Here is a 72,089-nt window from a genome sequence, read left to right as displayed (position 1 = left end):
TGGACCAAGTCCTCACAGTCATATGTGAAGAGGGCGCACAATGGAAGCAAGATTCAAGAGGAAAGCCGGTCCAATTGAGAAGGCATGACCTCAAACCCGTGGCTAGAGGATGGTTAGAGTTCATACAACGCTCAATCATTCCCACTAGCAACCGGTCTGAAGTTACCATAGACCGGGCTGTCATGATCCATAGCATCATGATTGGAGAAGAAATAGAGGTTCATGAGGTTATAGCCCAAGAACTCTATAGGGTGGTGGACAAGACCTCTACCTTGGCAAGGTTAGCCTTTCCTCACCTCATTTGTCACCTCTGTTATTCAGTGGGAGTTGACATAGAGGGAGACATCACCATTGATGAGGACAAGCCCATCACTAAGAAAAGGATGGAGTACACAAGAGATCCCACTCATCATGAGGTCCCTGAGATTCCTCAAGGGATGAATTTTCCTCCACAAGACTATTGGGGGCAACTAAACACCTCCCTAGGAGAGTTGAGTTCCAATATGGGACAACTAAGGGTGGAGCACCAAGAACACTCCATTCTCCTCCATGAAATTAGAGAAGAACAAAGAATCATGAGAGAGGAGCAACAAAGGCAAGGAAGAGACATTGAGGAGCTCAAGCACTCCATAGGACCTTCAAAAGCAAGGAAGAGCCGCCATCACTGAGGTGGACCCATTCCTTGATTTCCTTGTTCTTTATTCCTTTGTTTTTCGAATTTTAGTGCTTTATGTTATCCATGCTTGTGTCTTATGATCATTAGTGTCTTAGTGTCTATGCCTTAAAGTTATGAATGTCCTATGAATCCATCACCTTTCTTGAATAAAAATGTGCTTAATTGAAAAAGGAAGAATTGCATGAATTTTGAATTTTATAATAGTTTAATTATTTTGATGTGGTGGCAATATTTTTGTTCTCTGAATGTATGTTTAAACAGTGCATATGTATCTTGAATTTGTGGTTCATGAATGTTGGCTCTTGAAAGAATGATGAAAAAGGAGACATGTTATTGAGGATCTGAAAAATCAATAAAATGATTCTTGAAGCAAGAAAAAGCATTGCTATTCAAAAAAAAAAAAAAAAACCGAAAAAAAAAGAGAAAAAAAAGAAAACGAAAAAAAATAGTAATAAGAGTGTGATCCAAGGCAAATAAGAGTGTGCTTAAGAACCCTGGACACCTCTAATTGGGGACTTTAGCAAAGCTAAGTCACAATCTGAAAAGGTTCACCCAATTATGTGTCTGTGGCATGTATGTATCCGGTGGTAATACTGGAAAGACAGAGTGCTTTGGGCCACAGCCAAGACTCAATAAATAGCTATGTTCAAGAATCATCATACTTTACTAGGAGAATCATTAACACTATCTGGATTCTAAGTTCCTAAAGAAGCCAACCATTCTGAATTTCAAAGGATAGATTGAGATGCCAAAACTGTTCAGAGGCAAAAAGTTAAAAGCCCCGCTCATCTAATTAATACTGATCTTCACAGATGTTTTTGGAATTCATTGCATATTCTCTTGCTTTTATCTTATTTGATTTTCAGTTGCTTGGGGACAAGCAACAATTTAAGTTTGGTGTTGTGATGAGCGGATGATTTGTATGCTTTTTGGCATTGTTTTTAGTATGTTTTTGATATGATCTAGTTAGTTTTTAGTATATTTTTATTAGTTTTTAGTTAAAATTCACTTTTCTGGACTTTACTATGAGTTTGTGTGTTTTTCTGTGATTTCAGGTATTTTCTGGCTGAAATTGAGGGACCTGAGCAAAAATCTGATCCAGAGACCAAAAAGGACTGCAGATGCTGTTGGATTCTGACCTCCCTGCACTCGAAGCGGATTTTCTGGAGCTACAGAAGCCCAATTGGCGCGCTCTCAACGGCGTTGGAAAGTAGACATCCTGGGCTTTCCAGCAATATATGATAGTCCATACTTTGCCCAAGATTTGATGGCCCAAACCGGCGTTCAAAGTCACCTCAAGAAATCCCAGCGTTAAACGCTGGAACTGGCACCCAAATGGGAGTTAAACGCCCAAACTGGCACCAAAGCTGGCGTTTAACTCCAAGAAGAGTCTCTACACGAAATTTGCTTCATTGCTCAGCCCAAGCACACACCAAGTGGGCCCGGAAGAGGATCTTTGGATTATTTTTGATCCTTTGATCACTTTGGGGAGGCTGGCCTCACGGCCATGCCTAGACCTTGTTCTTATGTATTTTCAACGGTGGAGTTTCTACACACCATAGATTAAGGTGTGGAGCTCTGCTGTACCTCGAGTATTAATGCAATTACTATTGTTCTTCTATTCAATTCCGCTTGTTCTTTTACCAAGATATCACTTGTTCTTCAACTTGATGAAGGTGATGATTGACACTCATCATCATTCTCACCTATGAACAAGGTGACTGACAACCATTCTTGTTCTACAAGCATCTGAGGCTTAGTGAATATCTCTTGGATTTCTGATTGCATGATGCATGGTTGATCGCCTGACAACCGAGTGCTCGCCTGACAAACGAGCCAGCCATTCCGTGAGATCAGAGTCTTCGTGGTATAGGCAAGAACTGATGGCAGCATTCAAGAGAATCCGGAAGGTCTAACCTTGTCTGTGGTATTCTGAGTAGGATTCAATGATTGAATGACTGTGACGTGCTTCAAACCTGTAACCTACTGGGCGTTAGTGACAGACGCAAAAGAGTTATTCTATTCCGGTAGGGGAGGGAACCAAACCGGTGATTGGCAGCACTGTGACAGAGTGTGTGCATTAGCTTTCACTGCGCGGATGGGAGGTAGCTGCTGACAACAGTGAAACCTTACACGAGCTTGCCTTGGAAAGGAGTAAGAAAGGATTGGATGAAGGCATTAGGAAAGCAGAGAGACGGAAGGGAAGGCATCTTCATACACTTGTCTGAAGCTCTTACACCAATGAATTACATAAGTATCTCTATCCTTATCTTTTATGTTATTTTCGTTCATCACCATATACATCTGAGTTTGCCTGACTAAGATTTACAAGATGACCATAGCTTGCTTCAATACTAACAATCTCCGTGGGATCGACCCTTACTCACGTAAGGTTTATTACTTGGACGACCCAGTGCACTTGCTGGTTAGTTGTGCGAAGTTGTGTAATGCCATGGTATTGAGCCACCAAGTTCTTGGAGCCATTACCGGGGATTATTTGAGTTGTGAAAAAGTATTGTTCACAATTTCGCGCACCACTGACCCTCATTCTTTAAATGACGCTATCCCGAGGAGGACACTAAAAGGGGAGCCGTAATGGCCTCATCTTCGGCAGGCTCTTCCGTTTTTTTTCACGTCGTGCTGACCCTTGTTCTTTAAATGACGCTATCCCGATGAGGACACCTAAAGGTGAGCCGTAATGGCCACATTTTCGACTGGCTCCTCCGTTTTTTTCATTTTTTTACGTCATTCTGACTCTTGTTCTTTAAATGACGCTGTCCCGAGGAGGACACCTAAAGGCCCGTAATGGCCTCATCTTCGGCAGGCTCTTCCATTTTTTTTTCATTTTTTTTTTCACGTTGTGCTGACCCTCGTTCTTTAAATGACGCTATCCCGATGAGAACACCTAAAGGTGAGCCATAATGGCCTCATCTTCGGGAGGCTCCTCCGGTTTTTTTTCATTTTTTTACGTCGTGCTGACCCTCGTTATTTAAATGACGCTATCCCGAGGAAGAAACCTAAAGGCGAGCTGTAATGGCCTTATCTTCGGCAGGCTACTACGGTTATTTTTTTTCCTTTTCTTTTTACGTCGTGTTGACCCTCCATGTTTAATTGACGCTATCCCGAGGAGGACACCTAAAGGCGAGCCGTAATGGCCTCATCTTCGGCAGGCTACTCCGGGTATTTTTTTTCCTTTTCTTTACGTCGTGCTAACCCTCGATCTTTAAATAACGCTATCCCGAGGAGAACACCTAAAGGCGAGCCGTAATGGCCTCATCTTCGGCAGGCTCCTGATGACAAGTCATCTTAGCTTAGTTTTACTAGCCTTTTTTCTTTGTTTTTAATAGGTTTTATGCACTTTCTTGAGTTACAAGTAAGCCATTTAGGTAGAAATTCATATGTATTTAGATTCAATCAACCATGAATAAATTGATGCATTTTCATGAGGTTTTGTGCTATAATTGCTTATATGTCAAGGATGATAAGAAGTCTCATGATTTTAGCATAGCTTTGATGCATTTGTTGATTGATGACAGGTGACCAAAAGGCTTGGAGGAAGGTTGAAGAAAGAGATGGCAGAAGGTAGCAAAAACACACCTTGGGGGAGGCCAAGTTTGCGCCCAAGTTTGCCTCAAACTTCGAGGCAAACGTTGGCTCAACAACAAGCACCAGGGGAGGCCAAGTTTGCGCCCAAGTTTGCCTCAAACTTGGAGGCAAACGTTGGCTCAACAACAAGCACCAGGGTAGGCCAAGTTTGCGCCCAAGTTTGCCTCAAACTTGGAGGCAAACGTTGGCTCAACAACAAGCACCAGGGGAACCTCAAACTTGGACGAAAACTTGGAGCAGGGGAGGCCAACGTTTGCGCTCAAGTTTGCCTCAAACTTGGAGACAAACGTTGGCACCAAAGCATTCTTGGAAGGAGCACGTTTGAGTTCAAGTTTGACCCCAAACTTGAACTCAAACGTGAGTGACAGATAATTACCGTTCTGCATAATTGTAACACTCCAACGTTTGGGTTAAAGTTTGCCTCAAACTTTGACTCAAACTTAAAGGCTCCAAAGTCCAAATTGCAAACGGATTTCTTTCCAAGTCCAAGAGTAATCAACTAAGGCTATCTTCAATCCAATTCCATCAAGGCGAAGGCCCAAATTCAAGGCTCCATGATCATTTGAAGAGAGTGTATAAATAGCTTAGGATTTAAAGTTTAGGTAGCTTTTCTTTTGGAGTTTTTTTTAGAAGACTTACAGTGGAGAGCTCAGTTTTATTTTTCTTATTGTTGTTATTGAGATTGGGAGTTTCCGGGGAAAATTGGGAAGGAGAATTGGATTCTCTTCCTCTGGGTTTTCTTCCCCTCTTTTGTTTTCTTGTGCTTGGAGTCTTGGGTGTTGAGAATTGAGGAAATTCTGTCTCAATCTCACCTTGAGATCTCTCTCTGTTTTGATTTACTATAAAATAGAGAAATTGAGATTTAAATTCCTTTCTTCTACTGTTTGATCTTTACTTTTCTTGTAATTGATTTCTGAATTGGATCATGGAAGGTAGTGAGATCTAGACTTGGTTTTCTAGTCTCTTAACCCCTGAGATCTGCATTCTCATTCTGTTCTTTTGCTGAATGCTTTCTTCTAATCAATTTTAATTTCTTGTTTGAGATCTGTTCCAATTCAATTCCTCTTTTATTCTTTTGTTGGTTGCAATTTACTTTTCCTAGTTTAATTTCTGCAATCCCAGTTCCCTGACCCATTTACGATTCAAGCAATTTATATTTCTTGCACTTTAAGTTTTTGCAATTTACATTTCTTGCACTTTAAGTTACTGCTGATGGTATTTTTGTGGAAAAACGAATTTTTCCAAAACACCTAAAACTCGCCGGCAAGTGTACCGGGTCGCATCAAGTAGTAAAACTCACTTAGACTGAGGTCGATCCCACAGGGATTGATGGATCAAGCAAATTTAGTGGGTGATTAGTTTAGTCAAGCTAAAATGGAGTGAATTGTATGAAATGTAGCCAACAGAAAGTAAATTGCAGAAATCTTAAAGATGCAGAAAGTAAAATTGCAAGTAACTTAAATAACAAGAAAGTAAAATAGCTGAAACTTAAATTGCAAGTAATGTAAATTGCAGAAACATAAAATGACAGGAAATGTAAATTGCTTGAATCATAAATGTGATTGGGAGTTGGGAATTGGGATTGCAGAAATGAAACAAGAACAAGTAAATTACAACAAACAGAAGAACTAAAGATGAATTGAATTGCAGTAGATCTTAGCAAAAGAGTAAAATGCCTTAAAGAATTTAAAAACAGAAAAGCAATGCTTAATTTGCAGCAATTAAATGAATGTTGAAGATCTCAGGAGTGGAAGAGACTAGAAAACAAGTCTAGATCTCAAGTCCTTCCTTGATCCAACAAGAGAAAAGTTGCAGAAAAGTAAAAGAACAGATTGCAGAAGAAGAAGATTTAAAACAGCAAATGAAAATTGAATTATGCAGTAAAAGAACAAGATGAATCTCAAATCAGGAATGAAACAGAATTCCTTCCTTCCCAATCCAAAATTTAAAAGAAAACTTAAAAGAGAGAGCTATTCTAATGGAGCTGCCCTACAATATTCTCCAATGGGGGCTCCCCTCTTACAAAGATGAAAATGATGCCTTATATAGGCTCTACAAAGTGAAAATAAAATGAAATTGAAATTAAAAATTCACAAAATAAAATTCCTAATCTAGCTTGTTCTTGTGCCTTTGAGTGATGATGTGGGCTTTGCTTGCTTTGGTTTTGAGGAGAAATGGGTTTGGTTGGCCTTGATTTAATTTGGAGAAGAATTGAATTAAATTGGATTTTAGTTGAATTTTGGCCCATGTGAAAATTTGCTCCCAGGAGGATGCTCAGCTCACAAGGTGAGCAGAGCATTGGAGCTTATGTGGGGATCCTTTGTAGCGTGCAATGCATCAAGGGAATGCTCAGCTCACAAGTTGAGCTGAGCATTGAGGCCTTGTGCGCACACCTTGCGCGCTTGTCTTCCCTGGCCCGTGTCAAATGTTTGTGTGGTGCACCAAGAGTAGCGCTCTGCAAGGGGAGGTCCTTGGTTTGAAACTTGAGAGAAGCACGCTAGTGCAATTTCCTTGGGTTTCCTTGTGTCTCCCTCTTCGAGCCTTGGTGGAAGCATTTTGGTCTATTTTTGCTTGTTTTTGGCCCTTAAAGATGCCTTTAACTCATGCCTCAATTGTATGCCAAATATGGATTGCTATATATCGTTGGAAAGCTCTGAATGTCAGCTTTCCAATGCAACTAGAAGCACATCAATCCGACATCTGTAGCTCAAGTTATAGACCTTGGAGGGAGGCATGGTCATGCTGTGAGCGCCCCAAATTTAACTTAGCGAAAATTTGCTTTCTTCTTTGATTTGGTCATGGGTTCAAACCTTGGAGCAAGCATTGGCAACTTATTTCCTTAAATTTCTTTTGATGAATGCCCGACAATGCTCACTTGGTGAGCTGAGCATTGTTTTTCCCTTCCTTGTTTCTTTGCTTCAAATTGTGCTCAGCTCACAAAGTGAGCAGAGCATTGAAACATTGCCTCCTTGGAATTTTTCCTTTGTGCTCCTTTCTTGTGCCACGCTTCTCACTTTTCTTTGCCACACTCTTTTCTTCCTTAGGCCACGCTTCTTAGGCCACGCTTTCTTCTTTTCTTCTTTTCTTCACCTACAATTAATCAAAACAACCAATCAAAGTATCACCAAATTCACAAAGTTTATAAATCATTAAAAATCAATTAATTTTAGCCCAAACCTCATGATTTAGCATCAATTAAATGGTGGTTGTCTGATTTAAAGAAGTCATGCATTTTCATTCCAAATTACTTACTTAGAATGCAAGAAAGTGCATGAAAACTAGTGAAACAAGTGAAATTAGCTTGAAAAATGGGTATATGATGACTTGTCATCACAACACCAAACTTAAACCTTGCTTGTCCCCAAGCAAGAAAAGAATCATGCAATAAAGATTGACAATCCAAGGTAAGAAGAATAGCAACTCAATGTTCATGGTTAGCTAGTTTTCAATGCATGCTACAATCACAAAAGAAATGTAAATGATTGATGCTTCCATCTAGCTCAATTTATGAAATCTTTTCCTTATAATTCTTCCTTGAAACAAGCTTTTGATTGATTTTTTTTTTATTAGCTTCTCCTTTTGGGTGCTTTGCCCCATGAGTTAATAACAAAGCTACGACTTCTAAATGCTTTGTTTTCAAGTATTACCACTTGATACATAAGCATCACAAGCATTTAATTAGAGGACTTCATTAAGCTCATTTTTCTTTTCTTTTCTTGACTCTCTAATCATTGATGCTCAGATCCTTGAGCTTTGAGGGAGTGCTTTTGCACTTGAGCCTAGCCTTGACTTCTAAGTGTTTTGTTTTCAAGCATTTGGTTTGATACATAAACACCACAAGCACTTAACAATGGAATTGTCATTGGTACTCAGAGCCTTCAGCTTTCTCATTCTTTCCCTTTTTTTTTGCTTTAATTGTATTTGCTTCTTCAAGGTTTCCATAATTTCAAAATATTTCACAACATGTACTAGATGAAAAACTTCAATTAAATAAAGTCAAATGCAATTGAGCAACAATTAACCATACTAGCTTTCCAATACTTGTATGCACATGCTAAGTTCTTCTTTAATTCCTTGTTTGTTTATGATCATGATGCTTTACTGCTTTTGAACTCACAGAATTCAAGTTGGTAGTTATAATGTCACAGCAACATATTACAAATCAAGATTCAAGCTATGCTTTATTCATACACACATGTAAACAGAGAAGATAATAAGACAGTCATGCAATTTAAGTGCTAGAAACAAATGAGAAGAAAAGGAACTCTACAACCTTGTAGTTTATCTTCATTAGTGTTGTCCTTTTTCCTCTATTCTTCCTCTTTCCCTTGCCAAACTCAGTATGCTTGTTCATCCTCAAGCAATAATTAGAACAGTGGCTTTGGGGCTAAGATGGATCATGAATGTCTTGCACAATGAAATGTTAGCAGTACACGTGTTGCAAGCAAGAAAAATTTAAGATAAAAATCAAAGCACAAGAGACAGAGACATTGTGATTGCAAACTTAAGAAGGTGAGCACAATACATTGCATAAAAGATAAGTGGCACACCAAACTTAGTGTGACACTTTCACTTGGAATCAATGCAAGTATCCAGTAAAGATTTGAAGCAAATTGTGTTGCAGAGCAACACCAAACTTAGAATGCAATCCTATGTCAATTTATTTGAACTAAAACCAAGCAAATGAAACTGTTATTTATTAAGTACAATCACCAAACCAAGAATCTGTCATTAATAAAGCTCTCTTGGTAATGTATTAACAAACACAGTAAATAAGCAAACTAAAATGAAAGCATTTAAAAACAGAAAAATGACTAAAGAAAGTAGAATGAAAAAGTGTCAAATTAAAAGAAAAGAAAAAAAATAAAACTGCAGAGGCATTATGATTATGCAGACAAGTAGTGTTGCTTGAATGAATTGCATAGAAAATAAGTGGCACACCAAACTTAGAATCTTGGTGTGTCACTTTCATTTTTGATTTGATGCAATCATCCAAAAAGATTGAAAACAATTGTTGCAAGGCAACACCAAACTTAGAATGTAACCATATGCCAATTTATTGAATTTAAACAAAGCTAAGAAAGAAAACAAAGCAGAGAAGAGAAATTATACCTACGGTTGGGTTACCTCCCAACAAGTGCTCTTTTAGTGTCATTAGCTTGACATGTTGTTCTTCACTTTCTTCCTCTTCTTCCAGTTTGTTAAGAGGAATAACCTCAGAGGAGGGAAAGATTCAGCTAGTGTCCCTTGTCTTGGCCTTTCCTCAGCAAACTTCCTTTTGCAAATGGCTTGATTGATCTTGCTTGCTGGATTAGGGACAGAATTGGTGTTCTTGCTAGTTGCCTTCACTTCTTTGGATTCAAGACTTGGTTGCTGTGTGATTTTTGTAGTGTTTTCTTCATCAAAAGTCTTTTGAATTGGTGGTTCAGTGAGCTCTTCCTTCATATGCCTTTCTGTTTCCCTTGAGTTTGGACGTTCTTGATTGTCCTCCTCACTAGCTTGTTCTTCCACTTCCTCTTTTACACTCAACATTTGCTTTAATAGCTCTTTCATGGAGGAGGTTTGCTGATCTTCCCAAGCTTTCTTCATCTCCTCTTCATACCTTTCAATCATGGATTCAAGTGTTGAGGCGTTTTGGTCCAGGGAGGTTTGAGAGAGTTGTGAGTTTTCATGTTCCCTTGTCATCTCAAGTGGCTTCTGTGAATATGAAATCCTTGGCTCATGTTCCTCATCTTTCATTGCAATTTCACTTGACACAAGGACCTTTTGTTCTTGTTTTTCCACTTCCTCTCTCACAAATTGATTTTTACTGTTTGATGGTTCTAAGTGTTTCCTTATGTTCTCCAAGTGCTCATTTGTCCTCTGATAGAGGATTTCTTCCCTTTTCCCGGCTTGTTCTTGTCTTTCAAAAAATCCTCTGGAATATTGAAGGAGATCCTCTGAAGGTTGGGAGTGATTTTGTGGACATGGATGTATTTTGTTTTGAGGGGTATGGGGTGAATTTTGTGAGTTGTGGACTGAACTTGGTGGTTGATGAGATGAGTTGTATGAATATTGGAGGGAGTTTTGTATTGAGGCATAATCAACTGATGAAGAACTTTCAAATGCAGAAATGGAAGGTGAGGTTGGACAATCTTTCATGTGACTTGACTGCTCAGAATTTGCAGTTTCTTGGTAATACTCCCAGCCACCATTAGAATAATGACCTGAATCATTTTGTGGTGATGAGAAATATTCCATCTGATTTTCTTGCTCATCTTGTGATTCTGAAGCATTTCTCCATGGATTGGAGTGCTCAGACTTTGTATTTTCTTGGTGATATTCCCAACCACCATTAGAGATTGGTGATGGTGGGTGATATCCCATAAAATTTTATTTGACCATAAGATGAGTTGAACTCCATTTGTATTTTGTAAACATCAATGAAATTTGAAATTCATGTCACAGAGAAAGAATTTCTTAGTGAGGCAATAGCTCAAACACCTTGCTATCAATTTAAAACAGAGAACAAAAACAAAAAAATGCTTGATCTAGACTTCTCACCCACTTAATCATTGTTGATCTAAATCAATCCCCGGCAACGGCGCCAAAAACTTGATGGTATTTTTGTGGAAAAACGAATTTTTCCAAAACACCTAAAACTCGCCGGCAAGTGTACCGGGTCGCATCAAGTAGTAAAACTCACTTAGAGTGAGGTCGATCCCACAGGGATTGATGGATCAAGCAACTTTAGTGGGTGATTAGTTTAGTCAAGCTAACATGGAGTGAATTGTATGAAATGTAGCCAACAGAAAGTAAATTGCAGAAATCTTAAAGATGCAGAAAGTAAAATTGCAAGTAACTTAAATAACAAGAAAGTAAAATAGCTGAAACTTAAATTGCAAGCAATGTAAATTGCAGAAACTTAAATGACAAGAAATGTAAATTGCTTGAATCATAAATGTGATTGGGAGTTGGGAATTGGGATTGCAGAAATGAAACAAGAACAAGTAAATTGCAACAAACAGAAGAACTAAAGATGAATTGAATTGCAGTAGATCTTAGCAAAAGAGTAAAATGCCTTAAAGAATTTAAAAACAGAAAAGCAATGCTTAATTTGCAGCAATTAAATGAATATTGAAGATCTCAGGAGTGGAAGAGACTAGAAAACAAGTCTAGATCTCAAGTCCTTCCTTGATCCAACAAGAGAAAAGTTGCAGAAAAGTAAAAGAACAGATTGTAGAAGAAGAAGATTTAAAACAGCAAATGAAAATTGAATTATGCAGTAAAAGAACAAGATGAATCTCAAATCAGGAATGAAACAGAATTCCTTCCTTCCCAATCCAAAATTTAAAAGAAAACTTAAAAGAGAGAGCTATTCTAATGGAGCTGCCCTCCAATATTCTCCAATGGGGGCTCCCCTCTTACAAAGATGAAAATGATGCCTTATATAGGCTTTACAAAGTGAAAATAAAATGAAATTGAAATTAAAAATTCACAAAATTAAATTCCTAATCTAGCTTGTTCTTGTGCCTTTGAGTGATGATGTGGGCTTTGCTTGCTTTGGATTTGAGGAGAAATGGGTTTGGTTGGCCTTGATTTAATTTGGAGAAGAATTGAATTAAATTGGATTTTAGTTGAATTTTGGCCCATGTGAAAATTTGCTCCCAGGAGGATGCTCAGCTCACAAGGTGAGCAGAGCATTGGAGCTTATGTGGGGATCCTTTATAGCGTGCAATGCATCAGGGGAATGCTCAGCTCACAAGTTGAGCTGAGCATTGAGGCCTTGTGCGCACACCTTGCGCGCTTGTCTTCCCTGGCCCGTGTCAAATGTTTGTGTGGTGCACCAAGAGTAGCGCTCTGCTCACTTTGTGAGCTGAGCATTGGCTTCCAAGGGGAGGTCCTTGGTTCGAAACTTGAGAGAAGCACGCTAGTGCAATTTCCTTGGGTTTCCTTGTGTCTCCCTTTTCGAGCCTTGGTGGAAGCATTTTGGTCTATTTTTGCTTGTTTTTGGCCCTTAAAGATGCCTTTCACTCATGCCTCAATTGTATGCCAAATATGAATTGCTATATATCGTTGGAAAGCTCTGAATGTCAGCTTTCCAATGCAACTAGAAGCACATCAATCGGACATTTGTAGCTCACGTTATAGCTCTTGGAAGGAGGCATGGTCATGCTGTGAGCGCCCCAAATTTAACTTAGCGAAAATTTGCTTTCTTCTTTGATTTGGTCATGGGTTCAAACCTTGGAGCAAGCATTGGCAACTTATTTCCTTAAATTTCTTTTGATGAATGCCCGACAATGCTCACTTGGTGAGCTGAGCATTGTTTTTCCCTTCCTTGTTTCTTTGCTTCAAATTGTGCTCAGCTCACAAAGTGAGCAGAGCATTGAAACATTGCCTCCTTGGAATTTTTCCTTTGTGCTCCTTTCTTGTGCCACGCTTCTCACTTTTCTTTGCCACACTCTTTTCTTCCTTAGGCCACGCTTCTTAGGCCACGCTTTCTTCTTTTCTTCTTTTCTTCACCTACAATTAATCAAAACAACCAATCAAAGTATCACCAAATTCACAAAGTTTATAAATCATTAAAAATCAATTAATTTTAGCCCAAACCTCATGATTTAGCATCAATTAAATGGTGGTTGTTTGATTTAAAGAAGTCATGCATTTTCATTCCAAATTACTTACTTAGAATGCAAGAAAGTGCATGAAAACTAGTGAAACAAGTGAAATTAGCTTGAAAAATGGGTATATGATGACTTGTCATCAACTGCCTTTTACTTTACTTGTTCTTTAAGATTCAGCACTTTAATTTCCTTAGCTCTTTAATTTACTGCAATTTTTCCCTCTCCCTTTACTTTTCATGCAATTTGGTTACTGTCAGATACGATTTCACGCAATCAACTCTTGTTTGCTTGACTAAATCAACCACTAAACTAAAATTGCTCAATCCTTCAATCCCTGTGGGATCGACCTCACTCTCGTGAGTTATTATTACTTGATGCGACCCGGTACACTTGCTGATGAGTTTTGTGTTGGATCGTTTTCCACACATCAGCTCCTCCGGTTTTTTTTTTTTCATTTTTTTACGTCGTGCTGACCTTCGTTATTTAAAAGATGCTATCCTGAGGAGGACACCTAAAGGCGAGCCGTAATGGCCTAATCTTCAGCAGGCTACTACGGTTTTTTTCCTTTTTTTACGTCGTGCTGACCGTCGTTCTTTAAATGACGCTATCCCGAGGAGGACACACAAACGCGAGCCATAATGGCCTCATCTCCGGCAGGCTCCTCCAGTTTTTTTTTTCGGTTTATTTTACGTCGTGCTGATCCTCGTTCTATAAATGCCGCTATCCCAAGGATGACACCTAAAGGCGAGCCATAATGGACTCATCTTCGGCAGGCTCCTCCGTTTTTTTCCTTTTTTTTTCTTACGTCGTTCTGATTCTCATTATTTAAATGACGCTATCCCGAGGAAGACACCTAAAGGCAAGCCGTAATGGCCTCATCTTTGGCAGACTCCTCCGGTTTTTTATTTCGATTTTTTTTTTCACGTCGTGCTGACCCTCGTTCTTTAAATGACGCTATACCGATGACGACATCTAAAGGCTTGCCGTAATGGCCCCATCTTCGGCAGGCTCCTTCGGTTTTTTTCATTTTTTTACGTCATGCTGACCCTCATTATTTAAATGACGCTATCCCGAGGAGGCCACCTAAAGGCTAGCCGTAATGGCCTCATCTTCGGCAGGCTACTACGATTTTTTTTTCCTTTTATTTTTACGTCGTTCTGACCCTCGATCATTAAATGACGCTATCCCGAGGAGGACACCTAAAGGCGAGCCATAATGGCCTCATCTTCGGCAGGCTCCTCCGTTATTTTTACAACGTGTTGACCCTCGTTCTATAAATGAAGCTATTGCGAGGAGGACACCTAAAGGCGAGCCGTAACGGCCTCATCTTTGGCAGGCACCTCCGATTTTTTTCCCTTTTTTTTTACGTCATTCTGACCCTCGTTCTTTAAATGACGATATCCCGAGGAGGACACCTAAAGGCGAGCCGTAATGGCCTCATCTTCGGCAGGCTCCTCTAATTTTTTTTGTTTTTTTTTTCACGTCATGCTGACCCTCATTCATTAAATGACGCTATCCCAATGAGGACTCCTAAAGGTAAGCCGTAAAGGCCTCATCTTCAGCATGCTCCTCCGATTTTTTTTTCATTTTTTTATCTCGTGCTGACCCTCGTTATTTAAATGACGCTATCCCGAGGAGGACACCTAAAGGCGAGCCGTAATGGCCTCATCTTCGGCAGGCTACTACGGTTATTTTTTTTCCTTTTATTTTTACGTCGTGCTGACGCTCGATCTTCAAATGACGATATCACGAGGAGGACACCTAAAGGCGAGCCGTAATGGCCCTATCTTCTGCAGGCTCCTCTAGTTTTTTATTTCGTTTTTTTTTTCACGTCGTGCTGACCATTGTTCTTTAAATGACGCTATCCCAATGAGGACTCCTAAAGGCGAGCCGTAATGGCCCTACCTTCGGCAGGCTCCTCTAGTTTTTTATTTCATTTTTTTTTCACGTCGTGCTGATCGTTGTTCTTTAAATGACGCTATCCCAATGAGGACTCCTAAAGGCGAGCCGTAATGGCCTCATCTTCGGCCGGCTCCTCCTATTTTTTTTCATTTTTTTATTTCGTGCTGATCCTCGTTTTTTAAATGACACTATCCCGAGGAGGACACCTAAAGGCGAGCCGTAATGGCCTCATCTTCGGCAGGCTACTACGGTTATTTTTTTTCCTTTTCTTTTTACGTCATGCTGACCCTCGATCTTCAAATGACGCTATCCCGAGGAGGACACCTAAAGGCGAGCCGTTGATGCCAGGGCATCTTGGCCAATTTCACTGACCTTTTCTTTACTATTTTTAGGGTAGTTTCATGCATTTCCTTAGGAAATAAGCTAGTTTTGGGTAGATATTCACTTACACCTTGATTCAAGCATACATTGTGCATTTTACATGATTTCATGAGGATTTTGCATCAATTTAGTGACAAATTATATGTTGCATTACCCATGACTTGGACTAGAACTTTGATGCACTCTATTGCTTGATTTCAAGACCAAAGGAAGCAAGGAAGAACCACTTAGCCGTCACGTTAATCTAATTAACGTGGCCACTAACGTGGAATGGGAGGTAAATTGCAAAGTTAATGAGAAAAGTGATTGCCAATAACGCTCTCGAAGCCATCATTGCCCACGTTAAGAGTCACGTTAACTAAGTTAACGTGAACTCTAACGTGAAGAAGGGACTTTGAGCCAACGTTAGTGACACTTAACATTATCACTAACGTTGGCCAATGATCATAAGTGGCCACGTTAGAGTCCACGTTAACTTAGTTAACGTGGCCTCTAACGTTAAAAGGGGGAAGGAAGCCAACGTTAGTGACATTCAACATTGTCACTAACGTTGGCCTAAGATGCAATGTACCACGTTAACTTCCACGTTAACTTGGTTAACGTGGGAGCTAACGTAAGAGGCAAGGGTGGTCGACAACGTTAGTGACACCCAACATTGTCACTAACGTTGGAAGCAACCACAAAACCCCTAGGAGCCACGTTAACTTCCACGTTAACTTAGTTAACGTGGAAGCTAACGTTGATGAGTGAATGATGAGCCAACGTTAGTGACACTCAACATTGTCACTAACGTTGGGGATGGCTAAGAATGGCCACGTTAGAAGCCACGTTAACCTAGTTAACGTGGACTCTAACGTGAGACATAGGGGCACATTGGGACGTTAGTGACAATGTTGAATGTCACTAACGTTCTCGAAGGTTGGCAAGGCCACGTTAGAAGCCACGTTAACCTAGTTAACGTGGACTCTAACGTGAGACATAGGTGCACATTGGAACGTTAGTGACAATGTTGAATGTCACTAACGTTTTCGAAGGTTGGCAAGGCCACGTTAGAAGCCACGTTAACCTAGTTAACGTGGGCTCTAACGTGAAGCAAAAGGGGTGCATTGGAACGTTATTGACAATGTTGAGTGTCACTAACATTCTCGAACTCAAACTTTCACTAAGTGTTAACACCCCTAACATCCTGAGCTAAAATCTTTGCCCACTTCACACTTTCTCTCTGCAAGTGAAACCAAGCCCAAATGAAGAAGAGAACTGCTTCAAACTCAAGATCCAAAGGCCCAAGACCTGAAGAACCAACTAGAAGCTGAGAAGAGTAGTATATATAGGAGTAGCTTTGAATTATTTAAAAAGTTCTGGAAGCTAGGAAATTGGGAAGCACTACTCTTTATATTTTACTTTTTCTGCCCTTCTAGTTCCATGATGTATTCTCCATCTTTGTTTTCATTTTCTAGAGCTATGAACAACTAAGCCCATTTCATTGGGTTAGGGAGCTCTGTTGCAATTTGATGGATCAATACTAGTTTTCTTTATTCTTCTTCTATCTTTTCTCTTGATTTTACTTGAAAGCTTTCGATCTTCATCCCATTGGGTAGTTATCTTGGAAAAGAAACTATTCAAACTTGGATCTCTTCTGAACATTGAAAGAGGAATGAAGAGATCAAGCTAGAAATGCTTTCTCATGCTGGACCAAATTGGGTTTGGATGGATATGTGACTATAATCCTCTCAATACTTGATTTGGGAAATGCATGTGGTATAATCAGTAACCACACTTCATCTCTTCTCATGAGCAATTAGCCAAGGAATTGGCTATTGATCAATATTTAAAATATTGAATTGCAAGAAATTGTAATTCAATCAATTAAGATTGCCAAGGAGATCAATGAGTGCATTGATTGAGGAAGAGATGAAAATGAACTTGATCCGGAGAATTGCAACATCTCCTGTGCCCAATGAACTCCCCAATTCTGATCTCACCCATTCTCTTTAATTTCAGCGTTTATTTTCATGAGCAAACACCCCATTCCCATTTACAATTCTGCAATTTAATTTCAGTAATTTACTTCTAGCTCTTTAATTCTAGCATTTACTTTTCCTGTCATTTACATTACTGCCATTTTATTTTCTGCAACTCTCAACCCAAATTCTGAATTAGCTCAACTAGAACATTCTTCTAATTAAAGTTGCTTGATCAATCAATGCCTGTGGGATTTGACCTCACTCTATTGTGAGTTTTTACTTGACGAAAAATTCGGTACACTTGCCGAAGGAAATTTGTTGAGAGACAATTTCCACCTGCATCAAGTTTATGGCGCCGTTGCCAGGGATTGATTCTGCATCAACAATGATTAGATTGGAAGATCACTAGATTGAGCATTTTTGTTTTGTTGAATCAACTTTCTGTTTGAGTAATTTACTTTCTGTCTTAGTTAACTTCTTCCCTTCCCCCTCTACTTTTTCGTTTCTTTGTTATTTACAATTCAGTTTGCTAACCCACTAACAATTTGATATATTGCATCACTTACAACTAACACTAATTCTGACAGCAATACTATCTGCACATATTTTTCCTTGCTTGTACTTGTTGGTTATATGCCAGGGAGAAGAAGCGGGGCTTCAACTTCCTTTGATTCTGAACCAGAGAGGACCCTCCTTAGATTAAGGAGGGAAGCAAGAGGAAAACGTGCAATCGATGCTGAAGAGGAGGAGGAACACTTTGAACTAAACATGGAAGGCAACATAGAAAACCAACATGAAGAAGAGGCTAATAACCATGGGGGAGGAGGTAGAGCAAATCATGTTGGGGAGGATAGAAGAGTGTTAAGCTCTTACATCAATCCCAACCCAGGCAACTGTGGGAGCAGCATTCAGAAGCCCACCATACATGCCAACAATTTTGAGCTAAAACCTCAGCTCATCACTCTTGTGCAGAATAATTGCTCATTTGGAGGAAGTGCTCAAGAAGATCCGAATCAACACTTGACCACCTTCTTGAGGATTTGTGACACAGTGAAGTCCAATGGAGTCCACCAGAATGTCTATAGGCTGCTCTTGTTCCCTTTTTCACTCAGGGATAAGGCATTCAAATGGCTCGAATCCTTCCCAAAAGAAAGCCTGACAAATTGGGAGGAGGTAGTGAATAAGTTTTTGGCAAGGTTTTACCCCCCGCAAAGGATCAATAGGCTGAGAACTGAAGTACAGACGTTCAGACAACAAGATGGGGAGACACTTTATGAAGCTTGGGAAAGGTTCAAAGACCTAACAAGGAGGTGTCCACCAAATATGTTTAATGAATGGGTGCAGTTGCATATCTTCTATGAAGGCTTGTCATATGAATCAAAGAAGGCAGTAGATCATTCCTCTGGAGGATCCTTGAACAAGAAGAAGACCATTGAAGAAGCCATAGATGTCATTGAAACTGTAGCTGAGAATGACTACTTCTATGCTTCCGAAAGAGGGAACACTAAGGGAGTGATGGAGCTAAACAATGTAGATGCTTTGCTGGCTCAAAACAAGCTCATTACCAAGCAGCTAGCTGACCTCACCAAGAAGATGGAGAGGAACCAAGTGGCAGCAATCACCACCTCATCAACAACCCAAGAAGGAGTTGAAGAAGAGGACCTTGAGCAAGCCAACTACATTGGGAATTCACCTAGACAGAACCATGATCCATACTCCAAGACATACAACTCTGGATGGAGGAACCACCCAAACTTTGGGTGGGGGAATCAGCAAGATCAAAGCCAAGACCAGAGACGTTACAACTCCAACAACAATGCAGCTCATCAACAATTCACACAGAGGACATATCAAGACCCCCACAATAACACTTCTCCACACCCATATCAAAACCAAAACAACACCTCTTATCCTTCCACCTCTAATCCCAATCTACCATCAATTGATGACAGACTCTCTAAGCTTGAAACCTTACTTGAAGGAGTATGCAAAGACGTCAGAAATAGTAAAGTATTTCGAGAGGAAGTGTAGTCAAACATGCAAAATCAAAATGCTGCCATCAAGAAACTGGAGACACAAATTGGTTATCTATTCAAGCAGCTTTCTAACCACAACCTCTGCAATAATAACAATTCAAGCAAGGAGGAGGAGTGTCAAGCTATAACACTTAGGAGTGGGAAGGAACTTAAGGAACTCTCCCAAAAACCACAAGAAGAAGGCTCAAATGAAAAGGGAAAAGAGCAAGATGGAGTTCAAACTACCGCTTCAAGTCCACAAAAAGAAAAAGGGATGCCAAAACTAAACATCTCAAGAGCTCCATATCCGCAGCAGTTGAAGAAAAAGGAAGATGACAACCAGTTCGTGAAATTCTTGGAAATCTTCAAGAAACTACAAATCAACATACCATTCATCAAGGCCATACAACAAATTCCTGCATTCATCAAGTATATGAAGGAACTTCTTCCCAGGAAAAGCTCACTCAAAGGAGGCCAAAATATAGTGTTAAACAAGGAATGTAGTGCCCTTATCCCACCTGAGTTGCCTGCAAAAAGAAAAGACCAAGGGAGTTTTCACATCCCCTGTGCCATAGGAGAAACATTGTTCGATAAAGCACTCTGTGACTTGGGGGTAAGCATCAACTTACTGCTATTATCCTTGGTAAAGAGGCTGCAGATCAATGAGATAATGCCCACAGATGTGGTCATCAGACTGGCTGACAAGACTCAAAAGCAAGCAATAGGAGTGGTGGAAAATGTGTTACTAAAGGTTGGGAAATACTTTCTCCCAACAGACTTTGTCATTCTGGACATGGAAGAGAGTCACACTCACCCAATCATATTGGGAAGACCATTCCTAGCTACAGCCAGAGCACTCATAGATGTGGAGAAAGGGGAGCTAATATTGAGGATCCATGATGAATGGCTCAGCTTTAATGTCTTCAAACTCTCACAAGAAGCAGACCAAGAGCACAAGGAACCAAGTAAAGATCATGATGAGATGTTGAAGGAAGAAGAAAGCACTGAAGCACACCCAACCTATCTGGAGACTCCTTTGGTTGATAAACAAGGGAAACAGCAACTACCACAGCTCAAGGAAAAGTTAGAAGAACCTAAACCTCTAGAGGCATGTGAAGACAACATCACAAATCCCTTAGAAAAAGAAGTCATCAAGAGCAAGACAATATCAAAGGACACAAGGAAGAAGGTACCAAGAAAGTGGAGGAACAAAAAGATCCCTACAGAAGACTTCTCTCCAGGAGATAGAGTGATCTCAGCTTACTTCCCAGATATCCCCCCTAATCTCCTCACTATACCATCTCAGTTACCGAAAGTCTTCACAATCAACAGAGTTCTCTCCCTGGAACATGTAGAGATAATTGATACAACCAATGGATACAAGTCCACAGCGAGAGGGGAGGATTTCAAGCATTACCAACCACCCTGATGAGGGAGAAACGTCAAGCTAGTGACGCTAAAGAAGCGCTTCATGGGAGGCAGCCCATGTTTATATGCTTTTAGAAGATAGTGAATAAGTCAACATTTATGAATTCCAACCCAAACTTGACAAACACTTGGTGAAAACCTTCTGGTGTAGCATATAGTGAGGAACAAGTTTGGTGTTCAAAGCAAACCAAGATGCATGCTAGTCTTGGGAGCTTTGAACAAAAACTTTTCATCACAGTGCTCCAAACTAAGTTTGGTGTCACCCCATGGTGCCACCAAAATGCATATAAGGACCCACCAATGGTTAGTTAGTTAGTTGGAATTCATAAATAAACAATCTAATCTTTTCTTTTCTTAGCCAAAAAGTTTCAATTGTCTTTGGTTTGATCTTACTCTCACCTTTCTTATTTTGTCTTTATAGGGAAAAGAAAAGGAGCATTGATGGGGATTGATTGGACAATTAAATGGGGGAGGTTCGGCCACTTCATGAAGAGAACTACACACTTGTTCTAAAAAGGGAATACATTGGAAAATGTTGCCATGCAACATTGGAAAAATGGGACACCTAAAAGACTGAGCAATCTCCATCATAAAGTGATGATCCTTGTCTTTTATCCATGCATAACCCCAACCGTCCATCAAGTAACCACTCCATCAATCCACACCCTCCATTCTCTCACAACTTCCATATATAAATAATCCTTGTTCCGTGCCCACCTTCATTGTCATAACCCACTCTTCACAACTCTTCATTTCGGCACAAGACACTCCCTCTCACAGTACAAACATCCCCCTCACTCTCTTCATTGCAATAAAACCCTAAACAACCAAAAGTCTCCAAAACCTTACCACCTTCACATATCAACTCTCGTTCATGACCTTTTCAAGTTCTAAAAGAAGGAAGGGAAAGGAACCCATGGAGCAACACCCGTATGATGAAAAGAGATTTAGAAGCCTGTATCATGCATTGCAATACGGGTGGATGGTTGACAAGGAAATCATTTATGAGCTGGGATTTCAAGTTAAGAAAACTGAGTGTCCAGAAATCACAGAGAAAGTAGAAAAGAGAAGATTGGAGCTCCTCACTGATCCGGTCATTAAGGTGAATGCAAACCTCATAAGAGAATTTTATGCGAATACGGTCCGATATGATAAGAAAGATGAGTCATATACAAGCTTTGTGAGAGGAAAGTTGGTGGATTTTGGTCCCATGAGTGTCATGAGGGCACTGAAGCTACGATCCATACAGTTTGAAGAAGAAAGTTATCACTCAAGATTGGACAACCCCAATTGTGACCAGATTTTGTGGGACATTTGTGTACCCGGAGCTGACTGGGAAAGGGGTGCGGGAAAGAAACCAAAGTTCATCAAGAGAACAGATCTCACTCCTGAAGCCAAGGGGTGGTTTGAGCTAGTGAGGAGGTCTATCCTCCCAACTGCAAACAACTCGGAGGTGAATCTTAAGAGAGCAACAATGGTGCATTGTATACTGAAGGGAGAAGAAATTAAGGTTCATGAACTTATAGCTGAAGGCATTAGAAAGATGGCAGAGAAAACTGATTCAAGAGGAACGTTAGGTTACCCCAGCACTATTTACCGAATATGCAAGAAAGCTGGGGTGGTTTTTGAAGATGAGGAACCCGTGTGGATAAAGGAAGGCATTCCAATAACGGTCCGAAGGATGAATGCTGCCACATCCCCCTTGCCTCAACGGAAGCAAAGGAAGAGGCCAGCCCCTCAAGTAGTGGAAGGACAAGTCTTAGAGGGGCAAGCACCAGCCACCTTGGGTATGCATCAATTGCAGGAAGCAATTGATGGCTTATCTCAACAATATTTGGAGAGCCAAGGAGCACAGAAAGAGCTTCAACTACAGATGATGGGGCAGCAAGAGGAAGCACTCTCAAGGTGGATGACTCAGCAAGGTGAGTGGCAAAGGAAAATGATGGAACAGCAACTAAGTCAAGGACAACAATAGGGAAAAACATTCAACAGGATAGAACAAAGGCAAAATGAGCAACAAGAGTCCATCCAGAGGCTAATCAACATCCAAGCACATCAAGGGGCACTGATGAGCGGATAATTTGTACGCTTTTTGGCATTGTTTTTAGTATGTTTTTAGTAATTTTAGTTGAGTTCTTAGTATATTTTTATTAGTTTTTAGTTAAAATTCACTTTTCTGGACTTTACTATGAGTTTGTGTGTTTTTCTGTGATTTCAGGTATTTTCTGGCTGAAATTGAGGGACCTGAGCAAAAATCAGATCCAGAGACTGAAAAGGACTGCAGATGCTGTTGGATTCTGACCTCCCTGCACTCGAAGTGGATTTTCTGGAGCTACAGAAGCCCAATTGGCGCGCTCTCAACGGCGTTGGAAAGTAGACATCCTGGGCTTTCCGGCAATATATGATAGTCCATACTTTGCCTAAGATTTGATGGCCCAAACCGGCGTTCAAAGTCACCTTCAGAATTCCCAGCGTTAAACGCCGGAACTGGCACAAGAATGGGAGTTAAACGCCCAAACTGGCACCAAAGCTGGCGTTTAACTCCAAGAAGAGTCTCTACACGAAAATGCTTCATTGCTCAGCCCAAGCACACACCAAGTGGGCCCGGAAGTGGATTTTTATGTCATTTACTCATCTCTGTACACCCTAGGCTACTAGTTCTCTATATATAGGACCTTTTACTATTGTATTTTACATCTGGAGATCTTTGAATCTTTTGATCACTTTAGATCTCTAGATCATCTTTGGACATCTAGTTCTTAGATCATTTGGGGGGATGGCCATTCGGCCATGCCTAGACCTTGTTCTTATGTATTTTCAACGGTAGAGTTTCTACACACCATAGATTAAGGTGTGGAGCTCTGCTGTACCTCGAGTATTAATGCAATTACTATTGTTCTTCTATTCAATTCCGCTTGTTCTTTGTCCAAGATATCACTTGTTCTTCAACTTGATGAATGTGATGATCCGTGACACTCATCATCATTCTCACCTATGAACGTGTGACTGACAACCACCTCCGTTCTACCTTAGATTGGGTGAATATCTCTTGGATTCCTGATACACGATGCATGGTTGATCGCCTGACAACCGAGTGCTCGCCTGACAACCGAGCCAGCCATTCCGTGAGATCAGAGTCTTCGTGGTATAGGCAAGAACTAATGGCGGCATTCAAGAGAATCCGGAAGGTCTAACCTTGTCTGTGGTATTCTGAGTAGGATTCAATGATTGAATGACTGTGACGTGCTTCAAACTCCTAGCATGCGGGGCGTTAGTGACAGACGCAAAAGAATCACTGGATTCTATTCCGGCCTGACCGAGAACCGACAGATGGATAGCCGTGCCGTGACAGGGTGCGTTGAACATTTCCACTGAGAGGATGGGAGGTAGCCACTGACAACGGTGAAACCCTTGCAGAAGCTTGCCATGGAAAGGAGTAAGAAGGATTGGATGAAGACAGTAGGAAAGCAGAGAGACGGAAGGGAAAGCATCTTCATACGCTTATCTGAAGCTCTCGCCAATTATATACATAAGTACCTCTATCTTTATCTTTATGTTTCATTCATCATCTATACCCATTTGAGTCTGCCTGACTAAGATTTACAAGGTGACCATAGCTTGCTTCATACCAACAATCTCCGTGGGATCGACCCTTACTCGCGTAAGGTTTATTACTTGGACGACCCAGTGCACTTGCTGGTTAGTTGTGCAAAGTTGTGTTTATGCCATGGTATTGAGCACCAAGTTTTTGGGGCCATTACTAGGGATTATTTGAGTTGTGAAAATTAGTGATCACAATTTCGCACACCAAGTTTTTGGCGCCGTTGCCGGGAATTGTTTCGTGTATGGACAACTGACGGTTCATCTTATTGCTTAGATTAGGTATTTTTCAAAGTTCTTAAGAATGAATTCTAGAGTTTCATGATGATCTGTTGAAGTCTGGCTGGCTGTGAAGCCATGTCTAATCTTATTGGACCGAGGTTTCAACTGATCATCACAAGAGCTTGTTGATCTCTATCAATCTTGCTATTGGAGCAATGATCTGCTAAGGCTTGGCTGGCCATTGGCCATGTCTAGTGTTTTGGATCAGAGCTTTCTTTGAAAGCTTGGCTGGCTGTGAAGCCATGTCTAATTCCTGGACCAGAGTCTTAGACTAGCATTGCAATGATTCCTGGAATTCAAATTAAGAATTCTGAAACCTTTATTTTCTATTTTCATATAATTTTCGAAAAAGCACAAAAAAATTACAAAACCATAAAAACCAAAAAAATATTTTATGTTTCTTGTTTGAGTCTAGTGTCTAATTGTAAGTTTGGTGTCTTGCATGCTGATGAGCGGATAATTTGTACGCTTTTTGGCATTGTTTTTAGTATGTTTTTAGTATCTTTTTGTTAGTTTTTATTATATTTTTATTAGTTTTTAGTTAAAATTCACTTTTCTGGACTTTACTATGAGTTTGTGTATTTTTCTGTGATTTCAGGTATTTTCTGGCTGAAATTGAGGGATCTGAGCAAAAATCTGATCCAGAGACTCAAAAGGACTGCAGATGCTGTTGGATTCTGACCTCCCTGCACTCGAAGTGGATTTTCTGGAGCTACAGAAGCCCAATTGGCGCGCTCTCAACGGCGTTGGAAAGTAGACATCCTGGGCTTTCCAGCAATATATGATAGTCCATACTTTCCCCAAGATTTGATGGCCAAAACCGGCGTTCAAAGTCACCTACAGAAATTCCAGCGTTAAACGCCGGAACTGGCACCTAAATGGGAGTTAAACGCCCAAACTGGCATAAAAGCTGGCGTTTAACTCCAAGGAGAGTCTCTACACGAAAATGCTTCATTTGCTCAGCCCAAGCACACACCAAGTGGGCCCAGAAGTGGATTTTTATGTCATTTACTCATCCTTGTACACCTTAGGCTACTAGTTTTCTATAAGTAGGACCTTTTACTATTGTATTTGACATCTGGAGATCTTTGAATCTTTTGATCACTGGGAGGCTGGCCTCACGGCCATGCCTAGACCTTGTTCTTATGTATTTTCAATGGTGGAGTTTCTACACACCATAGATTAAGGTGTGGAGCTCTGCTGTACCTCGAGTATTAATGCAATTAATATTGTTCTTCTATTCAATTCCGCTTGTTCTTTGTCCAAGATATCACTTGTTCTTCAACTTGATGAATGTGATGATCCGTGACACTCATCATCATTCTCACTCATGAACAAGGTGACTGACAACCACCCTTGTTCTACAAGCATATGAGGCTTAGTGAATATCTCTTGGATTCCTGATAACACGATGCATGGTTGATCGCCTGACAACCGAGTGCTCGCCTGACAAACGAGCCAGCCATTCCGTGAGATCAGAATCTTCGTGGTATAGGCGAGAACTGATGGTGGCATTCAAGAGAATCCAGAAGGTCTAACCTTGTCTGTGGTATTCTGAGTAGGATTCAATGATTGAATAACTGTGACGTGCTTCAAACTCCTAGCAGGCGGGGCGTTAGTGACAGACGCAAAAGGATCGATGGATTTTATTCCGGCCTGACCGAGAACCGACAGCTGATTAGCCATATGCTGTGACAGAGCATGGGAACATTTTCACTGAGAGGATGGGAGGTAGCCACTGACAACGGTGAAACCCTACATGAGCTTGCCATGGAAAGGAGTAAGGAGGATTGGATGAAGACAGTAGGAAAGCAGAGAGACGGAAGGGAAAGCATCTTCATACACTTATCTGAAGCTCTCACCAATGATATACATAAGTATCTCTATCTTTATCTTTATGTTTCATTCATCATCTATACCCATTTGAGTCTACCTGACTAAGATTTACAAGGTGACCATAGCTTGCTTCATACCAACAATCTCCGTGGGATCGACCCTTACTCGCGTAAGGTTTATTACTTGGACGACCCAGTGCACTTGCTGGTTAGTTGTGCGAAGTTGTGTTTATGCCATGGTATTGAGCACCAAGTCTTTGGAGCCATTACCGGGGATTGTTCTGTGTATTAAAAAGTAGTGATCACAATTTCGTGCACCAAGTTTTTGGCGCCGTTGCCGGGGATTGTTCTTGAGTATGGACAACTGACGGTTCATCTTGTTGCTTAGATTAGGTATTTTTCTTCAGAGTTCTTAAGAATGAATTCTAGTGTTTCAAGATGATCTGCTGAAATCTGGCTGGCTGAGAAGCCATGTCTAATTTCATTGGACCGAGGTTTCAACTAATCATCACAATAGCTTGTTGATCTCTATCAATCTTGCTATTGGAGCAATGATCTGCTAAGGCTTGGCTGGCCATTGGCCATGTCTAGTGTTTTGGACCGAAGCTTTCTTTGGAAGCTTGGCTGGCTGTGAAGCCATGTCTAATTCCTGGACCGGAGTCTTAGACTAGCATTGCAATGATTCATGGAAATTCAAATTGAGAATTCTGAAACCTTTATTTTCTGTTTTCATAATTTTCGAAAAAAGCACAAAAAAAAAATTAGATAATCATAAAAACCAAAAATATTTCTTGTTTGAGTCTAGTGTTTAATTTTAAGTTTGGTGTCTTGCATGCCTTGTTTATTTGATCTTGGTTCTATTTTCAAGTCAATAGTACAGGGAACTGAAGATTCAGAACAGGCAGCAGAGGAATTACACAGAAAAAGCTGGGCGTTCAAAACGCCCAGTGAAGAAGGATAGACTGGCGTTTAAACGCCAGCCAGGGTACCTGGTTGGGCGTTTAACGCCCAAAAAGGGTGCATTTTAGGCGTTAAACGCCAGAATGGATACCATTCTGGGCGTTTAACGCCAGGATGGCACTAGGGGGAAGATTTTGTTTTTCAAATCAATTTTTTTCAAGTTTTCAAAGTTTTTCAAAATCAAATCTTTTTCAAATCATATCTTTTCAATCAAATGTTTTCAAAATCAATTTCTTTCCTTTTTCAAAGATACTTACTAACAATTAATGATTTGATTGAACATCTCAAAGTTTGTTACCTTTTTTGTTGAGAAAGGTTTAATGTTTGAATCATATCTTTTCTTGTTAGGCAAGTCATCAATTTTTAAAAATCATATCTTTTAAAATTATTTTCAAATCATATCTTTTAAAATTGTTTTCAAATCATATCTTCTCAATCATATTTTTTTTATCACATCTTTTCAAAATAAGTTTTCAATCAAATCTTTTTGATTTCTAATTTCAAAATCTTTTTCAAAAATCACTTGATTTCTTTTCCACTTTAAGTTTTCGAAAATTAGCAATCAATTTTTCAAAATGTTTTTGACATCTTTTTAATTAATTTTCGAAAATTCTCTTCCCTTCTTCTCACATCCTTCTATTTATGGAGTACCACTCCTTCTCAATGCACAATTCGAACTCCATCTAATTAAAGTTCGAATTCTTCTCCTTCTTCTTTCTTCTATTTCTCTTTTCCTCTGACACCTCAAGGAATCTCTATACTGTGACATAGAGGATTCCACATTTTCTTGTTCTCTTCTCTTTCATATGAGCAGGAGCAGAGACAAAGGCATTCTTGTTGAAGCTGACCCTGAACCTGAAAGGACCTTGAAGCGAAAACTAAGAGAAGCTAAGGCATAACTCTCTGTAGAGGACCTAACCGAATTCTTCAAAGAAGAAGAAGACATGGCAGCCGAAAACAACAACAATGCCAACAATGCAAGGAAGGTGCTGGGTGACTTTACTGCACCTACTCCCGACTTCTATGGGAGAAGCATCTCCATCCCTGCCATTGGAGCAAATAACTTTGAGCTTAAGCCTCAATTAGTTTCTCTAATGCAACAGAATTGCAAGTTCCATGGACTTCCAATGGAAGATCCTCATCAGTTTTTAGCTGAGTTCTTGCAAATCTGTGACACAGTCAAGACTAATGGGGTTGACCCTGAGGTCTACAGACTGATGCTATTCCCTTTTGCTGTAAGAGACAGAGCTAGAATATGGTTGGACTCTCAACCTAAAGAAAGCCTGGACTCTTGGGAAAAGCTAGTCAATGCCTTCTTGGCAAAGTTCTTTCCACCTCAAAAATGGAGTAAGCTTAGAGTGGAAGTCCAAACCTTCAGACAGAAGGATGGTGAATCCCTCTATGAAGCATGGGAAAGATACAAACAATTAATCAGAAAATGTCCCTCAGACATGCTTTCTGAATGGAGCATCATAGGTATTTTCTATGATGGTCTCTCTGAACTATCCAAGATGTCTTTGGATAGCTCTGCTGGAGGATCTCTTCATCTGAAGAAGACGCCTACAGAGGCTCAAGAGCTAATTGAAATGGTTGCAAATAACCAATTCATGTATACTTCTGAAAGGAATCCTGTGAACAATGGGACAAGTCAGAAGAAAGGAGTTCTTGAGATTGATGCTCGGAATGCCATATTGGCTCAGAACAAGATATTGACTCAGCAAGTCAATTTGGTTTCTCAAAGTCTGTCTAGAATGCAAAATGCACCAAGCAGTACTAAGGATGCTTCATCTGAAGAAGAAGCTTATGATCCTGAGAACCCTTCAATGGAAGAGGTGAATTACCTAGGAGAATCCTATGGAAACACCTATAATTCTTCATGGAGAAATCACCCAAATTTCTCATGGAAGAATCAAGAGAGACCTCAACAAGGTTTCAATAACAACAATGGTGGAAGAAACAGGTTTAGCAATGGCAAGCCTTTTCCATCATCTTCTCAGCAACAGACAGAGAATTCTAAGCAGAACCCCTCTGACTTAGCAACCATGGTCTCTGATCTAATCAAAACCACTCAAAGTTTCATGACTGAAACAAGGTCCTCCATTAGGAATTTGGAGGCACAAGTGGGACAGCTGAGTAAGAAAATTACTGAACTCCCTCCTAGTACTCTCCCAAGCAATACAGAAGAAAATCCAAAGGGAGAGTGCAAGACCATCAACATGGCCGAATTTGGAGAGGGAAGAGAGGAAGTGGACGCCACTGAGGAAAGCCTCAATGGGCGTGCACTAGCCTCCACAGAGTTCCCCAATGAGGAACCATGGGAATCTGAGGCTCAAAATAAGACCATAGAGATTCCATTGGACTTACTTCTGCCTTTCATGAGCTCTGATGAGTATTCTTCCTCTGAAGAGGATGAGTATGTCACTGAAGAGCGAGTTGCTAAATACCTTGGAGCAATCATGAAGCTAAATGACAAGTTATTTGGAAATGAGACTTGGGAGGATAAACCCCCTTTGCTCACCAAAGAACTGGATGACTTGTCTAGGCAGAAATTACCTCAAAAGAAACAAGATCCTGGGAAGTTTTCAATACCTTGTACCATAGGCACCATGACCTTCAAGAAGGCTCTGTGTGACTTAGGGTCAAGTGTAAACCTCATGCCTCTCTCTGTAATGGAGAAGCTAGGGATCTTTGAGGTACAGGCTGCAAGAATCTCACTAGAGATGGCAGACAACTCAAGAAAACAAGCTCATGGACTTGTAGAGAATGTTTTGGTAAAAGTTGAAGACCATTACATCCCTACTGATTTCATAGTCCTAGAGACTGGGAAGTGCATGGATGAAAACATCATCCTTGGCAGACCCTTCCTAGCCACAGCAAAGGCTGTGATTGATGTTGATGGAGGTGAACTGATCATTCAAGTGAAGAAAAATCCTATGTGTTTAAGACTCAAGGATATCCCTCTGTCACCATGGAGAAGAAGCATGAAGAGCTTCTCTCAAATCAGAGACAAACAGAGCCCCCACAGTCAAACTCTAAGTTTGGTGTTGGGAGGCCACAACCAAACTCTAAGTTTGGTGTTGAACCCCCACACTCAAACTCTAAGTTTGGTGTTGGGAGGTTCCAACTTTGCTCTGAGTATCTGTGAGGCTCCATGAGAGCCCTCTGTCAAGCTACTGACATTAAAGAAGCGCTTGTTGGGAGGCAACCCAATGATTATATTTTATATATTTTCTTTTGTTATTTTATGTCTTTTGTAGGTTGATGATCATGAGAAGTCACAAAATCCATTGAAAAAGCAAAAACAAAATGAAAAACAGGAAGAAAAACAGCACACCCTGGAGGAAGAACTCACTGGCGTTTAAACGCCAGTGAGGCTAGCAGTTGGGCGTTTAACGCCCAGTCTGGCACCATTCTGGGCATTTAACGCCAGAAAGGGGCACCAGACTGGCGTTAAACGCCAGAAAAGGGCAAGAACCTGGCGTTAAACGCCAGGAATGGGCACCAGCCCGGCGTTTAACGCCAGAAATGGCTCAAAACGTGATTTTGAATGCCATTTGGTGCAGGGATGACTTTTCCTTGACACCACAGGATCTGTGGACCCCACAGGATCCCCACCAACCCCACCACTCTCTCTCTCTTCTTCACCCATTCACCAATCACCTCAACACCTCTCTCCCAAAAACCCCCCTATCAAATCCCACTATCATCTTCACACCTTCATTTTCACACAACCTAAACACCATTCTCCCCCTCTTTGGCCGAATACATAAGCCACTCCCTTCTTCCTCATTTCTTCTTCTTCTACTCTCTTCTTTCTTCTTTTGCTCGAGGACGAGCAAACCTTTTAAGTTTGGTGTGGTAAAAGCGTTGCTTTTTCGTTTTTCCATAACCATTTATGGCATCCAAGGCCGGAGAAACCTCTAGAAAGAGGAAAGGGAAGGCAAAAGCTTCCACCTCCGAGTCATGGGAGATGGATAGATTCATCTCAAGGGTGCATCAAGACCACTTCTATGAAGTTGTGGCCTTGAAGAAGGTGATCCCCGAGGTCCCCTTTTCACTCAAAAAGGGTGAATATCCGGAGATCCGCCATGAGATCCGAAGAAGAGGTTGGGAAGTGCTTACCAACCCCATTCAACAAGTCGGAATCTTGATGGTTCAAGAGTTCTATATGCATGGATCACCAAGAACCATGATCAAAGTGTGAACCCGGATCCAAAGAATTATCTTACTATGGTTCGGGGGAAATACTTGGATTTTAGTCCGGAAAATGTAAGGTTAGCATTCAACTTGCCCATGATGCAAGGAGATGAACATCCTTACACTAGAAGGGTCAACTTTGATCAAAGGTTGGACCAAGTCCTCACAGTCATATGTGAAGAGGGCGCACAATGGAAGAGAGATTCAAGAGGCAAGCCGGTTCAATTGAGAAGGCATGACCTCAAGCCCATGGCTAGAGGATGGTTGGAGTTTATCCAACGCTCAATCATTCCCACTAGCAACCGGTCCGAAGTTACTCTAGACCGGGCCATCATGATTCATAGCATCATGATTGGAGAAGAAGTGGAAGTTCATGAAGTCATAGCTCAAGAACTCTATAAAGTGGCGGACAAGTCTTCCACCTTGGCAAGGCTAGCCTTGCCTCATCTCATTTGTCACCTCTGTTATTCAGTTGGAGTTGACATAGAAGGAGATATCCCCATTGATGAGGACAAGCCCATCACTAAGAAAAGGATGGAGCAAACAAGAGACCCCTCTCATCATGAGATCCCTGAGATACCTCAAGGGATGCACTTTCCTCCACAAGACTATTGGAAGCAACTAAATACCTCCCTAGGAGAATTAAGTTCCAACATGGGACAACTAAGGGTGGAGCACCAAGAACATTCCATCCTCCTCCATGAAATCAGAGAAGATCAAAGAATCATGAGAGAGGAGCAACAAAGACAAGGAAGAGACATTGAGGAGCTCAAGCACTCCATAAGACCTTCAAGAGGAAGAACAAGCCGCCATCACTAAGGTGGACCCGTTCTTTAATCTCCTTGTTCTTTATTTTCATGTTTTTCGAAAATTGTGCTTTATGTTTATCTATGTTTGTGTCTTATGATCATTAGTGTCTTAGTGTCTATGCCTTAAAGTTATGAATGTCCTATAAATCCATCACCTTTCTTAAAAAATTGTTCTTAATTGAAAAAGAAAAGAATTGCATGAATTTTGGATTTTATAACAGTTTAATTATTTTAATGTGGTGGCAACACTTTTGTTCTATGAATGTATGCTTGACAGTGCATATGTCTTTTGAATTTGTGGTCATGAATGTTGGCTCTTGAAAGATGATGAAAAAGGAGACATGTTACTGAGGATCTGAAAAATCATAAAAATGATTCTTGAAGCAAGAAAAGCAGTGAATAAAAAAAAAAAAAGCCGAAAAAAAAATGAAAAGAAAAGAAGAAAAAAAAAAAAAAAAAAAAAAAAAGAAAAACGTTGTGATCCAAGGCAAATAAGAGTGTGCTTAAGAACCCTGGACACCTCTAATTGGGACTTTAGCAAGCTGAGTCACAATTTAAAAAGGTTCACCCAATTATGTGTCTGTGGCATGTATGTATCCGGTGGTAATACTGGAAGACAGAGTGCTTTGGGCCACAGCCAAGACTCATAAGTAGCTGTGTTCAGAATCATCATACTTAACTAGGAGAATCATAACACTATCTGGATTCTGAGTTCCTAAAGAAGCCAATCATTGAATTCCAAAGGATAAAGTGAGATGCCAAAACTATTCAGAGGCAAAAAGCTAAAAGCCCCGCTCATCTAGTTAATACTGATCTTCATAGATGTTTTTGGAGTTCATTGCATATTCTCTTCTTTTTATCTTATTTGATTTCATTTGCTTGGGGACAAGCAACAATTTAAGTTTGTGTGTGTGGATAATTTGTAGCTTTTTGGCATTGTTTTTAGTATGTTTTTTAGTATCTTTTAGTTAGTTTTTATTATATTTTATTAGTTTTTAGTAAAATTCACTTTTCTGGGCTTTACTATGAGTTTTGTGTGTGTTTTTCTGTGATTTTAGGTATTTCTGGCTGAAATTGAGGATCTGAGCAAAATCTGATCCAGAGACTCAAAGGACTGCAGATGCTGTTGGATTCTGACCTCCCTGCACTCGAAGTGGATTTTCTGGAGCTACAGAAGCCCAATTGGCGCGCTCTCAACGGCGTTGGAAAGTAGACATCCTGGGCTTTCCAGCAATGTATGATAGTCCATACTTTGCCCAAGATTTGATGGCCCAAACCGGCGTTCAAAGTCACCTACAGAAATTCCAGCGTTAAACGCCGGAACTGGCACCTAAATGGGAGTTAAACGCCCAAACTGGCATAAAAGCTGGCGTTTAACTCCAAGGAGAGTCTCTACACGAAAATGCTTCATTTGCTCAGCCCAAGCACACACCAAGTGGGCCCGGAAGTGGATTTTTATGTCATTTACTCATCCTTGTACACCTTAGGCTACTAGTTTTCTATAAGTAGGACCTTTTACTATTGTATTTGACATCTGGAGATCTTTGAATCTTTTGATCACTGGGAGGCTGGCCTCACGGCCATGTCTAGACCTTGTTCTTATGTATTTTCAACGGTGGAGTTTCTACACACCATAGATTAAGGTGTGGAGCTCTGCTGTACCTCGAGTATTAATGCAATTACTATTGTTCTTCTATTCAATTCCGCTTGTTCTTTGTCCAAGATATCACTTGTTCTTCAACTTGATGAATGTGATGATCCGTGACACTCATCATCATTCTCACTCATGAACAAGGTGACTGACAACCACCCTTGTTCTACAAGCATATGAGGCTTAGTGAATATCTCTTGGATTCCTGATAACACGATGCATGGTTGATCGCCTGACAACCGAGTGCTCGCCTGACAAACGAGCCTGCCATTCCGTGAGATTAGAATCTTCGTGGTATAGGTGATAACTGATGGCGGCATTCAAGAGAATCCGGAAGGTCTAACCTTGTCTGTGGTATTCTGAGTAGGATTCAATGATTGAATGACTGTGACGTGCTTCAAACTCCTAGCAGGCGGGGCATTAGTGACAGACGCAAAAGGATCGATGGATTTTATTCCGGCCTGACCGAGAACCGACAGCTGATTAGCCATATGCTGTGACAGAGCATGGGAACATTTTCACTGAGAGGATGGGAGGTAGCCACTGACAACGGTGAAACCCTACATGAGCTTGCCATGGAAAGGAGTAAGGAGGATTGCATGAAGACAGTAGGAAAGCAGAGAGACGGAAGGGAAAGCATCTTCACACACTTATCTGAAGCTCTCACCAATGATATACATAAGTATCTCTATCTTTATCTTTATGTTTCATTCATCATCTATACCCATTTGAGTCTGCCTGACTAAGATTTACAAGGTGACCATAGCTTGCTTCATACCAACAATCTCCGTGGGATCGACCCTTACTCGCGTAAGGTTTATTACTTGGACGACCCAGTGCACTTGCTGGTTAGTTGTGCGAAGTTGTGTTTATGCCATGGTATTGAGCACCAAGTCTTTGGAGCCATTACCGGGGATTGTTCTGTGTATTAAAAAGTAGTGATCACAATTTCGTGCACCACATGCATTGTTTATTTGATCTTGGTTCTATCTTCAAGTCAATAGTACAGGGAACTGAAGATTCAGAACATGCAGCAAAGGAATTACACAGAAAAAGCTGGGCGTTCAAAACGCCCAATGAAGAAGGACAGACTGGCGTTTAAACGCCAGCCAGGGTGCCTGGTTGGGCGTTTAACGCCCAAAAAGGTAGTGCATTGGGCGTTAAACGCCAGAATGTGCACCATTCTGGGCGTTTAACGCCAGGATGGCACAAGAGGGAAGATTTTGTTTTCAAATCAATTTTTTTCAAGTTTTCAAAGTTTTTCAAAATCAAATCTTTTTCAAATCATATCTTTTCAATCAAATGTTTTCAAAATCAATTTCTTTCCTTTTTCAAAGATACTTGCTAACAATTAATGATTTGATTGAACATTTCAAGTATGTTGCCTTTTCTGTTGAGGAAGGTTTAATGTTTGAATCATATCTTTTCTTGTTAGGCAAGTCATTAATTTTTAAAATCAAATCTTTTTAAAATTGTTTTCAAATCATATCTTTTCAATCATGTCTTTTTAAAAGCATAACTTTTCAATCAAATCTTTAAAATCACATCTTTTTTTAAAATAGTTTTCAATCATATCTTTTTGATTTCTAATTTCAAAATCTTTTTAAAAAATCACTTGATTTCTTTCCCACTTTTAGTTTTCGAAAATTATCAATCAATTTTTCAAAATGTTCTTAAAATCTTTTTAACTTAATTTTCGAAAAATCTCTTCCCCTCTTCTCACATCCTTCTAGTTATGGAGTATCACTCCTCCTCAATGCACAATTCGAACTCTGTCTCACTAAGTTCGAATTCTTCTACCTCTTTCTTCTATTTTTCTTTTCCTCTGACACCTCAAGGAATCTCTATACTGTGACATAGAGGATTCTATATTTTCATGTTCTCTTCTCTTTCATATGAGCAGGAGCCGAGACAAAGGCATTCTTGTTGAAGCTGACCCTGAACCTGAAAGGACCTTGAAGCGAAAGCTAAGAGAAGCTAAGGCACAACTCTCTGTAGAGGACCTAACAGAAATCTTCAAAGAAGAAGAACCCATGGCAGCCGAAAACAACAACAATGCAAGGAAGGTGCTGGGTGACTTTACTGCACCTACTCCCGACTTCTATGGGAGAAGCATCTCTATCCCTGCCATTGGAGCAAACAACTTTGAGCTTAAGCCTCAATTAGTTTCTCTAATGCACAGAATTGCAAGTTCCATGGACTTCTATTGGAAGATCCTCATCAGTTCTTAGCTGAATTCTTGCAAATCTGTGACTAATGGGTTGACCCTGAGGTCTACAGACTTATGCTATTCCCTTTTGCTGTAAGAGACAGAGCTAGGATGGTTGGACTCAACCTAAAGAAAGCCTGGACTCATGGGAAAAGCTAGTCAATGCCTTCTTGGCAAAGTTCTTTCCACCTCAAAAATTGAGTAAGCTTAGAGTGGAAGTCCAAACCTTCAGACAGAAGGATGGAGAATCCCTCTATGAAGCTTGGGAAAGATACAAACAATTGATCAGAAAATGTCCTTCTGACATGCTTTCTGAATGGAGCATCATAGGCATTTTCTATGATGGTCTATCTGAACTATCCAAGATGTCTTTGGATAGCTCTGCTGGAGGATCTTTTCATCGGAAGAAGATGCCTACAGAAGCTCAAGAGCTAATTGAAATGGTTGTAAATAACCAATTCATGTACACCTCTGAAAGGAATCATGTGAACAATGGGACGAGTCAGAAGAAAGGAGTTCTTGAGATTGATACTCTGAATGCCATTCTGGCTCAGAACAAGATATTGACTCAACAAGTCAATTTGATTTCTCAAAGTCTGTCTGGAATGCAAAATGCACCAAGCAGTACTAAGGATGCTTCATCTGAAGAAGAAGCCTATGATCCTGAGAACCCTTCAATGGAAGAGGTGAACTACCTAGGAGAACCCTATGGAAACACCTATAATTCCTCATGGAGAAATCATCCAAATTTCTCATGGAAGGATCAACAGAGACCTCAACAAGGTTTCAACAACAATAATGGTGGAAGAAACAGGTTTAGCAATGGAAGGCCTTTTCCATCATCTTCTCAGCAACAGACAGAGAATTCTAAGCAGAATCCCTCTGACTTAGCAACCATGGTCTCTGATCTAATCAAGACCACTCAAAGTTTCATGACTGAAACAAGGTCCTCCATTAGGAATTTGGAGGCACAAGTGGGACAGCTGAGCAAGAAAGTTACTGAACTCCCTCCAAGTACTCTTCCAAGCAACACAGAAGAAAATCCAAAAGGAGAGTGCAAGGCCATCAACATGGCCGAATTTGGAGAGGAAGGAGAGGAAGTGAACGCCACTGAGGAAGACCTCAGTGGGCGTGCACTGACCTCCACTAAGTTCCCCAATGAGGAACCATGGGAATCTGAGGCTCAAAATGAGACCATAGAGATTCCATTGGACTTACTTCTGCCCTTCATGAGCTCTGATGAGTATTCTTCCTCTGAAGAGGATGAGTATGTCACTGAAGAGCAAGTTGCTAAATACCTTGGAGAAATCATGAAGCTAAATGACAAGTTATTTGAAAATGAGACTTGGGAGGATGAACCCCCTTTGCTCACCAAAGAACTGGATGACTTGTTGATGAGCGGATAATTTATACGCTTTTTGGCATTGTTTTTAGGTAGTTTTTAGTAAGTTCAAGCTACTTTTAGGGATGTTTTCATTAGTTTTTATGTTAAATTCACATTTCTGGACTTTACTATGAGTTTGTGTGTTTTTCTGTGATTTCAGGTAATTTCTGGCTGAAATTGAGGGACTTGAGCAAAACTCTGAAAAAGGCTAACAAAAGGACTGCTGATGCTGTTGGAATCTGACCTCCCTGTACTCAAAATAGATTTGCTGGAGCTACAGAACTCCAATTGGCGCGCTCTCAACGGCGTTGGAAAGTAGACATCCAGGGCTTTCCAGAAATATATAATAGTCCATACTTTATTCGGAAATTGACGATGTAACTTGGCGTTGAACGCCAAGTTCATGCTGCTGTCTGGAGTTAAACGCCAGAAAAACGTCATGATTCGGAGTTGAACGCCCAAAACACGTCATAACTCGGAGTTCAACTCCAAGAGAAGCCTCAGCTCGTGGATTGATCAAGCTCAGCCCAAACATACACCAAGTGGGCCCCGGAAGTGGATTTATGCATCAATTACTTACTCATGTAAACCCTAGGAGCTAGTTTATTATAAATAGAACATTTAACTATTGTATTAGACATCTTTTTGATCACTTTAGATCTGAAGAGCATCTTTGAACGCATAGTTCTTAGACCATGGGGGCTGGCCTCTCGGCCATGCCTGAACCTTTCACTTATGTATTTTCAACGGTGGAGTTTCTGCACACCATAGATTAAGGGTGTGGAGCTCTGCTGTACCTCAAGTATTAATGCAATTCTACTTTCTTTTATTCAATTCTCTCTTATTCTTATTCCAAGATATTCATTCGCACCCAAGAACATGATGAATGTGATGATTAGATAACCCTCATTACCATTCTCACTTATGAACGCGCGTGATTGACAACCACTTCCGTTCTACATGCAACCGAGCTTGAATGTGTATCTCTTGGATTCCCCAACAGAATCTTCGTGGTATAAGCTAGATAGATGGCGGCATTTATGAGGATCCGGAAAGTCTCACCTTGTCTGTGGTATTCCGAGTAGGATCCTGGGAATCCGGAAAGTCTAACCTTGTCTGTGGTATTCCGAGTAGGATTCCGGTAATGAATGACTGTGACGTGCTTCAGACATGCAAGTGCTGGGCGTGATGACTAACGCAAAAGAATCAAGGGATTCTATTCCAGTAGGAGCAGGAACCAACCAGTGATTAGCCGTGCTGTGACAGAGTGTGTGAGCGTAGTTTTCACTGCGAGGATGGGATGTAGCCATCAACCATGGGTGATGCCTCCAGACGATTAGCCATGCGAGTGACAGCCGCAGAGGACCATTTTCCCGAGAGGATTGAAAGTAGCCACCGCTGATGGTGAACCCCTATACACAGCTTGCCATGGAAAGGAGTAAGAAGGATTGAGTTGAATCAATAGGAGAGCAGGCGTCCTTGGGCCATACAGCATCTCCATATGCTTATCTGAAATTCCCACCAATGAATCTGCATAAGTATTCTATCCCTTTTATTATTTCTATTTTATTATTAATTTTCGAACCCATAAACAATTTTAATCTGCCTAACTGAGATTTGCAAGGTGACCATAGCTTGCTTCATACCAACAATCTCTGTGGGATCGACCCTTACTCACGTAAGGTTTATTACTTGGACGACCCAGTACACTTGCTGGTTAGTTGAACGGAGTTGTGAATTCAACCAGTGCCATGATAATAATTTCTCTCACAATAGTTTTTGTGTACATACCAAAGAGCCAATATTGTTGATCACAATTTCGTCCACCAAGTTTTTGGCGCCGTTGCCGGGGATTGTTCGAGTATGGACAACTGACGGTTCATCTTGTTGCTCAGATTAGGTAATTCTCTTTTCAAAATGTTTTCAAAAATCTTTCAAAAATATTTTTTTTATTATTTTCGTTTTTTCCAACTTTGTTTTCGAAAAAAAATTAATAAAAATCCAAAAAAAAATCAAAAAATCATAAAAATCAAAAATATTTTGTGTTTCTTGTTTGAGTCTTGAGTCAATTTTTAAGTTTGGTGTCAATTGCATGCTTTTAAAAATTTTTCTTGCATTTTTTCGAAAATCCATGCATTCATAGTGTTCTTCATGATCTTCAAGTTGTTCTTGACAAGTCGTCTTGTTTGATCTTGATGATTTCTTGTTTTGTATTGTTTGTTGTTTTTCATGTGCATCTTTGCATTCATATTTTCCAAGCATTAAAAATTTCTAAGTTTGGTGTCTTGCATGTTTTCTTTGCATCAAAAATTTTTCAAAAATATGTTCTTGATGTTCATCATGATCTTCAAAGTGTTCTTGGTGTTCATCTTGACATTCATAGCATTCTTGCATGCATTCATTGTTTTGATCTAAAAATTTCATGCATTGAGTATTTTTGTTGTTTTTCTCTCTCATCTTTAAAAAAATTCAAAAATAAAAAAAATATCTTTTCCTTATTTCCCTCCAAAATTTTGAAGTTTTGGGATTGACTTGGTCAAAAATTTTCAAAATTAGTTGTTTCTTACAAGTCAAGTCAAAATTTCAATTTTAAAAATCTTATCTTTTCAAAATCTTTTTCAAAATCATATCTTTTTCAATTTTTTTTATTATTTTTGAAAATTTCAAAAATATTTTTCAAATTATTTTCAAAATCTTTTTCTTATCTTTATATCATATTTTCAAAAATTCACTAATAATTAATGTGATTGGTTCAAAAATTTGAAGTTTGTTACTTTCTTGTTAAGAAAGGTTCAATCTTTAAGTTCTAGAATCTTATCTTGTAGTTTCTTGTTAGTGAAGTAAATAATTTCAAAATTTTTGAATCTTTTTATCTTTTATTTTGATCTTTTTCAAAAAAATTTTATCTTTTTCAAAATTCGATTTCAAAATATCTTATCTAACTTGCTATCTTCTTATCTTTTTCAAATTTGATTTCAAATCTTTTTCAATCAACTAACTAACTTCTTGTTTGTTTCTTATCTTTTTCAAAACCACCTAACTACTTCTCCCTCTTCTATTTTCGAAAATATCTCTCTCTTTTTCAAAAAAAATTATTTTTAATTAATTAATTGTTTCATGTTTAATTTTAATTACATTTTATCTCTAATTTTCGAAAATTACTAACCCCTTTTTCAAAATTATTTTCGAAAATTCTCCCTCTCTTTTCTTATTCTATTTAATTATTTTAATTACTAACACTTCTCTTCACCTCTCTTCATCTAAAATCCGAATCCTTCTTCACTCTTCTACCCCCTTCTTCTTCTACTAACATAAAGGAATCTCTATACTGTGACAAAGAGGATTCCTCTTTCTTTTCTTGTTTTCTTCTCTTTCATATGAGCAGGAACAAGGATAAAGGCACTCTTGTTGAAATTGATCCAGAACCTGAAAGGACTCTGAAGAGAAAATTAAGAGAAGCTAAATTACAACAATCCAGAAACAACCTTTCAGAAATTTTCGAACAAGAGAAGGAGATGGCAGCCGAAAATAATAATAATGCAAGGAGAATGCTTGGTGACTTCACAAAACCAACGTCTAAGTTTGATGGAAGAAGCATCTCTATTCCTGCCATTGGAGCCAATAACTTTGAGCTGAAACCTCAGCTAGTTGCTTTAATGCAACAAAACTGCAAGTTTTATGGACTTCCATCTGAAGATCCTTATCAGTTTGTAACTGAGTTCTTGCAAATCTGTGAGACTGTAAAGACGAATGGAGTTGATCCTGAAGTCTACAGACTCATGCTTTTCCCTTTTGCTGTAAGAGACAGAGCTAGAGTATGGTTGGATTCACAACCCAAGGATAGCTTGGACTCATGGGATAAGCTGGTCACTGCCTTTTTAGATAAATTCTTTCCTCCTCAAAAGCTGAGCAAGCTGAGAGTGGATGTTCAAACCTTCAAACAAAAAGATGGTGAATCCCTCTATGAAGCTTGGGAAAGATACAAGCAGCTAACCAAAAGATGTCCATTTGACATGTTTTCAGAATGGACCATATTGGATATATTCTATTATGGCCTCTCTAAATTTTCGAAAATGTCATTGGACCATTCTGCAGGTGGATCTATTCACCTGAAGAAAACGCCTGAAGAGGCTCAAGAACTCATTGACATGGTTGCAAACAACCAATTCATGTATACTTCTGAGAGGAATTCCGTGAACAATGGGGTACCTCAAAAGAAAGGAGTTCTTGAAATTGATACTCTGAATGCCATATTGGCTCAGAACAAAGTGTTGACTCAACAAGTCAACATGATCTCTCAAAATCTGAATGGATTGCAACATGCATCCAACAGTACTAGAGAGGCAGCTTCTGAAGAAGCTTATGATCCTGAGAACCCTGCCATGGCAGAGGTTAATTACATGGGTGAACCTTATGGAAACACCTATAACTCATCATGGAGAAATCATCCAAATTTCTCATGGAAGGATCAACAAAAACCTCAACAAGGTTTTAACAATGGTGGATGCAACAGGCTGAATAATAGTAAGCCATATTCATCATCTTCTCAGCAACAGACAGAGAATTCTGAACAAAATACTTCTAATTTAGCCAATATAGTCTCTGATCTGTCAAAGGCCACTTTCAGTTTCATGAGTGAAACAAAATCCTCCATTAGAAATCTGGAGGCACAAGTGGGCCAGCTGAGTAAGAAAGTCATTGAAACTCCTCCCAGTATTCTCCCAAGCAATACAGAAGAGAATCCAAAAGGAGAGTGCAAGGCCATTGACATAGTCAATATGGCCGAATGCACAAGGAAGGAGGAGGACGAAAATCCTAGTGAGAAAGACCTCCTGGGACGTCCCTCAAGCAAGAAGGAGTTTCCTATTGAGGATCCCAAGGAATATGAGGCTCATACAGAGACCATAGAGATTCCATTAAATCTCCTTCTGCCATTCATGAGCTCTGAAGACTATTCATCCTCTGAAGAGGATAAAGATGTAACTGGAGAGCAAGTTGCTCAATATTTAGGAGCTATCATGAAGCTGAATGCCAAGTTATTTGGTAATGAGACTTTGGAAAGTGAACCTCCCTTGCTCATTAATGAACTGGATACTTGGATTCAGAAAATTCTACCTCAAAAGAAACAAGATCCTGGCAAGTTCTCAATACCTTGTACCATAGGCACCATGATCTTTGAAAAAGCCCTGTGTGATCTGGGGTCAGGGATAAATCTTATGCCACTCTCTGTAATGGAGAAGCTGGGGATCATTGAGGTACAACCTGCCTTGTTCTCATTACAACTGGCAGACAAGTCATTGAGACAAGCTTATGGAATAGTAGAGGACGTGCTAGTAAAGGTTGAAGGCCTTTACATCCCTGCTGATTTCATAATCTTAGATACTAGGAAGGAAGAGGATGATTGCATCATCCTTGGAAGACCTTTCCTAGCCACAGCAGGAGCTGTGATAGATGTCAACAGAGGAGAGTTAGTCCTTCAATTGAATGGGGACTACCTTGTGTTTAAGGCACATGGCCATCCCTCTGTGACAGAAGAGAGTAAGCATGACGAGCTTCTCTCAGTTCAGAGTCAAGAAGAGCCTCCACAGTCAAACTCTAAGTTTGGTGTTGTGAGGCCACAACCAAACTCTAAGTTTGGTGTTAAGATCCCATATCCAAACTCTAAGTTTGGTGTTGGGACCACACTAAAATTGACCTGATCACCTTGTGGCTCCATGAGAGCCACTGTCAAGCTATTGACATTAAAGAAGCGCTTGTTGGGAGGCAACCCAATTTTATTTATCTAATTTTTATTTTATTTTGTTCTATTGTTATTTTGTGTTTTATTAGGTACATGATCATGAGGAGTCAAGAAAAAAATCAAAAAAATTAAAAACAGAGTCAAAAACAGAAGAAAAAAAATTTTTCACCCTGGAGGACGCACAGGCTGGCGTTCAACGCCAGTAAGATGCATCTGGCTGGCGTTCAACGCCAGAACAGAGCACCATTCTAGCGCTGAACGCCAGAAACAAGCAACATCCTGGCGCTGAACGCCAGGAATATGCCTAGAGGAGACAAACTGGCGCTGAACGCCAGTAACAAGCATGAAACTGGCGTTCAACGCCAGAAACATGCATTACATGGGCGTTGAACACCCAGAACATGCACCAATGGGCGTTTGAACGCCAGGATGATGCATGAAGGCATGTTACATGCCTATATGGTGAAGGAATGGTATTTGTTTACACCTCAGGATCCTGTGGACCCCACAGGAACACCTCAGGATCTGTGGACCCCACAGGATCCCCACCTACCATATTCCCACCTTACCTTTTAATCTTAATCACACTCTCCTAATCCTAAATCTCATTCTTCCCCATGTCACACTTCCCAACACCCATCACCAATCACCTCAATTCTTCTTCCCAATTACCCCATTCACCATTCACATCAACCCACTCTTCCCCATAAACCCCACCTACCTTCATAAAATTCAAATTCAATTTCCCACCCATTCCCACCCAAAATAGCCGAACACCCACCCTACCCTCTCCCAATAAATATCCTTCCATTCTACTTCATTTTCACACAACACAACCCCTTCTTCTCCCACATAGCCGAACCCACTTCTCTCCCTCTCCACCACATTTTCTTCTTCTTCTTCTACTCGTCTTTTCTTTTTTGCTCGAGGGCGAGCAATATTTTAAGTTTGGTGTGGTAAAAGCATAAGCTTTTTGTTTTTCCATTACCATCAATGGCACCTAAGGCCGGAGTATCCTCTAGAAAAGGGAAAGGGAAGACAAAAGCTTCCACCTCCGAGTCATGGGAGATGGAAAGATTCATCTTCAAGAGCCATCAAGACCACTTCTATGATGTTGTGGCAAAGAAGAAGGTGATCCCTGAGGTCCCTTTTAAGCTCAAAAAGAATGAGTATCCGGAGATCCGACATGAAGTTCGAAGAAGAGGTTGGGAAGTCTTAACCAACCCCATGCAACAAGTCGGAATCTTAATGGTTCAAGAGTTCTATGCCAATGCATGGATCACTAGGAACCATGACCAAGGTATGAACCCAAGCCCAAAGAATTATCTCACAATGGTTAGGGGGAAATACTTGGATTTCAGTCCGGAAAATGTAAGGTTGGCATTCCACTTGCCTATGATGCAAGGTGATGAACGCCCCTACACTAGAAGGGTCAATTTTGATCAAAGATTGGACCAAGTCCTTATGGAAATTTGTGTGGAAGGAGCTCAGTGGAGAATAGATTCCAAAGGCAAGCCAGTTCAACTAAGAAGACTGGACCTCAAGCCTATAGCTAGAGGATGGTTGGAGTTCATTCAACGCTCCATCATTCCTACTAGTAACCGATCTGAAGTTACTGTGGATCGGGCCATCATGATTCATAGCATCATGATTGGAGAGGAAGTAGAAGTTCATGAGGTCATCTCCAATGAAATCTACAAAATAGCTGACAAGCCCTCACCTATGGCACGGCTAGCCTTCCCTCACCTTATCTGCCATCTATGTTACTCAGCTGGAGTTATCATAGAAGGATATGTCTCCATTGAAGAAGACAAGCCCATCACCAAGAAAAGGATGGAGCAAGCTAGAGAAGCTTCTCACGGCCCTCAAGAGGTGCATGAGGAAGCTCATCATCAACAAATTCTTAAGATGCCTCAAGGAATGCACTTTCCTCCCAACAACTATTGGGAGCAACTCAACACTTCCTTAGAAGGATTGAGTCACAATGTGGAACAATTAAGGGTGGAACATCATGAGCACTCCATCATTCTCCAAGAAATAAGAGAAGATCAAAGAGCAATGAGGGAGGAGCAACAACGGCAAGGAAGGGACATAGAAGAGCTAAAGAACATCATTAGTCCTTCAAGAAGAAGACGCCACTAGAGGTGGATTCATTCCTTGTTCTTTATTTTTTCTGTTTTCGGTTTTTAATATTGTGTTTATCTATGTTTTGTGTCTTTATTTCATGATCATTAGTATGTAACCATGCCTTAAAGCTATGAATAAAATCCATTACTCCTTCACCTCTCTTAAAAGAAAAATGTTTTAATTCAAAAGAACAAGAAGTACATGAATTTCGAATTTATCCTTGAATTTAATTTAATTATATTGATGTGGTGACAATATTTTTGTTTTCTAAATGAATGCTTGAACAGTGCATATGTCTTTTGATCTTGTTGTTTATGAATGTTAAAATTGTTGGCTCTTGAAAGAATGATGAACAAAGAGAAATGTTATTGATAATCTGAAAAATCATGAAATTGATTCTTGAAGCAAGAAAAAGCAGTGAAAAAGAAGAAGCATTCGAAAAAAAAAGAGTATATAGAAAAAGAAGGAGTAGTAGAAAAAGCCAATAGCCCTTAAAACCAAAAGGCAAGGGTAAAAAGGATCCAAGGCTTTGAGCATCAATGGATAGGAGGGCCCAAGGAAATAAAATCCAGGCCTAAGCGGCTAAATCAAGCTGTCCCTAACCATGTGCTTGTGTCATGAAGGTCCAAGTGAAAAGCTTGAGACTAAGTGGTTAAAGTCGTGATCCAAGGCAAAAGAGTGTGCTTAAGAGCTCTGGACACCACTAACTGGGGACTTTAGCAAAGCTAAGTCACAATCTGAAAAGGTTCACCCAGTTATGTGTCTGTGGCATTTATGTATCCGGTGGTAATACTGGAAAACAAAGTGCTTAGGGCCACGGCCAATACTCATAAGTAGCTGTGTTCAAGAATCAACATGCTTAACTAGGAAAGTCAATAACACTATCCGAAATTCTAAGTTCCTAGAGAAGCCAATCATTCTAAACTTCAAAGGAAAAAGTGAGATGCCAAAACTATTCAGAGGCAAAAAGCTACAAGTCCCGCTCATTTAATTATAGTTAATATTCATTGATATTTCTGAATTTATAGTATATTCTCTTCTTTTTATCCTATTTGATTTTCAGTTGCTTGGGGACAAGCAACAATTTAAGTTTGGTGTTGTGATGAGCGGATAATTTATACGCTTTTTGGCATTGTTTTTAGGTAGTTTTTAGTAAGTTCAAGCTACTTTTAGGGATGTTTTCATTAGTTTTTATGTTAAATTCACATTTCTGGACTTTACTATGAGTTTGTGTGTTTTTCTGTGATTTCAGGTAATTTCTGGCTGAAATTGAGGGACTTGAGCAAAACTCTGAAAAAGGCTGACAAAAGGACTGCTGATGTTGTTGGAATCTGACCTCCCTGTACTCAAAATGGATTTTCTGGAGCTACAGAACTCCAATTGGCGCGCTCTCAACGGCGTTGGAAAGTAGACATCCAGGGCTTTCCAGCAATATATAATAGTCCATACTTTATTCGGAAATTGCTGCTGTCTGGAGTTAAACGCCAGAAAAACGTCATGATCCGGAGTTGAACGCCCAAAACACGTCATAACTCAGAGTTCAACTTCAAGAGAAGCCTCAGCTCGTGGATTGATCAAGCTCAGCCCAAACATACACCAAGTGGGCCCCGGAAGTGGATTTATGCATCAATTACTTACTCATGTAAACCCTAGGAGCTAGTTTATTATAAATAGAACATTTAACTATTGTATTAGACATCTTTTTGATCACTTTAGATCTGAAGAGCATCTTTGAACGCATAGTTCTTAGACCATGGGGGCTGGCCTCTCGGCCATGCCTGAACCTTTCACTTATGTATTTTCAACGGTGGAGTTTCTGCACACCATAGATTAAGGGTGTGGAGCTCTGCTGTACCTCAAGTATTAATGCAATTCTACTTTCTTTTATTCAATTCTCTCTTATTCTTATTCCAAGATATTCATTCGCACCCAAGAACATGATGAATGTGATGATTAGATAACCCTCATTACCATTCTCACTTATGAACGCGCGTGATTGACAACCACTTCCGTTCTACATGCAACCGAGCTTGAATGTGTATCTCTTGGATTCCCCAACAGAATCTTCGTGGTATAAGCTAGATAGATGGCGGCATTTATGAGGATCCGGAAAGTCTCACCTTGTCTGTGGTATTTCGAGTAGGATCCTGGGAATCCGGAAAGTCTAACCTTGTCTGTGGTATTCCGAGTAGGATTCCGGTAATGAATGACTGTGACGTGCTTCAGACTTGCAAGTGCTGGGCGTGATGACAAACGCAAAAAAATCAAGGGATTCTATTCCAGTAGGAGCAGGAACCAACCAGTGATTAGCCGTGCTGTGACAGAGTGCGTGAGCATAGTTTTCACTGCGAGGATGGGATGTAGCCATCAACCATGGGTGATGCCTCCAGACGATTAGCCATGCGAGTGACAGCCGCAGAGGACCATTTTCCCAAGAGGATTGAAAGTAGCCACCGCTGATGGTGAACCCCTATACACAGCTTGCCATGGAAAGGAGTAAGAAGGATTGAGTTGAAGCAATAGGAGAGCAGGCGTCCTTGGGCCATACAGCATCTCCATATGCTTATCTGAAATTCCCACCAATGAATCTGCATAAGTATTCTATCCCTTTTATTATTTCTATTTTATTATTAATTTTCGAACCCATAAACAATTTTAATCTGCCTAACTGAGATTTGCAAGGTGACCACAGCTTGCTTCATACCAACAATCTCTGTGGGATCGACCCTTACTCACGTAAGGTTTATTACTTGGACGACCCAGTACACTTGCTGGTTAGTTGAACGGAGTTGTGAATTCAACCAGTGCCATGATAATAATTTCTCTCACAATAGTTTTTGTGTACATACCAAAGAGCCAATATTGTTGATCACAATTTCGTCCACCACTTGTCTAGTCAGAAATTACCTCAAAAGAGACAAGATCCTGGGAAGTTTTCAATACCTTGTACCATAGGCACCATGACCTTCAAGAAGGCTCTGTGTGACTTAGGGTCAAGTGTAAACCTCATGCCTCTCTCTGTAATGGAGAAGCTAGGGATCTTTGAGGTGCAAGCTGCAAGAATCTCATTAGAGATGGCAGACAACTCAAGAAAATAAGCTCATGGACTTGTAGAGGATGTTTTGGTGAAGATTGAAGACCACTACATCCCTGCTGATTTCATAGTCCTAGAGACTGGGAAGTGCATGGATGAAACCATCATCCTTGGCAGACCCTTCCTAGCCACAGCAAAGGCTGTAATTGATGTTGATGGAGGTGAACTGATCATTCAAATGAATGAAGAATCCTTTGTGTTTAAGGCTCAAGGATGTCCCTCTGTCACCATGGAGAGGAAGCATGAAGAGCTTCTCTCAAATCAGAGTCAAACAGAGCCCCCACAGTCAAACTCTAAGTTTGGTGTTGGGAGGCCACAACCAAACTCTAAGTTTGGTGTTGAACCCCCACATTCAAACTCTAAGTTTGGTGTTGGGAGGTTCCAACATTGCACTGAGAAGATGTGAGGCTCCATGAGAGCCCTCTGTCAAGCTACTGACATTAAAGAAGCGCTTGTTGGGAGGCAACCCAATGTTATATTTTATCTATTTTCTTTTGTTATTTTATGTTTTTTGTAGGTTGATGATCATGAGAAGTCACAAAATCAATTGAAAAAGCAAAAATAGAATGAAAAACAGGAAGAAAAACAGCACACCCTGGAGGAAGAACCTACTGGCGTTTAAACGCCTGTAAGGCTAGCAGGTGGGCGTTTAACGCCCAGTCTGGCACTATTCTGGGCGTTTAACGCCAGAAAGGGGCACCAGACTGGCGTTAAATGCCAGAAAAGGGCAAGAACCTGGCGTTAAACACCAGAAATGGGCACCAGCCCGGCGTTTAACGCCAGAATTGGCTAAAAACGCAATTTTGCATGCCATTTGGTGCAGGGATGACTTTTCCTTGACACCACAGGATCTGTGGACCCCACAGGATCCCCACCAACCCCACCACTCTCTCTCTTCTTCACCCATTCACCAATCACCTCAACACCTCTTCCCCAAAAACCCTTCACCTATCAAATCCCATCTTTCTCTTCACCACTCACATCCATCCTTCATAAAACCCCACCTACCTCAACCTTCAAATTCAAACCATTTTCCCTCCCAAACCCACCCATACATGATCGAACAATGAACCCCCCTCTTCTATATAAACCCTTCTTCACCCCTTCATTTTCACACAACCTAAACACCACTTCTCCCCCTCTTTGGCCGAACACAAAGCCATTCCCTTCTTCCTCATTTCTTCTTCTTCTACTCTCTTCTTTCTTCTTTTGCTCGAGGACGAGCAAACCTTTTAAGTTTGGTGTGGTAAAAGCATTGCTTTTTGTTTTTCCATAACCAATTATGGCATCCAAGGCCGGAGAAACCTCTAGAAAGAGGAAAGGGAAGGCAAAAGCTTCCACCTCCGAGTCATGGAAGATGGAGAGATTCATCTCAAGGGTGCATCAAGACCACTTCTATGAAGTTGTTGCCTTGAAGAAGGTGATCCCCGAGGTCCCTTTTTCACTCAAAAAGAGTGAATATCCGGAGATCCAACATGAGATCCGAAGAAGAGGTTGGGAAGTTCTCACCAACCCCATTCAACAAGTCGGAATCTTGATGGTTCAAGAGTTCTATGCCAATGCATGGATCACCAAGAACCATGATCAAAGTGTGAACCCGGATCCAAAGAATTGGCTTACTATGGTTCGGGGGAAATACTTGGATTTTAGTCCGGAAAATGTAAGGTTAGCATTCAACTTGCCCATGATGCAAGGAGATGAACATCCTTACACTAGAAGGGTCAACTTTGATCAAAGGTTGGACCAAGTCCTCACTGACATTTGTGAAGAGGGCGCCCAATGGAAGAGAGATTCAAGAGGGAAGCCGGTTCAATTGAGAAGGCATGACCTCAAACCCGCGGCTAGAGGGTGGTTGGAGTTTATCCAACGCTCAATCATTCCCACTAGCAACCGGTCCGAAGTTACTATAGACCGGGCCATCATGATCCATAGCATCATGATTGGAGAAGAAGTGGAAGTTCATGAGGTTATAGCCCAAGAACTCTATAAGGTGGCGGATAAGTCCTCTACCTTAGCAAGGTTAGCCTTTCCTCATCTCATTTGTCACCTCTGTTATTCAGTAGGAGTTGACATAGAAGGAGACATCCTCATTGATGAGGATAAGCCCATCACTAAGAAAAGGATGGAGCAAACAAGAGACCCCTCTCATCATGAGATCCCTGAGATACCTCAAGGGATGCACTTTCCTCCACAAGACTTGGGAACAACTGAACACCTCCCTAGGAGAATTGAGTTCCAACATGGGACAACTAAGGGTGGAGCACCAAGAACATTCCATCCTCCTCCACGAAATTAGAGAAGATCAAAGAATCATGAGAGAGGAGCAACAAAGACAAGGAAGAGACATTGAGGTGCTCAAGCACTCCATAAGACCTTCAAGAGGAAGAACAAGCCGCCATCACTGAGGTGGACCCGTTCTTTAATCTCCTTGTTCTTTATTTTCTTGTTTTTCGAAAAATTTGTGCTTATGTTTATCTATGTTTGTGTCTTATGATCATTAGTGTCTTAGTGTCTATGCCTTAAAGTTATGAATGTCCTATGAATCCATCACCTTTCTTAAATGAACAATGTTCTTAATTGAAAAAGATAAGAATTGCATGAATTTTGAATTTTATAACAGTTTAATTATTTTGATGTGGTGGCAACACTTTTGTTTTCTGAATGTATGCTTAAACAGTGCATATGTCTTTTGAATTTGTGGTTCATGAATGTTGGCTCTTGAAAGAATGATGAAAAAGGAGACATGTTACTGAGGATCTGAAAAATCATAAAAATGATTCTTGAAGCAAGAAAAAGCAGTGAATATATAAAAAAAAAGAAGGAAGTAAGCGAAAAAAAAAACCGAAAAAGAGAGAGAAAAAGAAAGAAAAAGAAAGAAATAAAGTTGTGATCCAAGGCAAAAAGAGTGTGCTTAAGAACCCTGGACACCTCTAATTGGGGACTCTAGCAAAGCTGAGTCACAATCTGGAAAGGTTCACCCAATTATGTGTCTGTGGCATGTATGCATCTGGTGGTAATACTGGAAGACAGAGTGCTTTGGGCCACGGCCAAGACTCATAAAGTAGCTGTGTTCAAGAATCATCATACTTAACTAGGAGAATCAATGACACTATCTGGATTCTGAGTTCCTAAAGAAGCTAATCATTCTGAATTTCAAAGGATAAAGTGAGATGCCAAAACTATTCAGAGGCAAAAAGCTAACAGCCCCGCTCATCTAATTAATACTGATCTTCATAGATGTTTTTGGAGTTCATTGCATATTCTCTTCTTTTTATCTTATTTGATTTTCGGTTGCTTGAGGACAAGCAACAATTTAAGTTTGGTGTTGTGATGAGCGGATAATTTGTATGCTTTTTGGCATTGTTTTTAGTATGTTTTTAGTAATTTTAGTTGAGTTCTTAGTATATTTTTATTAGTTTTTAGTTAAAATTCACTTTTCTGGACTTTACTATGAGTTTGTGTGTTTTTCTGTGATTTTAGGTATTTTCTGGCTGAAATTGAGGGACCTGAGCAAAAATCAGATCCAGAGACTGAAAAGGACTGCAGATGCTGTTGGATTCTGACCTCCCTGCACTCGAAGTGGATTTTCTGGTGCTACAGAAGCCCAATCGGCGCGCTCTCAACGGCGTTGGAAAGTAGACATCCTGGGCTTTCCGGAAATATATGATAGTCCATACTTTGCCTAAGATTTGATGGCCCAAACCGGCGTTCAAAGTCACCATCAGAATTCCCAGCGTTAAACGCCGGAACTGGCACAAGAATGGGAGTTAAACGCCCAAACTGGCACCAAAGCTGGCGTTTAACTCCAAGAAGAGTCTCTACACGAAAATACTTCATTGCTCAGCCCAAGCACACATCAAGTGGGCCCGGAAGTGGATTTTTATGTCATTTACTCATCTCTGTACACCCTAGGCTACTAGTTCTCTATATATAGGACCTTTTACTATTGTATTTTACATCTGGAGATCTTTGAATCTTTTGATCACTTTAGATCTCTAGATCATCTTTGGACATCTAGTTCTTAGATCATTTGGGGGGCTGGCCATTCGGCCATGCCTAGACCTTGTTCTTATGTATTTTCAACGGTGGAGTTTCTACACACCATAGATTAAGGTGTGGAGCTCTGCTGTACCTCGAGTATTAATGCAATTACTATTGTTCTTCTATTCAATTCCGCTTGTTCTTTGTCCAAGATATCACTTGTTCTTCAACTTGATGAATGTGATGATCCGTGACACTCATCATCATTCTCACCTATGAACGTGTGACTGACAACCACCTCCGTTCTACCTTAGATTGGGTGAATATCTCTTGGATTCCTGATACACGATGCATGGTTGATCGCCTGACAACCGAGTGCTCGCCTGACAACCGAGCCAGCCATTCCGTGAGATCAGAGTCTTCGTGGTATAGGCAAGAACTGATGGCAGCATTCAAGAGAATCCGGAAGGTCTAACCTTGTCTGTGGTATTCTGAGTAGGATTCAATGATTGAATGACTGTGACGTGCTTCAAACTCCTAGCAGGCGGGGCGTTAGTGACAGACGCAAAAGAATCACTGGATTCTATTCCGGCCTGACCGAGAACCGACAGATGGATAGCCGTGCCGTGACAGGGTGCGTTGAACATTTCCACTGAGAGGATGGGAGGTAGCCACTGACAACGGTGAAACCCTTGCATAAGCTTGCCATGGAAAGGAGTAAGAAGGATTGGATGAAGACAGTAGGAAAGCAGAGAGACGGAAGGGAAAGCATCTTCATACGCTTATCTGAAGCTCTCGCCAATGATATACATAAGTACCTCTATCTTTATCTTTATGTTTCATTCATCATCTATACCCATTTGAGTCTGCCTGACTAAGATTTACAAGGTGACCATAGCTTGCTTCATACCAACAATCTCCGTGGGATCGACCCTTACTCGCGTAAGGTTTATTACTTGGACGACCCAGTGCACTTGCTGGTTAGTTGTGCAAAGTTGTGTTTATGCCATGGTATTGAGCACCAAGTTTTTGGGGCCATTACTAGGGATTATTTGAGTTGTGAAAAGTAGTGATCACAATTTCGCACACCAGGCACACATACATGAGATGCATCGAAGTCTAATAGAAAACACAGAACTACTGGACGAGCAAAGGGCATTTGCAGAAGGAGTTTACATGAGCGAAACAGGGTATCACATAAACACTCAAGCCAGGCTCGGATATCTAGTAGGACAGCTGCCTATATTGCACCCAGGAATCTTAAGGTATGAAGAAGTAAAGGATGAGTTAGCACGAGAAGAGAGACAAAGGATGGAAGAGAGTCATGAATCAGTGAGGAAGGCACTTGAGGATTGGAAGCAAGCAAGATTGGCGCGGATGCGAGGAAATGCAAGAGGACACAAGGAGGACAAGCAAGGAAAAGAGCATGGATGGCCACAAGAGTAAAAGGTGGTGGAGTTCCTTCTTTACTCCAACTTTTTCTATGTTTTAAATAAGGAAGATCTTGTATGGAATAGAACATGCTTCCATGTTAGTTTGAACCTTTTCAATTCTGCATTTTAAGTTTTATTGCTTAGGTCTATGATTTCTGGTTTAAGTGTCACTGCATCATATCTTTACTTATTGTATGCTTGTCTTTAAAATCAAATGAAAAGAGAATGTTTATGTTTCAAAAGACCAGAGTGGAGTTCATAATATGGAGTAATTTTCTGAATCTTTAGTGTGATCATAAGTTAGCTAAGTTGGTTCAACCATAAGGTGGGAAGACAACTATCTGTCCTGAGTACTTTGCTTTGAATATACCCATGAGACTAAGTAAATAACAAGATCCTAATAAGAAAAAGGGGAAAAGAAAAATGAAAGTGGAAGAATCAAAGAAAAAGAGTAAGCAATAAGGCTAGGCACCAATGGTTTTAATCTTGAGGCATGTGTCTGTGGTGTTCCTGTGTGAGGGATTCACTTGGATGAATAAGCTCTTAGGGGTGCCTTATCACTTGGTAACTTGGGTTAACTAACTCGGGATTATCAGCTGAAAGTCCACTATCAAGAGTAACCCTCACTACAGAGCATTTAGTAACCCAAAGAGGTGCTGGACACCAAGGTCTCAAGAAGGAAAATAAATGAACCAGATGCCTGTGGTGTGTATGTATGGGGGAGAGACTTGAGGGAGTAAGTCCTTAGGGGTGTCTCAACACCTAGCACCTTGAACCAGCTGGTTCGGGAGTATTGGCTGAAAGCTTATCTTAAAGAGTTGCCCCCTTATAGAGCACTTAGCTTGAAGAACACAAATAAGCCTTGAAATGACAATAAAAGGATCAATAAAAGTCTCATGGGATGTAAGCAAAGCCAGTGTTTTAGGACATGATAAAGGTCTGAAAGGCAGTAATGGAATGAACCTAAGTTGCTATGCATGAAACCATCATAAAATCAGTGACATGACTTCCACAAGAATGACTCATTTCTCTTGGCATTCCATTCATCATTCTCTTGTTCCAGTACTTTCTTAGGGACAAGCAAGCTTTAAGTTTGGTGTTGTGATGCCAGGGCATCTTGGCCAGTTTCACTGACCTTTTCTTTACTGTTTTGAGGGTAGTTTCATGCATTTCCTTAGGAAATAAGCTAGTTTTGGGTAGATATTCACTTACACCTTGATTCAAGCATACATTGTGCATTTTACATGATTTCATGAGGATTTTGCAAGAATTTAGTGACAAATTGTATGTTGCATTACCCATGACTTGGACTAGAACTTTGATGCACTCTATTGCTTGATTTTAGGACCAAAGGAAGCAAGGAAGAACCACTTAGCCGTCACGTTAATCTAATTAACGTGGCCACTAACGTGGAATGGGAGGTAACTTGCAAAGTTAATGAGAAAAGTGATTGCCAATAACGCTCTCGAAGCCATCATTGCCCACATTAAGAGTCACGTTAACTAAGTTAACGTGAACTCTAACGTGAATAAGGGACTTTGAGCCAACGTTAGTGACACTTAACATTATCACTAACGTTGGCCAATGATCATAAGTGGCCACATTAGAGTCCACGTTAACTTAGTTAACGTGGCCTCTAACGTTAAAAGGGGGAAGGAAGCCAACGTTAGTGACATTCAACATTGTCACTAACGTTGGCCTAAGATGCAATATACCACGTTAACTTCCACGTTAACTTGGTTAACGTGGGAGCTAACGTAAGAGGCAAGGGTGGTCGACAACGTTAGTGACACCCAACATTGTCACTAACGTTGGAAGCAACCACAAAACCCCTAGGAGCCACGTTAACGTGGAAGCTAACGTTGATGAGTGAATGGTGAGCCAACGTTAGTGACACTCAACATTGTCACTAACGTTGGGGATGGCTAAGAATGGCCACGTTAGAAGCCACGTTAACCTAGTTAACATGGACTCTAACGTGAGATATAGGGGCACATTGGAACGTTAGTGACAATGTTGAATGTCACTAATGTTCTCGAAGGTTGGCAAGGCCACGTTAGAAGCCACGTTAACCTAGTTAACGTCGTGGACTCTAACGTGAGACATAGGGGCACATTGGAACGTTAGTGACAATGTTGAATGTCACTAACGTTCTCGAAGGTTGGCAAGGCCACGTTAGAAGCCACGTTAACCTAGTTAACGTGGGCTCTAACGTGAAGCAAAAGAGGTACATTGGAACGTTAGTGACAATGTTGAGTGTCACTAACGTTCTTGAACTCAAACTTTCACTAAATGTTAACACCCCTAACGTCCTGAGCTAAAATCTCTGCCCAATTCACACTTTCTCTCTACAAGTGAAACCAAGCCCAAATGAAGAAGAGAACTGCTTCAAACTCAAGATCCAAAGGCCCAAGACTTGAAGAACCAACTAGAAGCTGAGAAGAGTAGTATATATAGGAGTAGCTTTGAATTATTTAAAAAGTTCTGGAAGCTGGGAAATTGGGAAGCACTACTCTTTATATTTTACTTTTTCTGCCCTTCTAGTTCCATGATGTATTCTCCATCTTTGTTTTCATTTTCTAGAGCTATGAACAACTAAACCCATTTCATTGGGTTAGGGAGCTCTGTTGTAATTTGTTGGATCAATACTAGTTTTCTTTATTCTTCTTCTATCTTTTCTCTTGATTTTACTTGAAAGCTTTCGATCTTCATCCCATTGGGTAGTTATCTTGGAAAAGAAACTATTCAAACTTGGATCTCTTCTGAACCTTGAAAGAGGAATGAAGAGATCAAGCTAGAAATGCTTTCTCATGCTGGACCAAATTGGGTTTGGATGGATATGTGACTATAATCCTCTCAATACTTGATTTGGGAAATGCATGTGGTATAATCAGTGACCACACTTCATCTCTTCTCATGAGCAATTGACGAAGGAATTGGCTATTGATCAATATTTAAGAGATTGAATTGCAAGAAATTGTAATTCAATCAATTAAGATTGCCAAGGAGATCAATGAGTGCATTGATTGAGGAAGAGATGAAAATGAACTTGATCCGGAGAATTGCAACATCTCCTGTGCCCAATGAACTCCCCAATTCTGATCTCACCCAATCTCTTTAATTTCAGCGTTTATTTTCATGAGCAAACACCCCATTCCCATTTACAATTCTGCAATTTAATTTCAGTCATTTACTTCCAGCTCTTTAATTCTAGCATTTACTTTTCCTGTCATTTACATTACCGCCATTTTATTTTCTGCAACTCTCAACCCAAATTCTGAATTAGCTCAACTAGAACATTCTTCTAATTAAAGTTGCTTGATCAATCAATCCCTGTGGGATTCGACCTCACCCTATTGTGAGTTTTTACTTGACGACAAATTTGGTACACTTACTGAAGGAAATTTGTTGAGAGACAATTTCCACCTGCATCAGCCGTAATGGCCCCATCTTCGGCAGGCTCCTCCATTTTTTTTTACGATTTGTTGACCTTCGTTCTTTAAATGACGTTATCGTGAGGAGGACACCTAAAGGCGAGACGTAACGGCCTCATCTTCGGCAGGCTACTCCGGTTTTTTTTCTGTTTTATTTAACGTTGTGCTGACACTCGTTCTTTAAATGAAGCTATCCCGAGGGGGAATGCTAAAGGCGAGCCGTAATGGGCTCATCTTCGGCAGACTCCTCCGGTTTTTTTCGGGTACCTTTTTTTACGTTGTGCTGACCCCTCGTTCTATAAATGATGCAATCTCGAAGAGGACACCTAAAGCCGAGCCGTAATGGCCTCATCTTCGGCAGGCTTCTCTGGTTTTTTTTACGGTTTTTCTTTTCCATTTTTTTTATTTTTTTTTACGTTTTGCTGACCCTCGTTTGTTAAATGACGCAATCCCGAGGAGGACACCTAAAGGCGAGCCGTAGTGTGCACATCTTCGGCAGGCTCCTCTGGTTTTTGTTTTCCATTTTTTTTTTAATTTTTTTACATTGTGCTTACCCTTTTTCTTTAAATGACGCTATCCCGAGGAGGACACATAAAGGCGAGCCGTAATGGCCTCATCTTCGGCAGGCTCCTCCATTTTTTTTATTGATTTTCTTTTCCATTTTTTTCTTTTTTTTTTTACGTTGTGCTGACCCTCGTTCTTTAAATGACGCTATCCCGAGGAGGACACCTAAAGGCGAGCCGTAATGGCCTCATCTTTGGCAAGCTCCTCCGGTTTTTTTTTCCAGTTTTTTCTTTTCACGTCGTGCTGACCCTCGTTCTTTGAATGACGCTATTCCGATGAGGACACCTATAGGCAAGCTGTAATAGCCTCATTTTTGGCAAGCTCCTCCGTTTTTTTTTACGTTGTGCTGACCCTCATTATTTAAATGACGTTATCCCGAGGAGGACATCTAAAGGCGAGCCGTAATGGCCTCATCTTCTGCACGCTACTACGGTTATTTTTTGTTTCCTTTTCTTTCTACGTCGTGCTGACCCTCGTTCTTTAAATGACGCTATCTCGAGGAGGACACCTAAAGGTGAGCCGTAATGGCCTCATCGTCCACAGGCTCCTCCGGTTTTTTTTCGATTTTTTTTTCCTTTTTTTTTACATTGTGCTGAGCTTCATTCTTTAAATGACGCTATCCCAAGGAGGACACCAAAAGGTGAGCCTTAATGGCCTCATCGTCGGCAAACTCCTTCGGTTTTTCTTTCTGGTTTTTCTTTTTCGGTTTTTTTTACGTTATGCTGACCTTCGTTCTTTAAATAAGGCTATTTCGAGGTGGACACCTAAAGGCGAGCCATAATGGCCTCATCTTTGGCAGGCTCCTCCGATTTTTTTCCGGTTTTTCTTTTCCATTTTTTTTACGTTGTGCTGACCTTCATTCTTTAAATGACGCTATCCCGAGGAGGACACCTAAAGGCGAGCCGTAATGGCCTCATCATCATCAGGCTACTTCATTTTTTTCTGATTTTTTTTTACGTTGTGCTGATCCTCGTTCTTTAAATGACGCTATCCCGAGTTGGACACCTAAAGGCGAGCCGTAATGGCCTCATCGTCAGCTTCCTCCTCTGTTTGTGTTTTCTATTTTTTTCTTTTTTTTTTACGTTGTGCTTACCCTCGTTCTTTAAATGACGCTATCTCGAGGAAGACACCTAAAGGCGAGCCGTAATGGACTCATCTTCGGCAGGCTCCTCCGGTTTTTTATTTCGGTTTTTTTTTTCACGTCGTGCTGACCCTCGTTCTTTAAATGATGCTATTCCGATGATGAAATCTAAAGGCTTGCCGTAATGGCTGATGACAAGTCATCTTAGCCTAGTTTCACTAGTCTTTTTCTTTTGTTTTCACTTGAATTATGCACTTTCTTGAGCCATAAGCAAGTCAATTGGGTAGATTTTCATGCTTCCTTTGATTGAATCAACCATAGATAAATTAATGCAATTTCATGAGGTTTGAAGCCATAATTGATTACATATTAGGATAGAATGAATATCTCATGATTTTGAGCATAGCTTTGATGTGTTGGTTGATTTATGACAGGTGAAAAGAGCTTGGAAAAAGGTTGAAGCAAGAAGGAATAGCTAGGAGTAAAGAGGAGACAATGGAACAAGTGAAATTGAACCAAGAAGCAAAAAGTTGGACTTAAAGTTAGCCCCCAAACTTCAGCACAAACTTTGGGTGAAAAGTTAGCCTCAAAGTTAGCCCCCTAACTTGAGGGCTAACGTTAGAAGTAGCAAATTTCTTCCCTGGGCACTCAAAGTTTGCGCCAACGTTAGCCCCCTAACTTGGAGGCTAACGTTGGCATAAGAACTCCTCTCTGGCCACCAAAAGCTTGCACCAACGTTAGCCCCCTAACTTGGAGGCTAACGTTGGCATAAGAACTCCTCTCTGGCCACCAAAAGCTTGTGCCAACGTTAGACCCCTAACTTGGAGGCTAACGTTGGCGCATGAAAATTTAAGGGAGAAGGGCCAACGTTTGCGCCAACGTTAGACCCCTAACTTGGAGGCTAACGTTGGCGCCATGAGTCACAAGGAAGGGCCAACGTTGGAGCCAAAGTTAGACCCCTAACTTTGGCGCCAACGTTGGTATCAGCAAAAATGGGCCAACTGATATGAAAAGTTGGAGCCAAAGTTAGACCCCTAACTTTGGCTCAAACTTTTACTCCAACTTTTGTAAAACTCCACCTGGTTCAATTGGTTTACCTTGGTTCTTCTTCAAACTCCAAGAGCAATCAAACAAGGCCTCTTTCAACCCAATTCCACCAAGAGCAAAGGCCTAACTCAAGGCTTGAAGATCATTTGAAGAAAGTGTATAAATAGGCTAGAATTCAAGTTATTCGGGGAGCTTCCCTTTTTAGTTTTTTAGAAAGCTTTCTTCTCGGTTTTGGGAGCTTGAGTGATCTTGAATTCCTTAGTCCTTAGTTTAATTGCTTTCAATTTCAATTACACTTGTCTTGGATCTTGGGTTGAAGAATTGAAGAAATTCTGTTTCAATCTCACCTTGGATCTTATTTATTTTTTACTGCTATTGAATTTCCATTTCGGTTACTTGCTTCTCATCTACTCTCTTTGCAATTTACAATTCCCTTGCTACTGTTCTTGTTGGATCTAGGAAGGCATTGAGATCTAGACTTGGTTTTCTAGTCTCTGGGTCCTGAGATCTCATTTTACCATTTCAATTTTCTGTCCTTGCTTTATTTGTTTATTTTGCTTGTCTGTTGGAATTCAATTAAATCCCAATTCCCATTTACTCTTCTGTTTGATGCAAATTAATTTCTCTTTGTTTAATTCCTGCAAATCCAAGTCCCAATCCCCTTTACATTTCAAGCCATTTACATTTCTTGTCATTTAAGATTCTTGCAATTTACATTTCTTACCCTTTAAATTTTTGCCATTTAAGTTTCTTGCTCTCTAAGATTCAGCAATCTATTTCTTATTCTCTTTACTTTCAATGCAATTTAAATTTTGCAATTCGCCAATCAATCAACCAAATCTTGATTCGCTTGACTAAATCAACCACTAAACTAAAATTGCTCAATCCTTCAATCCCTGTGGGATCGACCTCACTCCCGTGAGTTTTTATTACTTGATGCGACCCGGTGCACTTGCCGGTTAGATTGGTGTTGTTTTGGGAGAGATTCTTGTCTCCACCAAAATAATATTCATCAAGTTTTTGGCGCCGTTGCCGGGGATTGATTAGATTGACAATGATTAAGTGAGGTGGAAGTTTAGATCAAGCACTTTTTCTTTAATTTTGATTAACCCACTAACTGTTTGATTTTTTGCTTAAACTAATTAAAACTTCAATTTAGCAGTAAATTGAAACATCACTGGTTTGTGAATTTCTTTTGTTATGCTTGTATGTCAGGTACAAGAAGAAGCACACTAAATCTTCATGAACAAGATGAAAGAACTCTCAGGGGGTTAAGGAGAGCTGAAAGAGGGAAAAATATTGTTGGAGAAGAGGAGTCCGAAGAAGAATTCCAAGATATGGAGGAACATTCAACCAATCCACTTGGTGGAGCAGATAACAACAATACTAACCCACCCCAGAGGAGAGTTTTGGCCTCCTATACCTTTGCCAATCCTAGACATTGTGGAAGCAGCATCTTGGCTCCAAATGTCAATGCAAACAATTTTGAACTCAAGCCACAACTCATCACTTTGGTTCAGAATAATTGCTCATTTGGTGGAGGATCACTTGAAGACCCGCACCAACACTTATCCACCTTCTTAAGGATATGCAACACTGTCAAAACTAATGGTGTGCCTCCTGACAGTTACAAACTGATGCTATTCCCATTCTCTCTCAGGGACAAGGCCACTCAATGGCTGGAATCATTTCCAAGAGACAGCATCAACAACTGGGATGATTTGGTAACCAAGTTCCTTGCCAAGTTTTATCCACCACAGAGGGTTATAAGGTTGAAGGCCGAGGTACAAACATTCATACAAATGGAGACTGAACCCATCTATGAGGCATGGGAGAGGTACAAGGCTCTAGTCAGAAAATGCCCCCCTACCATGTTTAATGAATGGGAGAAGCTGCAAAACTTCTATGAAGGCTTAACACTGAAGTCCCAGGAATCCTTGGATCACTCAGCTGGAGGTTCCTTGCAACTCATGAAAATTGTAGAGGAGGCCCAAGAACTCATTGATATGGTGGCCAACAACCAATATTTCTTTGCTCATCAAAGAAACCGCCAACCATCACAAAAAAGAGGAGTAATGGAGCTAGAAGGAGTAGATTCAATCCTGGCTCAAAAGAAACTAATGCAGCAGCAAATTCAACAACAATTTGAGCAAATGACCAAGAGGATTGATAGCCTCCAAGTTGCAGCAGTTAACACTAGCCAACCATCAACCACATGGGGGCAAAATGAAGAAGTTCAAGAAGAGCAACAGCAAGAACAAGTCCAGTACATGCATTCAAGTCCAAACGAGTTCTATGGCGATACTTACAACCCCTCATGGAAGAATCACCCCAACCTCAGATGGGGAGACACTCACAACCAAAACCAACAATCATGGCAGAGGAACTCAAACCAAAACAACCCAAGAAACAACCAAAATTACAACCAGCATCAAACCAACCAAAACACCTACAGAAAACCTCAAAATAACTACCCCAACATCAACCAATACCAATCCAATAACCAACCCATTAACCAAAATGCCCACCATCAACCACCTGCAACTCACAAACCACCACAAGCACCACTTGAATCCCAAAGACTCACAAACCTGGAGACCTTGATGGACAAAATGATGAAATATCAGGAAATGGCAACCAAAAACCAAGAAGCATCAATAAAAAGCCTAGAGAGGCAGATCGGGCAAATCTCCAAGCAAATCTCTGTTGAGAGACCTTTAAGCTCACTGCCCAGTGACACAATCCCAAATCCCAAGGAGGAATGCAAGGCAATACAATTAAGGAGTGGGAGAACATTGATGAGCAACAATGACACTACAAAGAAGCAAACAGAGAGCATCAAAGAACCAACAGAGGATGAGAAGCAAACAAAAGCAGATCAAGCTAAGGAGCAGGTTGTGGTGCCAAACAAAAGCACTGAGAAACTCAAAGAGCAGAACAACCAATCACATAGCTCAAGGGAAATGACTCAGGGACAGCAGCAAATAGGAAAGAGCATCACACCTCCACTACCATATCCTCAGAGGTTCAACAAGGAAGTTAAGGACCAGCATTTCCACAAATTCCTTGAGACCTTCAAGAAGCTGGAAATTAACATGCCTTTAGCTAAAGCTCTTGAACAAATGCCTCTATATTCCAAGTTTCTGAAGGAGCTTATCAACAAGAAAAGAAGATGGGATGAGCAAGAAACCATAGTGATTACTGAGGAATGTAGGGCCTTGATTCAAAAGGGGCTTCCTCCCAAGCTTGAGGACCCAGGGAGCTTCCTGTTGCCATGTACCATTGGGGAATTAACCATCACTAAAGCAATGTGCGATCTCGGAGCAAGTATTAACTTAATACCATCCTCCCTGGTGAAAAAGCTGCACATAGAGGAAGTCAAACCAGTACAAATGTCTCTAGAGCTGGTAGATAAGTCAATGGTGCACCCTAGGGGTGTAGTTGAAAATCTGTTGGTTAAGGTGGACAGTTTCATATATCCTGCTGACTTTGTGGTTCTAGAGTCAGACGAGGATGATGGTGACTCTGTTATACTAGGAAGGCCATTCTTGGCCACTGCTAGAGCCATCATAGACATAGAGAAAGGGAAGTTAACTCTCAGGATGCATGATCAGAGTGTCACTCTGAAGGTCTTACCAGAGGCACAGTTTAGTGAAAAGAAGAAAGACTATAAGGAAATTGATAAGGGAGGATCACAGCTGAAGGAAGAAAATGACAAGGAAAGTCACAGCAACACCCCAAGGCCAAGGATTGTGCAAATTAATGAAGAAGCCCAATAAGATATTGGAATATTAGCCACTGAGAAGAGAGGTCCCCAAGAGAAGCCCATGGCCAGAAAAGAAAGATCAACAAAAGGAAAGATGAAACACAGAAACAAAACAAAAAAAGGTTGGAAGAACAGGAGGATTCCAACAGAGGGGCTTTCCAAAGGTGACAAAGTGCAGCTGATATATCAACAGCTGGGGTCAAATCAACAAACTGAGAACTACTACACTGTCAGCAACATACTCTCATTAGAGCATGCTGAAATCGAACACCAGAGAACAAAGAAGAGGATCACAGTCAGGGGAGACAAATTGAGGCCCTACAAGCACCAACCACCATAAAAGAGAGCCTCAATGTCAAGCTAATGACAATAAAAGAGCGCTCCATGGGAGGCAACCCATGATTTAAGATTCATGTCATTTTAAATTCAATAAGATATGATCATTTGAGCATGAATCCTCTTCCCTTTTCATGAACATGTCCATTGACTACATGCATTGCTTTTGAAACATATGCCGAGAATTTTGACGTTTGGTGTGCCTTCAAGCACACTAAACCAATGTTACAAATAATCTTGTTTTACATGCTTAAAATGCCTTGATAAAGCATATAGCCAAACACTAAGTTTGGTGTTCACTTAATTTCATGAAAACTAGGAATTCATGCATCAATAATCATACAATTGTTAATTTCCAAAATCTCATAAATAGAAAAATTCTTTTTCGGTAATGAAGGCATCAATTGTGAGGCACCCTTTGTCAAGAAACAAGTTTGGTGTCCATCAAACTTTGATGCACCAATTTAGAGACACAATTGATCCTTCATGAAAAAAAGAGAGAAAAAGAAAGTGTAACAAAAACAATTCTTATGAACATTTGACATTTGAATTGCACTAATTGGAGGAAGAGACTTATTTTCTTTGTACATGACCAAACATTAAGTTTGGTGTCCTCCTAAGAGAGTGTCACGGTTCAAATATTGTATGAATTGATGATTCACATTTTTTTTGTTATAAAAAGAACAACCCTTGCTACGGTTGGATAAGACTAATGCATGTTGTATTGTTGTGATGACTAGGAGGTCAAAGAATCTTCAATGAAAAGGACAAGACAAAGGAAAGTACAGCATGAGGACAAAATCCCTTCACATGCTTCAAAAAAGAAATCTGCCATTCCTCAGAGATGGTCACGGCAAAGGCAAGGCAAGGAGCAAATTTTGTCTTCATTCATCCTTACATACATACCTTTGATTCCCATAAATCCAATTGCATCCTAGCCCTTCATTGCTCATTTAAAAAGCTCACCACCTTTAAGCCATGCACATAACCAAATCCTTGTGGCTTTGAAACCTCAATTCTTTCATCCTTCATCATAAGCTCGGTACAACACTTCTTCCCAACAATCTAAACCTCCCTTCATCAACTCTTGCCCCAACCAGTTCGGTCTCACTTTTTGTTCCAAACTCACATCAAACTCTCCAATATTCTTCACACCCCCTCTAACCTTACAAAACTCCACCAACTAAGTGATCATGGCCTCCTCCTCAAGAACCAAACGAAGGAAAGGTAAAGAGCCCATGGTGGGGGAGAACACCCGTGAATATGACCGAGGGAGATTCAAGTCTTGGGACCATCAAGTGCAAATGGAATGGATGAACGAGAAAAGAATTTATCCTGAAATTCCATTCTTATTGCCGGATGATGGATGCCAAGAAATGAAGGACAAAATTCGAAAGAGAAGGTGGGAGGAACTTGTATCACCAGCCACCCGAATCAATGCCAATATCATAAGAGAGTTCTATGCAAATGTCCCCAGGATTGACATGCGTGAACCCCCAACGTACAAGAGCTATGTGCGGGGAGTGGAAGTAGACTTTAGCTCGGATGCAATCAAGAAAGTCCTGGGACTAAAGTCAGTTCGCTTTGATGAACCAGGATACCTCCAAAGGTTGAATGAAGACCAAGATTATGACGAGATTGCTAGAGACATTTGTATGGAAGACTCAGAGTGGGAAGGGGATGGCAAGAACAAATATAAGTATTTGAAGAGATGTAACCTCACCCCGGAAGCAAAAGGATGGTATGAGTTGATAAAAAGATCAATCCTGGGCACAGTGAACACTTCAGAAGTTAACAGAGAGAGAGCTGTGATGTTGCATTGCATCATGGTGGGAGGAGAGATCAAAGTCCATGAGATCCTTGCAAAAGATATCCAACGGGTTGCTGAGAAGAATTTGGCTGGGTCTTGGTTGTACTATCCAAGTACCATTTGGAGGTTGTGTGTGAAGGCTAAAGTACCACTGGAAGATGAGAATCCAAAGTGGATAAGCCAAGGCCTGCCCATAACCATTGAAAGAATGACAATGACTCCCGAAGCACATCAAGGCCGAAGACCATATGGAAGAAGGCAAAGAGAAGAATCAATGGAAGGAAATGAGCTACACCTAGAAGAAGAACCACAAGAGGAGGAGGAACAGCTGCACTTTTTCCCACATGGCAATATGGATATGACTCAAATGCAAGAAGCAATTGGAAGACTGTCACACCAATACACAAGAATTCAAGAGAGGCAAGAAGAGTACCATTCACAATACTTGAAGCATCAACAAGAACAAAAAGAATGGCAGCTGAAAATGATGAACCAACAAAATGAATTTGAGTCAAAATTCATTGCGATGCAAGAGGAGCATGCCTTTCAATCTCATGAGGCATTTGGGAAGTTAGCACAAATGCAGGCCGAAACCATGAGGGCTCTCAATGAGTTTACAACTCTCCAAGATGCAAGATATGAAGTCCAAGCCGATTACAACATTAATAGTCAAATCAAACTGAACTATATTGGAGAACATCTGCACAACATGGATCCAGCATTCCCAACATATGATGAGTTCTTCAAAAAGAAAAGTGAAATAGAAGCAAACAAAGCCATGAGCCTTGAAGATAGAGTAGAGGAGACGATGAACAAAGCTGGGTTCTGGCGGGGTCAACAGACAACAAACATGGACACATGGAACATCAACAACCAAGTCTATGAAAGAAGAAAGAAAAAGCATGACAAATAAAAGGTGGACTTGCTCCTTATCCATCACTACAAAGAAAAAGCATGCATTCTGTCTGTTTGAAGTGTCCTTGCATCTTTAAGTTGTCAGTTTAATAGTTTTTGCATTAGGTTTGTCTATCTTGAAATAAGTAAGCTAGTTTAAGTTTGTGCTTGTGTGTTTACTTTCACTTGACTTAGAGCATGTTCTGCCCCCTGCATCTTTAATTCAATAAAAGAAATGTTTGAATGTGAAGTGAGATAGTTCTCTGTTAGATAGAAGTATGATAAAAGTAAGTGGTGATATGTGTGTGATTGTATAAAAACTCACTATTAGTGAATAAGTGAACTAGAATGTCTCATTCTAAGTATAGAGTGGCTTACTGTCTATGAATCTCAATAAGAAAATCCTTGGTTCAAAAGAAAAACAAAAAGAAAGAAAGAAAAGAGATAGCCAAAAGATGGCAGAACCAAAGAAAACAAAAAGAAACAAAGTTGGACACCAATAGCTTGAACCTTAAAAATATATGCCTGTGGTGTCTGTGTATTAGGATCTGCTTGGACTACTAAGCTCTTTGGAGTGCTTCAACACTCGGTGACTTGGATTAACTAATCCGAGATCATCAGCTGAAAATCCACTATCAAGAGCAACCTAATTACAAGGCATTTAGTAACCCAAAGAGGTGCTGGGCATCAATGTTTAAAAGGAAAGGTGAGCCAAGTGTCCATGGTGAATAATGTGTCAAGTATACAGAAAAGAAAATGAACTTGCTACACATGACACTCAAATAAAGCTTTGAACAAAGTAATAGTCAAGGATAAAGGAATAATGAGAGGTCATAGCAATAGGTTACTTGAAGCTTGAAGGAGACTTTCTAGGCCTAAGAGTCAATAAGAAGTGAGTATTGCATATCCACACAAAATCCCATGAACTACCAATAACTTTCTGCTAGCAGGAACACCCTCTTCCATTTCATTCTTTCTTCTTAATAATTCTTTTCTTGCTTGGGGACAAGCAAGTTTTAAGTTTGGTGTTGTGATGACAAGTCATCTTAGCCTAGTTTCACTAGTCTTTTTCTTTTGTTTTCACTTGAATTATGCACTTTCTTGAGCCATAAGCAAGTCAATTGGGTAGATTTTCATGCTTCCTTTGATTGAATCAACCATAGATAAATTAATGCAATTTCATGAGGTTTGAAGCCATAATTGATTGCATATTAGGATAGAATGAATATCTCATGATTTTGAGCATAGCTTTGATGTGTTGGTTGATTTATGACAGGTGAAAAGAGCTTGGAAAAAGGTTGAAGCAAGAAGGAATAGCTAGGAGTAAAGAGGAGACAATGGAACAAGTGAAATTGAACCAAGAAGCAAAAAGTTGGACTTAAAGTTAGCCCCCAAACTTCAGCACAAACTTTGGGTGAAAAGTTAGCCTCAAAGTTAGCCCCCTAACTTGAGGGCTAACGTTAGAAGTAGCAAATTTCTTCCCTGGGCACTCAAAGTTTGCGCCAACGTTAGCCCCCTAACTTGGAGGCTAACGTTGGCACATGAATGCTACTCACTAGGCACTCAAAGTTTGCGCCAACGTTAGCCCCCTAACTTGGAGGCTAACGTTGGCATAAGAACTCCTCTCTGGCCACCAAAAGCTTGCGCCAACGTTAGACCCCTAACTTGGAGGCTAACGTTGGCGCATGAAAATTTAAGGGAGAAGGCCCAACGTTTGCGCCAACGTTAGACCCCTAACTTGGAGGCTAACGTTGGCGCCATGAGTCACAAGGAAGGGCCAACGTTGGAGCCAAAGTTAGACCCCTAACTTTGGCGCCAACGTTGGTATCAGCAAAAATGGGCCAACTGATATGAAAAGTTGGAGCCAAAGTTAGACCCCTAACTTTGGCTCAAACTTTTACTCCAACTTTTGCAAAACTCCACCCGGTTCAATTGGTTTACCTTGGTTCTTCTTCAAACTCCAAGAGCAATCAAACAAGGCCTCTTTCAACCCAATTCCACCAAGAGCAAAGGCCCAACTCAAGGCTTGAAGAGCATTTGAAGAAAGTGTATAAATAGGCTAGAATTCAAGTTATTCGGGGAGCTTCCCTTTTTAGTTTTTTAGAAAGCTTTCTTCTCGGTTTTGGGAGCTTGAGTGATCTTGAATTCCTTAGTCCTTAGTTTAATTGCTTTCAATTTCAATTACACTTGTCTTGGATCTTGGGTTGAAGAATTGAAGAAATTCTGTTTCAATCTCACCTTGGATCTTGTTTATTTTTTACTGCTATTGAATTTCCATTTCGGTTACTTGCTTCTCATCTACTCTCTTTGCAATTTACAATTCCCTTGCTACTGTTCTTGTTGGATCTAGGAAGGCATTGAGATCTAGACTTGGTTTTCTAGTCTCTGGGTCCTGAGATCTCATTTTACCATTTTAATTTTCTGTCCTTGCTTTATTTGTTTATTTTGCTTGTCTGTTGGAATTCAATTAAATCCCAATTCCCATTTACTCTTCTGTTTGATGCAAATTAATTTCTCTTTGTTTAATTCCTGCAAATCCAAGTCCCAATCCCCTTTACATTTTAAGCCATTTACATTTCTTGTCATTTAAGATTCTTGCAATTTACATTTCTTGCCCTTTAAGTTTCTGCCATTTAAGTTTCTTGCTCTCTAAGATTCAGCAATCTATTTCTTATTCTCTTTACTTTCAATGCAATTTAAATTTTGCAATTCGCCAATCAATCAACCAAATCTTGATTCGCTTGACTAAATCAACCACTAAACTAAAATTGCTCAATCCTTCAATCCCTGTGGGATCGACCTCACTCCCGTGAGTTTTTATTACTTGATGCGACCCAGTGCACTTGCCGGTTAGATTGGTGTTGTTTTGGGAGAGATTCTTGTCTCCACCAAAATAATATTCATCAAGTTTTTGGCGCCGTTGCCGGGGATTGATTAGATTGACAATGATTAAGTGAGGTGGAAGTTTAGATCAAGCACTTTTTCTTTAATTTTGATTAACCCACTAACTGTTTGATTTTTTGCTTAAACTAATTAAAACTTCAATTTAGCAGTAAATTGAAACATCACTGGTTTGTGAATTTCTTTTGTTATGCTTGTATGTCAGGTACAAGAAGAAGCACACTAAATCTTCATGAACAAGATGAAAGAACTCTCAGGAGGTTAAGGAGAGCTGAAAGAGGGAAAAATATTGTTGGAGAAGAGGAGTCCGAAGAAGAATTCCAAGATATGGAGGAACATTCAGCCAATCCACTTGGTGGAGCAGATAACAACAATACTAACCCACCCCAGAGGAGAGTTTTGGCCTCCTATACCTTTGCCAATCCTAGACATTGTGGAAGCAGCATCTTGGCTCCAAATGTCAATGCAAACAATTTTGAACTCAAGCCACAACTCATCACTTTGGTTCAGAATAATTGCTCATTTGGTGGAGGATCACTTGAAGACCCGCACCAACACTTATCCACCTTCTTAAGGATATGCAACACTGTCAAAACTAATGGTGTGCCTCCTGACAGTTACAAACTAATGCTATTCCCATTCTCTCTCAGGGACAAGGCCACTCAATGGTTGGAATCATTTCCAAGAGACAGCATCAACAACTGGGATGATTTGGTAACCAAGTTCCTTGCCAAGTTTTATCCACCACAGAGGGTTATAAGGTTGAAGGCCGAGGTACAAACATTCACACAAATGGAGACTGAACCCATCTATGAGGCATGGGAGAGGTACAAGGCTCTAGTCAAAAAATGCCCCCTACCATGTTTAATGAATGGGAGAAGCTGCAAAACCTCTATGAAGGCTTAACACTGAAGTCCCAGGAATCCTTGGATCACTCAGCTGGAGGTTCCTTGCAACTCATGAAAACTGCAGAGGAGGCCCAAGAACTCATTGATATGGTGGCCAACAACCAATATTTCTTTGCTCATCAAAGAAACCGCCAACCATCACAAAGAAGAGGAGTAATGGAGCTAGAAGGAGTAGATTCAATCCTGGCTCAAAACAAACTAATGCAGCAGCAAATTCAACAACAATTTGAGCAAATGACCACGAGGATTGATAGCCTCCAAGTTGCAGCAGTTAACACTAGCCAACCATCAACCACATGGGGGCAAAATGAAGAAGATCAAGAAGAGCAACAGCAAGAACAAGTCCAGTACATGCATTCAAGTCCAAACGAGTTCTATGGCGATACTTACAACCCCTCATGGAAGAATCACCCCAACCTCAGATGGGGAGACACTCACAACCAAAACCAACAATCATGGCAGAGGAACTCAAACCAAAACAACCCAAGAAACAACCAAAATTACAACCAGCATCAAACCAACCAAAACACCTACAGAAAACCTCAAAACAACTACCCCAACCTCAACCAGTACCAATCCAATAACCAACCCATTAACCAAAATGCCCACCATCAACCACCTGCAACTCACAACCCACCACAAGCACCACTTGAATCCCAAAGACTCACAAACCTGGAGACCTTGATGGACAAAATGATGAAATATCAGGAAATGGCAACCAAAAACCAAGAAGCATCAATAAAAAGCCTAGAGAGGCAGATCGGGCAAATCTCTAAGCAAATCTCTGTTGAGAGACCTTCAAGCTCACTGCCCAGTGACACAATCCCAAATCCCAAGGAGGAATGCAAGGCAATACAATTAAGGAGTGGGAGAACATTGATGAGCAACAATGACACTACAAAGAAGCAAACAGAGAGCATCAAAGAACCAACAGAGTATGAGAAGCAAACAAAAGCAGATCAAGCTAAGGAGCAGGTTGTGGTGCCAAACAAAAGTACTGAGAAACTCAAAGAGCAGGACAACCAATCACATAGCTCAAGGGAAATGACTCAGGGACAGCAGCAAATAGGAAAGAGCATCACACCTCCACTGCCATATCCTCAGAGGTTCAACAAGGAAGTTAAGGACCAGCATTTCCACAAATTCCTTGAGACCTTCAAGAAGCTGGAAATTAACATGCCTTTAGCTGAAGCTCTTGAACAAATGCCTCTATATTCCAAGTTTCTGAAGGAGCTTATCAACAAGAAAAGAAGATGGGATGAGCAAGAAACCATAGTGATTACTGAGGAATGTAGGGCCTTGATTCAAAAGGGGCTTCCTCCCAAGCTTGAGGACCCAGGGAGCTTCCTGTTGCCATGTACCATTGGGGAATTAACCATCACTAAAGCAATGTGCGATCTCGGAGCAAGTATTAACTTAATACCATCCTCCCTGGTGAAAAAGCTGCACATAGAGGAAGTCAAACCAGTAC

At 40.5% G+C, this 72,089-nt stretch overlaps 2 protein-coding genes and 2 non-coding genes across 4 annotated transcripts; 2 read left to right on the top strand and 2 right to left on the bottom strand.

The window, feature by feature from the left end:
- Positions 1-19,169: 19,169 nt before the first annotated feature.
- Positions 19,170-20,576, top strand: LOC130939715 (uncharacterized). The gene has a single exon (XM_057867803.1). The coding sequence runs from the start codon at positions 19,170-19,172 to the stop codon at positions 20,574-20,576; it is 1,407 nt and encodes a 468-aa protein (XP_057723786.1).
- Positions 20,577-28,601: 8,025 nt separating this feature from the next.
- Positions 28,602-28,709, bottom strand: LOC130943156 (small nucleolar RNA R71). The gene has a single exon (XR_009071687.1). It is a non-coding gene; the product is annotated as a small nucleolar RNA R71 (small nucleolar RNA).
- Positions 28,710-36,321: 7,612 nt separating this feature from the next.
- Positions 36,322-36,429, bottom strand: LOC130942877 (small nucleolar RNA R71). Its single transcript, XR_009071423.1, has one exon. It is a non-coding gene; the product is annotated as a small nucleolar RNA R71 (small nucleolar RNA).
- A 26,669-nt stretch (positions 36,430-63,098) lies between these two features.
- LOC130939714 (uncharacterized) lies at positions 63,099-63,782 on the top strand. The gene has a single exon (XM_057867802.1). The coding sequence runs from the start codon at positions 63,099-63,101 to the stop codon at positions 63,780-63,782; it is 684 nt and encodes a 227-aa protein (XP_057723785.1).
- Positions 63,783-72,089: the final 8,307 nt, after the last annotated feature.

Source organism: Arachis stenosperma, chromosome 7 (genome assembly GCF_014773155.1).
Source record: "Arachis stenosperma cultivar V10309 chromosome 7, arast.V10309.gnm1.PFL2, whole genome shotgun sequence".
In the NCBI taxonomy this organism is placed as follows: Eukaryota; Viridiplantae; Streptophyta; class Magnoliopsida; order Fabales; family Fabaceae; genus Arachis; species Arachis stenosperma.
The sequence above is the reverse complement of the archived record's forward strand: the minus strand, read 5'-3'. Positions and strand labels throughout refer to the sequence as shown.

Bases quoted from the DNA above. Each gene is read 5' to 3' on its own strand.
- LOC130939714 (XM_057867802.1), top strand. From the start codon at position 63,099: ATGCCTTTAGCTAAAGCTCTTGAACAAATGCCTCTATATTCCAAGTTT.
- LOC130939715 (XM_057867803.1), top strand. From the start codon at position 19,170: ATGCAAAATCAAAATGCTGCCATCAAGAAACTGGAGACACAAATTGGT.